Here is a 72,089-nt window from a genome sequence, read left to right on the forward strand (position 1 = left end):
GTTTTGCAAACAAAAGACGTGAAACAAATTCTATATGGAAAATCAGGAATGAAGATGGCAGATTTCTATACACTCAAAATGAGATCTCCAAAGAAGCTATTAATCATTTTCAGAAGGCATATAATCAGGACATCCACAGAGAGATAAATGATATTATGTGGGGCATCGATCCTTTCCCATGTATGTTTTATGTAGAGGAAAACGACCGTTTATTTGCTGTTGTATCGGAGGAAGAATTACTAGCTGTTATGAAATCTTTTAGAAAAGATAAATGTCCTGGCCCCGACGGCTGGACTGTCGATATTTTCATCCATTTCTTTTACATGATGAAAAGCGATATATTGGGAATGGTTCAAGAATCTAGAATGAGGGGAAAAATTAGTCATATCATAACCTCTACCTATATTGCCTTGATTCCAAAAAAAGGGACTCCTTTTCATTTACAGATTTCAGACCTATTTCACTATGCAATACTATTTATAAAATCATCTCAAAAGTTATTGCAGAAAGGATCCGTGGCATTCTCTCACATTATCTTTCAAAGGAACAGCATGGATTCCTAAATGGCAGAAGTATATTAGAGGCAGTGGCAATAGCTCAGGAATGTTTACACTCAATGCATACAAAAAAAATTGGAGCTACAATTCTTAAAATAGATCTCAAAAAGGCCTACGATTGCCTTGACTAGAGCTATCTGAGGTGTCTTCTCATTAAGATTAGGCTGAATGATCAATGTACAAAATGGATTATGGCATGTGTGGAAAGAGTTAACTACTCCATTCTCATAAATGGAATCCCTACTACTTTCTTCACGGCTGTAAGGGGTCTCCGACAAGGTTGCTCCCTTTCTCCCCTTCTATTTATACTTGTTATGGATACTCTCAACCTACATCTAAAAAGAGCTATTTCTATTGGGAATGTTAGACCTCTTTCCATAAACAGGGGAAACTACTTCTCGCATAATCTATTCGTAGATGATATTCTACTTTTTGTTATGCTCTGTAGACAATCATGGCAAATTCTGCATGAGATATTGATATCTTTTCAAAGGGCAACATGTTTATGTATCAATGAAGGCAAATCATCTTTCCACTATGGAATGGTCAATATGGATGATATGGACTACATTTCTCAACTTTATAAGATTCAGGCAATATTTATCAAAGAAGGAATGAAATATTTGGGTTATCAATTGAAACTCACAGGCTACTCTATATCTGACTGGTCTTGGATCCTCAATAGATTTTATAAAAGGATATCAAGATGGGAATTAAAATGTCTATCTTTAGCTGGTAGGATGATTCTCACCCAATCTGTGCTTGCTCAAATTATTGTCTATTGGGCACATCTATATTACATCCCTTCAGGTATCATTAAAAAATTAAACAGTTTAATGGCCATCTTTATATGAGGGGGTTGCAAAGAGAAGAGGAAATTCCATCTTACAAAATTGTCTAACATTTCCCTCCCAAAAAAAATGGGGGCTTGGGGCATTATGAATCTTCGCCATTTTGGTTTGGCCCTCTTATGTAAATCTCTATGGAGAGCGGTTTTAGGAGATAGCTTATGGAGTAAAGCTATAAAGATGAAATATTTGGGGAGTAGAGATTTCATATATTGGTACAGGAATAGTTCACTGGGTCCTTCGCAAGGGTCGGCTATCTGGAGGAGTTTCCAAAAGGTTCTACATTTCTTCCTCAGGAATCTGGTATGGACATTTCAAACAGGCAACAACATTATCATCGGCATAGATTCTATCATGGGTGTAGAGGTGGGGTCCCCTATCCCTCAACAACTTCTAATGTTCCTTCAACAAAAAGGTATTTTCTTCTGGGCACAAGTCATTCAAGATTGGCAGGGAGCAATTCCTAGATGGAAATCAGCTATGGAGCTAGGTCTCAATGATTTATTGGTTGCACAATGGGACAAGGCTATCTGGGATATGAAGCTTGCTGGGATATTCAGAACAGAGGAGAACGACAACATTTTCTGGCGGGATAAGAGAGGCAGGACCAATGTTTTGGTCAGAGATATATATCTCTCCTTAATTGAAGATAAGCATGAGCTTTCCTGGAAAATATTTCCAAATACTTTCTGGAAATTTGGATGTCCATTAAAAATTATACTTTTTTCTTGGCTAGTATTTCATAATAAAAACCTTACATGGTCAAATCTATAGAAAATGAACTGGCACGGCCCAACTATCTGCTCAATCTGTCTATTTGAGACAAAAGACAACATGCACATTTTTCTTAACTGCCCCCTCACACAGAACCTATGGAAGCAGCTGGCTTCACACTTTGGATTTACTGTCATATCTCATTCCTCCATTATGGATGCTTTCGAATGGTGGGGTGCCCAGAAAATCATCTGGCAGCCTATTCCACTTATTGTCTGCTGGTTTGTTTGGAAATGGCAAAACAGAAAACTTTTTCAAAATAGCAAGGAGGAATTCAAGCACATATTCGACAAAATTATCCCCTATTATCTCTCAATCCTCCCATATATCCCTCAGCAATTGAAGTTTCATGCTAGTGCAGACGCCCTTCCTCAGCATATCTTCCTGCGGGCTCATTTTGATGGAGCTGCAAAAGATGGCCGATGTGCCTACGGTTTTCATCAGCATTACAAAGGACCAGCATTATTCTATCTTCTAGAACGGAGGCCTAGGGACTAACAACAAAGCTGAGCCCATGGCTCTTCATGGTCTCCTCATCTTCTGCTCTTTTTTGGATACTGGCCCAATTCATATCTTCGGGGACTCCAAAATCATCATAAAGCATGTAACCGGAAAACAATCTATAAAAGACGACAATCTATCTGGATGGCTACGCAGGATTTCAACATTATGGAAGCCTTCACTCTTCCCTATCTCACATATTAAGCATTCACAAAATGAGGTGGCAAACGAGCTATCAAAGAAAGGCTTGCAGACACAATGCGGTGTGTGGCATCTGAGCATCACTGTAGAATCCTACACATACTTTATTCAACCTTTCTCCATGCAGGGTATATAGAATCGTATCTATCCTGGTATGTTTCATGATCCTGTTCACTAAACTTCTGTCATATGCCCAGGTAATATGTTTTTTTTTATTCTTTATCTCTCTGCATTAGAATCATATTTTTCTATCAGTCTACATACTTGATCTATCAAACAAATATCAATGAATCTGTTAGATGTATGGCTCCATCTATTTTTCTCTTTTGGCCGGAAATATTGTCTATTTCTCCAAAATGTACATGTTTTTTCTCTATTTATAATATAAATAATATGCAGCTTTTTCTTCTGAAAAAAAGGCTAGAACATGCCATGTACATTTATTGCATAAAATTTTGATAATAGACGTCCATCCAAACTTGAAAAAACAGTTACAATTGAAAATTAAAGAAAATACTTTTATATATATAAGTGTAAATTTTATTTTTATTTTTATTTTTATTTTATCACAGCCATGTAAATAGATTTAGGCGAGGAGACCGGAGCAGTTTAGGTCGTGATAAAAAACAAATTAATTTATGCTATTCTCGGGTCGGGGTTTACAGTGAACTTGGCCTTGCAGGAGGAGGTACCCATCATCTTTGAATAGGCAAAGAAATTGATTTCAGGGAAAATTATAGATTCAAGCTGTTTTTGTTGCACGATTTTCATCACCATTGTTGCAGGATTTTCATCACCAAATGGGTTGTGAATTTTTGGTTTTTACGAAATTGTGTTTTCTGCTTTTCAATTCCTCGTATTTTTATGTTTGAATTTCTTTTTAGCTTTGGCCAAAACATTTGCCATGCACTGATAAAAGACATTGGTTTTTTCAACAGTGAATCAAAATGAAAAATATGGATTTACAAATCTGGAATATAAATCAATATTTCGGACTTGTTAATTATTTTGATATATTTTTTTTTAATGAATACTCTGAGTGATTAGGAAAATGGTCATCCATTCTGATAGGGTTGGAAGAATACCTTAAGGTTGGAAGAATACCTCAACCGTTCTCATAACTTGTAGGTGTTCTTGATATTATAGTGATTGATTCCTGAAAAATTGATACTGAATCTTACCCAAATTACTAAATCACTCCAATCCATTATCAAATATCTTGACATATTCTATATATTAATAAAACCATACAAATTAGGTAGCACAACCAGATACTTCTCAACATACATACTGTCAAAGACCGACCTTCCTTACCTTTGGATAAGCGAAGAGTGGAAAATGTCTTGATATAGAAGACCCACCTTCTTCTGTCATATCCAGCTCTGATGGATCACCATCTACTCTCCAGTCAAAAGAGTGCAGCAGCTGAGCCAGTGCAAGGTCAATCATGGGAATAGCCATGGTGGCCCCTGGGCACCCTCTCCTCCCTGCTGAGAAGGGAAGCATCCTGAAATCTGATTGGCCTGTCACTAAATCCATAACATTATCATGCTCACCCAATTCATGCATGAATCTCTCCGGCTTGAAATCCAATGCATCCACCCCCGACACATTGGGATCCCTTCCAATAGCCCACACATTCACCATTACTGCTGTTTTTTTAGGTATATTGTATCCACATACCGTCGCGGTCTCTACAGATTCATGGGGAATCGCTAGCGGCACCGGTGGATGTAATCGCAGCGTCTCTTTCACAACACATTGGAGGAACTTCATCCTTCCCACATCGGATCCATTTACATTGTCAGGTTTTCCGACACAGGATTCTATTTCTTCCTGCAACTTTTTCAGGACATGGGGATGTCTGAGCAGCTCACTCATTGCCCATTCTAACGTGGATGCCGACGTCTCCATTCCAGCGATGAGTATGTCCTGTACAAACCAATGGGAAAACCGTTTGTTGTCTATTTAATTCAATGTAATATTGAATTGCTGAACTTAATTTAATTGCATCTACATTCTGTGAATATTTTGAAATTTGAAGGACAGGGCAGAGTGAAGTGAAGTAAAGAGGGATGTGAATTATGTGAACTTGCTCTTATTCATCAAATTCCAAGATTTCCTAAATTTACAATATAAAAAAACAAACAAAATGGCTAAGTCCCTAGCTACATACAAACATAATCGATTTAACTGTTTCCCGTCTGGCTTTGGTGTCTCCCTTTATATGATTGTTATTGGCTGTCATCTGCAGCAACACATCCACGAAATCTTTAACATGCTCCGCCTCTGCCTCTGCCTCTGCCTGGCCGTCGCTGGAGGGCGCGGCAGCCTGAACATGAAGATGTTCGTCTATAATTTTCTCAGCGAAGGCATCGTATGTTTTGCTTATCTCCACCATACGCCGCTTGATGCCTTGCAAGTCCATCCAGTCCAAATAAGGAATGAAGTCTCCAATGTTGACATCTCCTACAGTAGCTGACAGCTCTAGTAACATGTGCTTAAATCCTTTGCCATCAGCTCCCAAGTCATCGTCAGAAACTTTCCTCCTGAACAGTATTCTCGAAATTACATTGGAGGAGAGGGTGAGGATGGCCTTACTCACATTCACAGCAATTGTGCCGTTCTGGCTCTGCTCCCAAATGGACCGGGTAATCGCAGACACCTCTTCCTCTCGCACATGTTTGAAAGACTCGATTCTCTTAGAGGTAAAGAGTTCCAACACGCAGAGCTTCCTCACTTGCCTCCAATAATCTCCATAGGGAGACAGTAGAATACCCTTGAAATTGTAAGATAAGTACTTCCCAGCTGCAGTTGCAGGTCGGCTGGCAAATATGGAATCCTGAGTTTTCAGAAAGTGTTTGGCTGTCTCGGAAGAAGAAACTACGACGGTGGGTACAGAGCCCAAGCGGAGAAACATGATGGGACCGTATTTGTCAGCGAAGTCTTTCAAAGCATGATGAACAGGCTTCTTCAATTGGTGGAGATTTCCGATGATTGGCCATGGATGGGGTCCTGGAGGCAATCGTCCTCCGTTCCTTCCACCCTTGTGCTGCAATATCCAGTATAACAAGAAGGAAATGAGAGCCCCATATCCAGCCGTTGCCCTCCATGTTGCAGGCAGAGGCGGAGGAAGAGTTTGAGGCAACCAATGAAAATCCATAACGAACTTTCTTCTATCAGGTCTGCAGCGCCAAAAGAAAGATGGTTCCCATATTTAAGCGACCCGGGATTCCTTGCACTCAACTATCGGCCATAAGTGGGTCCTTTTTGCGGGAATCTCGTTTGAAGGTCGTGCCCGGAAAGCCAATAAAACGACAATCTATGCGTCAGAGCGACAGCTCTATTTTTTTTTTTAATACAAATCGACCTATTTTTTTCTTTCTTTTCTATGCAAATCCCCTGCGATTTCTGACTTTAATGTATACGACCCTCTGATCCGGGGTTGATACCTCTATAATTTATTATTTGCTCTCAATCTTATTACTATATTTGCGCATAGGCAGCCTATATTGCAGTTATGTATGATGAATATTAGGTATATTCAAATCCGCCGCCCATTTCTCACTTTAATGTATACGATCCTCCTATCCCGCAAGTGGTAGCTTTATAATTTATTATTTGTTTTGAAATTCTATTAAATCTTTGATGAGGTAATATTATGTTAGTTTTTTTGGTGGGTCATTGTATAATGTTTTAAAACATAAATATATTTTCTAATTTTTAAAATTTGATATTTTCAATTTTCTTATTAGTTGACTATAAAGAAGTGATTAAATTTTTTTTTTATTAAACAGAATTATTAAATAAAATATTTAATTTAAAAATTTAAAATAATTTGAAATGTAATTTAGTTTTCTTTTTATTGTGTATTGAATAATACTAGTTTAAATCCATTTTAATTTTGGATTTATTAAGTGTTGAGAGGGATCAAATCTCTTTCCACTCTGAAAGAGGTTTACATTTCAAAGAGACCTCTAAGGGCTTGGTAGATCTAGAATTAAAATAGATCTAAGTGGGTATAATATATATGTAGTTGACATTAAAACATTTTATTTATAATTCACATTAAAATATTAAAACATGTCCCCTCATTTTTTTCATATCAACGTATATTTAATTATTTTTATTATTAAAATTTTCTAAAATATTACATATCAAATTCATATTAAGCATTAATAGAATTACAAATCTCTTTCGTACATTGAAATAGAAAGTAGCTATTAATGGAACAAAAATCCTCTCAATCTTTCTCTCTATATGTTTTATGTAAAATTATTTTACTTAACATGTGTATTGAAATATTTAATTTATAAACTTGTTAAAATTTTCTTTGTTATTGATATTTTTAAAATCTAATATATCCAACTCTATATTAAAAATGAAATAGATTACACCTCCCTAATTAAGTGGAAATATAAGAAATTTTTTAATTTAAAATACATTATATAAAATTATGTCATTTAATATGAATGTTGAAATATTTTCCTTATAGTTGACAGTAAAAAAAATTTTATGAAGTATTTTAATTATGGCTCATATAAAGACCACACCTGTTCTTCTCTGCCTTTAGCGTCTGACATATATCCTTCTTGGATCTCATCAGGTACCCTCGAGATAAGGTTTAGGTGTGGTATTTTTGAATGGATTATCTGTCAGACACCCCTACCATAGAGGCCATGGTACAAGCAGCCATCCAGGCGGAGTCCCTCCACGACAGCGCCAAGCTGTCAAACAACTGGCAGCCCACCCTGGATGCCTTGGTAATCCGCCCCTCGGGCTCTCAAGAGGATTTGGGCGGATCTGATAAAATAAGACCGTCGCGAGGAAACAACAATATCGGGACTGAACCACCAGGCAGAACATATGAAAAATACCACTCAAGAAAATGTCAGAAGCCTGCAAAAACAACTCCCCCTCCTGCTGCAATAAAGATTGATAGCGCTTATCTGGCAGATCGCATAGGAAGCCTTCAGGAAAAGGCTTTATTAGGCCGGTGGCATTTCCCGGAGATGGATGACCAAAAAATGAGAAGCTGGCTCGAGAAACAATGGAAGTCATTAATCGGATATGTTCCTACCGCGGCCAGATTACTAAAGGAGTGGTATTGCTTTCACTTTCTTAATACAGGTGACTTGGAAACCATCTCGAAGCAATAGTGGGTTTATGGAAGAAGCCTTTTGGCATTACACAGATGGTATCTAGGTTATAACCTGCTCTCGAATATCCCTTCCAATAACTTAATATGGGTTAAGCTTCCCGGCTTGCCTCTGGAATTATGGTCAAAGGAGACTTTAGCAGAGATAGGAAATGCCATAGGGAGGTGTGTGTACGTAGATCCATGGTGCTTAGGTGAGAAAGATAAAAGAGTAGCTTGGGTTCTGATTGACAAAGCGTTCAGAGGCAACTTTCCGGTCCATATTGACATTTTCTGGAGGGAGCAAAAAATCAGACAGAGCCTGGACTTCTGGGGAGTCCCCTTCAGATGCTCAGCTTTCCACCGCACTGGCCATCTTATCAAGAATTGCCTGTGGCAACCTTCAAGAAGCCGAAAACACCATGGTTTTCCTCATTTTGCGGCAATGCCCTCTTCCCCGGATTCGAAGAAAACAACATCTCCAAAAAGTCAGTCTCCCCTTGGTCCGATTTTACAGCGTAAACAGTCTTCCGAAGACCACTAGCAAACTCCTCCGCTGCTCTCTAAATCTGACCCACTGTATAGAATCTCTCATTCGATGCCCCCCTTGGAGACAGCCTCTGAACATGAACTCTCTTGTCCGCAGAACCCTCCTTTGGAGCCTCTCTTTGATCATCCTGTCCCAAATCCTCCCTCAATTTCACAGCCTTTAATAAATATCAGCAAGGAAATCCATCTTATTCAATCCTCATCCCCGTCCCCAAACAAGAACAAACTTCGTCCTAGAATAGGGAATGAGCCACTGGTTTCGCCCACCCCTGCTAATTCTCCTACCTCTTCACCCAAAAACTCGATTGGTAGTGATCTGGACTACCTTTTAAGCAAGAAATATCTGGAGCTCGAGCCCCTCACCATTCATAAGCCAGGAATCCGAAGATCTCCCCTGATAAGCCCCAATTCTACTAGTAATATTACGGTCAGGAGGAAAACCAACAGGGGCTCTAGACATTTCAGGGGGAGGGGTGATGGAGCAGGTAGAGGTATCAGTAATTTATCTCTTATCGATATCCCCATCATCGATATGACTGAGGAAAGGCCCCTTAGAGCAAGCAAGGCCGGAAAGCCTTCTCAATGAATTTCATCATATCAGTGAATATCAGAGGTCTGGGGGCAGACCAAAAATTTGCGACCTTAAAGAATTTTTTACTGTCAGCAAGCCCCAAAATTATTTTAATTCAAGAGACCATGCATCCCTCTTCTGTAACAGTTTCTTATTTCATAAAGATGTTCCCCCTTTGGCACATTTCCGCCTTGGAAGCAAACGGCCTTTCAGGCGGTTTGGCGGTATTATGGGATCTTAGCTGGATAAAAGCCAAAACATATAGCTGTCTCGCGGGCATTCTCATCTCGGCTCAACTCAGAGGCCACAAATGCCCTATTAATATTCTGAAATATATGCACCATACAAGAACATACTATATTTCTGGGAAACTCTTTTTGCTTCAGAAATATTTGATGTTGAATTTTTACTGATTGCAGGTGACCTTAATTTCACCTTAAACATGGACGAAATCTGGGGCATAAACAAGAAAAAGGATCCCATTGCCGACAGAATTAAGAACGAGTTTCTCAGTAGGAACTTTGTTGACATTCTCCCTCCCAAGCTGCATCCGACGTGGGAAAATGGAAGGGCCGAGAAAGCTTATATTGACAAGAGAATTGACAGATTTATACTGCATGCTAGCCTAATTGACAAATTAGGCATGCCTTTCTCAACAATTGAGAATGTCTTCATCTCTGATCACAGACCAATTATGCTCGGATGGAGGGTAAAGGGGTTTAGAAAAGGTTACTCCTTTAAATTCAATAGGACATGTCTAGAAGACCCAGAGGTCAATGAAATCATTTCAAAATTCTGGTCTGAGATGTCATCTCCCGAAGCTATTCCTCTTCTAATGACTTTCAGAGACAAAATGGAGGCCATACGAAAGATGGTAAAGGAGTGGCAGTACAAAAAAAGACATGCGAACAGAAAGGAGCTCCAGGAGGTTCAACTGGAATTGGATAGCGTTGCGGATTCCATGGCCACACACATGCTACCTTTCAAAATAAGATGCCGGATAAAGGAGCTCCAAAAGAAAAAAGTGAAAATTTTAGAACAGGAAGAATCTTTCTGGAGGTTAAAGAGTAGAGCGATTTGGTTGAAGGAAGGAGACAGGAATTCAAAGTTCTTTCATAATTTCACCATCTCTAGACGCAAAAAGAATTCTATATGGAAAATGAGCGATGGGAAAGGAGGTTTTCTATATTCCCAACAGGACATTTCAAATGGGGCAGTGAAATACTTTGAGAACCAGTACAAAAGGTCCGAAGAATGCAATATTCAGGACATTCTGTGGGGCATTGAAGAGTTCCCTCGGATGTTTGATGATGATCTAAATGACCAAATCTTTTAGCCGGTTTCTGAGGAGGAGTTGTTGAGAACAATAAAATCCTTCAAGAGGGACAAGTGTCCGGGCCCTGATGGCTGGACGATAGAATTTTTCTCTCACTTTTTTGATCTTATAAAATCAGACCTGTTAAGGATGGTGGAAGCAACCAGGATGTCAGGCTGCATCAATCAAAAAATCTCTTCCACTAACATAGCCCTCATCCCAAAAAAAGGCGACGCGGAATCCTTCAAGGATTTTAGACCGATCTCTCTTTGTAACATCTCCTTCAAAATCATTTCGAAGATCATAGCTGAAAGAATAAAAGGAACCTTATCAAAACATCTATCAAAGGAACAACACGCCTTTCTAAAAGGTAGAAATATCCTAGACGCAGTCGCAAGCACACAGGAAGGTCTGTTTGCTATTCATCCTAAAAAAAGTGATGCGGTTATCCTCAAGATTGATCTCTGTAAGGCATACGATTGCCTTGACTGGGGTTTCACTAGGTGCCTGCTCGCAAAGATCGGTTTAAGAGCCAGCATGATCAACTGGATTATGGCCTGCGTTGAAAGGGTGGACTATGCGATCATCATAAACGGGATCCCATCTTCTTTCTTCCGTGCGGCTAGAGGTATTCGCCAAGGATGCCCCCTTGCGCCGCTCCTGTTTATCCTGGCCATGAACTCGCTTAGCCTTCATATCAACAAGGCTGTCAAGGAAAATAGATGCCGCCCCCTAAAAATTTGCAGAAATATTTCTATCTCCCACAACTTATTTGTAGATGATGTTATCCTTTTCGGAATGATTTGCAGGTTCACCTGGCTATGCTTCTATGAAATCCTAAAAATATTTCAAATGGCTACAGGATTGCAAATAAACTATGTGAAGTCAACTATTTTCCACAATGACTCCAATCCGGTTGAAGTTGCATGGTTGGCTAATCTTTTTGGAATAAAAATGCAATATATCAGTCTTGGTATCAAATATTTGGGCTTTCAGTTAAAAGCAAATGGCTACTCAAAGGCAGATTGGAGTTGGATCTCAGACAGATACTACAGGAAGATCTCAGCTTGGGAATACAGATGTTTAACACTGGCGGGAAGAGTGACTTTGGCGCAATCAGTATTGAACCAGCTCGCGGTTTATTGGGCTCATTTATATTTTCTCCCGGCGAGCATAATTCAAATTATGAATAAACTCACAACGAACTTTATTTGGGGCAGTCAAGCGGGAAGAACGAAATATCACCTCTCAAAACTGTCCAGTATCTCGCTGCCAAAGAGCATGGGTGGCTGGGGTCTGCTCGACATGTGCACTTTCGGGAAGGCTCTCCTATGCAAGTCAATGTGGAGAGCGATTCATGGAGAAGGATCATGGAGTTCCATTATTCAGAAGAAATATTTGGGCAGGAGGGACCTAAATTTTTGGTTCAGGGAGGGAAGGATCGACGCCCCATATGGTTCTCCAATTTGGCTCAACTTTCGTAAGATTGAAAATTATTTTTTGAAGAATTTAATTTGGCGCTTCCAATCTGGCAACAAGATCCTTATCGAGAAAGATCAATTCTTAAGCGGTGCCGAGGAGATCAATGTGCCTATATCTTTACTAAACTTCTTTCATAGAAGGGGCCTCTTCTTTTGGGGCAGTGTGATTGCGGCATGGCAGGGATCTATTCCATTGTGGAAAGATGCAAGAACTCTAAAAATGCCTGGTCCGATTGCCCTTCAATGGGAACATATCAGGACGTGCCTAAGGAACTGCGGATCTTTTCGCTCTGAAGAATCTGACAACCTCACCTGGAAAATATCGAAAGGGCTGAACAGTGTCAGCGTCAAAGATGTATACCTGAACTTGATTGGTCTAAAGCAGCCCTCTCACAAGCCCATCTTCCCTCGCATTTTTTGGAAGGCAGATTGCCTGCCCAAAATGATTTTCTTTGCTTGGCTCTCATTCCACAATAAGAACCTATCTTGGGAAAACTTAAAGAAGAGGGGATGGCATGGTCCCGGCCTATGTCCCATTTGCAGGTCTGAGGAGGAAATCAATGACCATTTATTTCTGCAATGCAAAGGTTCTCAACAATTGTGGCATGCCTTGGAGAATTATTATGGAGTCCAGCACAATATCCACGCTTCTATTATTGATTCGCTCCTCTGGTGCAGTGAGCAAAAGGAATCATGGAGGACAATCTTCATCATCACTTTGTGGAGTATATGGAAGTGGCGAAACAACTCTATTTTCAATCGCTGTAAATCCCCTTTCCTGAATATTTTTCTCAATATTGTTTCTCTTTATGAAGCTCTTCCGCAAAAGTCTCTCAAGAAAAACAAGAGCGACTGTAAAGATTTATCAAAGGATCCTTCTTTTTATCCAAGAGCGTACTTCGATGGAGCTGAACAACAAGGTTCCTGTGGATGTGGAGTTATTATTATGGTAGATGAAAACAATCAATTTTTCGCCCACTGGAATGGTGGGAAAGGCACCAACAGTAAGGCTGAGGCGATGGCCCTAGCTGGCCTTCTAAAACTTTGCCTCTTTCTAAACATACAGGATGTCTCGGTTTTTGGAGATTCTAAGGTGGTGGTGGATTTCGTCTCTGGAAAAAATCATATTTTCATGCCGCACCTTGTCGGATGGATGGACAGGATCAGTTTATACTGGGGAAGCTTGGAAGGTGGCTCCATTCATCATATCAGCAGGGATCTAAATCAGCAGGCTGATTTGCTGTCAAAAGAGGGTCTTCATTCAGCACCGGGTCTTTGGTTCTTGCAGGTTTCTTTTGAAGGGAATCTTTTTCCTATCCAGGAATTTTCTTTTCATGATCTCTAGTTATTCGCAAGCAATCTTTCAGGTTTACTCTTTCGCTTTTTGTTCTCCATGATGAAGTTTCTATCATATTCCTTGCGGAAGCCTCCTTTCTTGTGATAAAAAAACATGAAGAATATCTTGAAGGTGGGCGATTTTGTATATGTTTTTTTTTCCTGGTTATGCTGGCTTTAGTTTTCATATCTGTCATTTTCCTGGCAGGTTTTGTATTGGGGCATCTACAGAATCTGAATATATGTATGACTTTTTATATTTCTCATATAATATAATATCACGCTTTTTCTTCCTGAAAAAAAAAAAAAACCAAATCAACATTTTATTATATATTAAAATCAACGTAAATGCAGGAGATTATGGCATTGTGAGCCAATTGAAGATTATCATACAGCAAATATTGTTTTGGATTTGAATTGACTTAGTTAAGATGACTTTGTGGCCAAGGCAAGCAACCTGATCAAGGCCAAGGCTGCTTGGTGGGCAAGCCAGACTATTGCTAAAAATTGATCATATAAATATGGTTCTGCAGCTTGGGGACCCATATGATCATCTGCTATTGGCCTTCTTGCCAAGGCTAGGCATCTTGATTTTCTGTTTTTCTGGTATTTTTCTTTTATAGTTAAGCCTCAACTATTATTCTCTGGTTTGGAGTTTATCCAAGTGGAACAAGGCAAGCTTTCAAATCTAATCTATTGAGGACTTAGTTTCTTATTTGTATTTGCGTTTTATGGACAGTGAACTTCTTCTTGGAATTTTATGTGCTAATAGGGAGTTAGTCAATTATTATTAAGATGCAAACATGGATAGTTGAGTGTTTTCTTTGACCACAACCAGAGACTTTATATGGGTAAATATTGTGGCCGGATGCAGGTTCAAGATAAATTTTGTTGCCATGGAAATCCATGGAATGTAACAGTTTAGTTAATTGAATGGTCCTCCAAGTTTAGTAATGCACATCTCCCATGGGGCAGGAGAAGTGTTTCTCCCTCTTTTTAACCACAAGAAAAAAAGTCAGTTTACTGTAAACATCATCTCAATAAAGTTCTGATTTGTATGGCAAAATTTGGATTTTTATTTTTGATTTTAACATTGGTTAAGCTTGATTTGAAATGTAACATCCACATGTTCATAATGGTTTAGAAGTCTAAGCCAACCTCTTTACAATCTAGATTGCATACATATGTCTATTTTAAGGTGGTTGTATGGAACAATCCCTAGTTGAAACTTTTCTGTCCACCTTAGTGGGTAACTGTGGTCTCCTTTGATCAAACTCTAGAGGAGTAGGGCTTCTTGGTTATATAACAACGTTGGTCATTTAATTTATATATCTAACTTCGATTTTTTACTTTCGTGGATTCCATGGATATTGGACTCACTATGTTTCATCTGCATTGGTGAATTTCAGGTAGTACTTGTATATACTATTTGACTGCTTCAAGTTTTTGGTGAATAAGAAAAATCAGCAAAGATGGTAATATCACTGCTCTGTTTATTTTCTGTTAAACGATTCCATGTGAAGTTCATGTTTATATTTTGAAGGAAAAATTGATTCTTTGAATACTGACAGTGTTTGTCCAGAATTATGGAAGGTAGATTTAGCAGAAATAAATAGTCTGCTTAATATAAACTTGTTGCCTGTGCACACTTCTCCAATCAATGCAAATGATGACTAGCCTGCTGAATTAATTTAGAGATATGTGATTGTGTATTTACAGGTGAAGTTTACAGTTGAGGAGCTCAGAAGGACTATGGACTTGAAGCATAATATTCGTAACATGTCTGTGATTGCCCATGTTGACCATGGTATCATTCCGTGCTTCTGCCATTAATTTGTCTCCTCTCCTGTTTCAGAAAACCTGTATAACATACTAGTGCATCCTCACATTTGTGACATATAAAGAGAAGATGAGAGTACTGAAAGGACTGCAATTCTCACTCCCTCAAAGAGTATATGTTAAATTCTCATTACATCAAAATCGGCTTATCCCCTTTTAGAGTATATGTTAAGTCTTAGTTGCATCAAATTATAGTTCTCTCTTCGTCATTTTTTTTGTTGGCTTGATCCACGGGAATCCGAATCTTGAATATCATTGTTTACATGATATAATTAAACTGCCCCGTAGGCTTACTTATTTCATCATTACATCTGTTAATTCTGATAATTGCTATGGGTATTTACAGGGAAGTCTACTTTGACAGATTCTTCGGTGGCAGCAGTTGGTATCATAGCCCAAGAAACTGCAGGGGATGTTAGAATGACTGACACTCGGGCAGATGAAGCTGAACGTGGAATCACCATTAAGTCAACTGGGATGTCCTTGTATTATCAGATGACAGAAGAGTCTGAAAACTTCAAAGGGCAAAGAATGGGAAATGAGTGATAAACTTGAGTGATTCTCCAGGGCACATTGAATTCTCATCAGAGGTCATAGCAGCCCTCAGAATCACGGACGGTGCATTAGTTGTGGTAGACTGCATTGAGGGAGTCTGTGTCCAGACCGAAACAGTTCTGCGCCAAGCTCTCGGGGAAAGGATTAAGCCCATTCTCACTCTCAATAAGATTGATAGGCTCTTCCTTGAATTACAAGTTGATGGGGAGGAAGCTTATCAGACCTTATCAAGGGTTATTGAGAATGTGAATGTGGTCATGGCTACTTACGAGGATGCTATGCTTGGGGATGTTCAAGTTTATCCAGAGAAAGGCACTGTTGCATTCTCAGCTGGCCTTCATGGGTGGGCGTTAACATTGACAAACTTTGCGAAAATGTATGCTAAGAAGTTTGGGTGCGATGAAATGAAGATGATATCATGATGGAGAGGCTATGGGGAGAAAACTATTTTGACACTCATACAAGAAGATGGTCATGCAAGAATTCAGGCTTACCCACCTGCAAGAGAGGCATTGTTCAGTTTGTATATGAGCCCATAAGGCAGATTCTCAGCATTTGCATGAAGGGTGACAATGATAAGCTATGGCCTAAGTTGCAGAAACTGGGGATTTGTATGAAGAATGAGGACAAGGACCTCGTTGGGAAGGCCCTGATGAAGCGGGTCATGCAGAGTTGGCTCCCTGTAAGTAGTGCCCTACTTGAGATGATGATTTTCCATCTGCCTTCTCCTGCAATCGCTCAGAGATACCGTGTAGAGAACTTGTATGAAGGGCCTCTGGATGACATCTATGCAAAAGCTATCAGGGACTGTGACAGTATGATCCCGACGGGCCATTGATGCTCTATGTGCCAAAGATGATTCCGGCCTCAGACAAAGGCCAGTTTTTTGCCTTTGGGAGAGTCTTTGCTGGGAGAGTGGCAAAGGGGATGAAGGTGAGAATCATGGGTCCCAACTACGTCCCTGGACAGAAGAAGGATCTGTATGTCAAGAGCATTCAGAGGACAGTCATATGGATGGGGAAGAAGCATGAAACAGTTGATGATGTGCCCTGTGGAAACACCGTCGGTATACTTGGGTTAGCTCAGTTTATCACTAAGAATGCTACTCTCACAAATGAGGGAGAAGCATAGGCCCAGTGTGAGGTAGCCTCTGACCTCCCAAAGCTCGTTGAAGGCCTTAAGCGGTTGGCCAAGTCAGATCCCATGGTTGTCTGCACAATGGAGGAATCAGGGGAACATATAATTGCAGGAGCTGGAGAGCTTCACATCGAGATATGCTTGAAGCACTTGCAGGAGGATTTCATGGGGGGAGCAGAGATTTCTGTGTCTGATCCCATTGTTTCATTCAGAGAGACTGTGCTGGAGAAATCAGACCATGTTGTCATGAGCAAATCTCCAAGTAAACACAATAGGCTTTATGTTGAAGCACGGCCTTTGGAATTAGGTCTTGCAGAGGCAATTAACGAGGGGCGCATTGGCCCGAAGGATGATGTCAAGGCCCGAGGGAAAATCCTCTCTGAGGAATTTGGATGGGACAGAGAGTTGGTGAAGAAGATCTGGTGCTTTGGGCCTGAAACAACAGAACCCAACATGGTGGTGGACATGTGCAAGGCAGTCCAGTACTTGAATGAGATTAAGGATTCCGTGGTTGCTGCATTCCAATGGGCATCCAGGGAAGGAGCTCTTGCAGAGGAGAACATGCGTGGTATTTGCTTTGAGATGTGTGATGCAGTCTTACATTCGGATGCCATACACAGAGGTGGTGGTCAGCTCATTCCCACAGCAAGAAGGGTTTTCTATGCTGCTCAGCTTAGTGCCAAGCCGAGGCTTTTGGAGCCTGTATATCTGGTTGAGATTCAGGCACCTGAGCAGGCTCTGGGTGGAATTTACAATGTGTTGAATCAAAGGAGAGGTCATGTGTTTGAGGAGCTGCAGAGACCTGGGACTCCACTGTATAACATTAAAGCCTATTTGCCAGTTATAAAGTCTTTTAAATTTGCAGATACTCTTCGGCTTACAACTGGTGGGCAGGCTTTTCCTCAGACTGTATTTGATCACTGGGATTTGATTGGGGGTGATCCAATGGACTGTTGTTCAGAGGCTGGTCAGCTTGTGATTGATATCAGAACGAGAAAGGGACTCAAAGAGCATATCACTGCCCTCTCAGAGTATGAGGATAAGCTGTAAGGACTGAATGTTTTTAGTGTTTCTGTCATGGCTCTGTTGCAGCGGAGGTTAGGAACCCACGTCATTTTCAGCGAATCTTCTCGGTTGCTGTCAGTTGTGCTCAGGAGCTGTGCAGAAGTATTAGGTAGCATTGGGGCTGATCAGGGCTCTATCAGGACCTTACTGGTTGATCTTGATCTGAATTTGAGAAGTCAATTGTTTGAACTTGTTATAGTCTCCCGAATATTCTTAAAAATCAACCTATGTGGTTGGATATGTGATTTGTTGATCTATAGTCCCGAAAGAGCATAGACCATTAAGGTACTGCAATATTCTATGTTTTCATTGGTCGATGTACTGAAGGGTCTTAAATCATCTTTGGCATGCTCTCAAATTTATGAAGTGGCTTGTGTTGCAAAGCTGTGGAGGCTGGTGTATGCATGTTGAAATGGGCAACTTGGTCCTCCAGGTTATGGGTAGCATGGAAGTTGCTCTGAATTTCCCCATCATGACTGGCTTCCTTATGTGTTGTTCAACGAATAAAAGGTAGGTAGCGTTTCCTTATTTTATGACTGTGAATTGAGAATAAAATAATGCCCAGGTATGGGCTGGTTGGAACCTCTGGTTGGGAAAAACATGCAAGTTGATTAAGGAAAGTTGTGTGGTCAACTTCTGTCCAAGACATAAAAGAGTCGATGCTTTCTCGTGTTTGAGGCATTGAACCGTTGTGAGATGTTGTTGAACTAGCTTTTTAAAATTTACTTACAAAATAGTTTTTTTTTATTTTAAGCTAGGAGGACATTGATAATATATATTTCTGGATATATTCGAAGGCGCATAATTACAAATTAAATAATATTTGTTTTAAAACATTTTTTGTGAGGGAAAATAATTATGGTTTATATAAATAAATCGGAATTTAGAATAGTTATTATATTAAAAGTTATTGAGTTAAAATTTAGTTTAGATATATGATTTACATAAACAAGTTGGAATCAATGAATATGATCGAAATGGTGTATGTATTAATCAATATCTACAAAATTGTGATCTTGTAGCTTTTGAACAAAATCCTACAATATCTACAATGTCTCATTTATATATTCACCAATACTAACCCTACAAAAAACAAAACTTAAAAACTTAAAAGCATCAAAATGTTACATTAAACCATGATGAATTATTCCTCCGCTTTGATTTATGAGTCTCCTAATTTACCATTACAAGAGGACATACCCATTTTTCCAGCCACCAAAGTTCACCTTGATTTAGCCTTTACCCCAAATTAACCATGTGATCAACCTTGGAGTTGTTTGATTTGAGAACATGGAGACATTTCATTTTTGCTTGGGGATAGACTGATACACTTTGATTTATGAGTCTCAGGCGGGCATACTCCTTTCCCCACACCACCAAAGTTCACCTTGATTTAGCCTTTACCTCAAATTAGCCATGTGATCAACCTTGGAGTTGTTTGATTTGAGAACATGGAGACATTTCATTTCTTCTTGGGGATACACTTATACAACTAATAAATTAGCTTGAAAATCCAAATGATGGACTATATTCAAGGAATCACCAAAAACAATGACCTCATGAATTCTCAATTTACAATTTGCCTCAAACTTTGATATAAGTCATAGGCCTTAACTTTGTTGTTGGAAGTGTGACATAAACCCTAAGCATATCCATATTCTTCTTGATTCTCTAGGCAAAAATACCCCCTCCCCAATATAGTTATATTTTTTAAAAATTAAAAAATATTTCTTTAATTAAAAATATATATGTAATAACATTACAAATTAATAAATATCTAGTCATTGCAAAAAAAATCAAATTTCTTAATGCATCTTTAAAGAAGCTTTCAAATAGACTAAAAACAAATTAGAAATTAATTTAACACCATACTTTTAAAGAAACTTCTAATTAGAAAATTGGAAAATCCAAATTTAATCTTTTTAAATTTAATATTTAACAAATTTAAATAATTTATTTATTCTTTTTTCTTTTATATTATATCTAAATAAAATTTTATTAATCTATCTTATTTTATTATTTTTAAAAGTTAAGAAAATGTTTTTTTACTCTTTTATATATATATATATTCAGTCATATTGATAACTTTCTTTCAAATTTCTTAATACATCTTTGAAGAAGCTTTCTAACTTACGAAAAATAAATGAGAAATTAATTTAACACCATAGTTTTGAAGAAACTTCTAAACTGATTTAAAAAAAATTAAAATTGGAACATTCGAATTTAAACTTTTAAAATTTAATATTATTCAATTTTTAGTATTGAACCATTTTAAATTAAAAGAATTTAAAAATATTTATATAAAACTTTTAGCTTTTTATATTATATTGAAATTAGTTTTTATTAATTTATAATCTAAACTTTTCTATTATTTGGTAGATAGGAGTACTAATTATATCTTTGAAATAGGGTTTTGTAAAAAAATGCAAAGAAACAAGAACACTGAACAAGTAGAGTAAAAAACAAAAAGCTTATGTTCGTGGGGATTTGATTAAGTAAATTAAATATTACAAATACTTTATCCACTTATTAAGAGTAATAATAAAATTTTAGTTGAGTAATAAGAGAAATTAAAATTCCCTCCCACCCCCCCGATGGGGGTGCTCATGCTAAGGTACAAGTGGCATGTGAAAGGCCATCGGGGCCTGCTTCTCCTCCATGTGGATATTAATTCCCCCATCATGAACTGTCTAGATATTAACTCCTCTTCTGCGATGATCTCCCTCACGAACTCTGTGGTTAAATTCAGAGCTTGACAAGTGATCCGCTTCAGTTTGGTAGTTTGGGAAATGAATTTGGGTTGGAAGGTCTGTGGAAGTGTCCAGTTCTGGGTCTATGGCACCTCACTAGGGTTTTGACCTTAGGTGGGGAATGCAACAGACATTTTCATTTTCCGGGTGTGGGTTGGGATATGTCTCTTGGTCTACCCTTGGGATCCAGGCACAGAGACAATCACGACCTAGTGTTGTTTCCTAGCTTTCATTGGCTATAAGCCCCCTTCGCTCTTGCAGCAACTTTTGGTTTCACTCCCGCTCGCGAGGACTCTTACTAGTCATTACACGTGCATGGGTATCATTCTAGTCTCTGGTAAATTATCCTCTGGGTTTGGGTCTCCTCTCTAGACTAAAGACAACAATAGGTTCTTTGTCTGTACTCGAGATTGTATGTTCTATCTGCATCAAGTTTTGGGGCTGTATTTAGGAACCACTTAGCTTCGTTACCTGGTTTGGGTAAACATTTGCCCGTCTCGCCCTTCTAATAGTGGTGTTGGCTTGGTGATTCTTTCTTGTTCGAGTTAGTGGGTTCGTGGTATTGGGCCAATTTGTATTATATGCAAGTTCACTCAAGTCATCTCTAAGGGCTCCCCCTTTAGCGGGCTGTCACCTGCAGGATGCCACGACAACGGGGTCGTCCTTGTCGCGGGAGGGGTTATCATGCCTAGGCTGGGTGTCTTGAGCCAAATCATCATTCGTCCTTTGCTAACTCGCCAACTAGGAAACAAAGGATGTTGAGGCAATTTCTCCAGCTAGTTCGCTAGGCCGCCTGGTGGCCCCCGCCTCCATGGAAGCTAATGTCGAGCAACTGTGGCACATGCAACTTGACATTAACATTCTCAGGGATCACATGTATGAAGATTGTAATGAGATTGTATCCTATCTTGCTTATATTCAATGCAGTGAAAATGCCATTCTAGAGCAGTTGGACAACCTCCAGCACAATCAACGATGCACAAATAACCACCTTCGCAGCTTGGAAGCACGGGTGGAACATATTTAATTCCACATTCATGACCGTGTTGGTTACTTTGCAGATCCCCCTATAATGCACACTCATCCCCCTCCTTGATATGTTGCTAACAGTTCAGGTCTCTTTTTGTATCACTCCTAGTATGCTAAGGCCACAGTGCCTTCTAGAAATAATGTATGCAAAATGTCTCTCCTAGTATTCTCCAGCCCCCAATCTCAAAAAGTCGGGTCTGAATGAGAGAGCAGGGTTGTTGAAATCGTTTTTGTATGCTATGATATTTTGAAATCTAATGAAAGCCATTTTGAAAAGAAGAAGAAAAAAAGAGAAATTAAATTTTTGAAAATGTTTTTTTTTTTTTCAAATTTTATATTTAAAAAAATAAACATTAAAAATATTTGATTCCTTAACATTCAAAATTAAAATTAAAATAGATGTATATTACTTAAGAAGAGGCATGTCGTGGCATGTCACTGCTTATTTGCATACATGAATAGTGTGTATTTAGTTTATTTGGTTGAAATTACCTGTGAACATGAAATTATTTGAAATAAAAAGACCTTATTGAAAATTTATATATTTAAAATTTCAATTATATTCCTAATCTGACACTCAATGTTAGCAGGATTCGGGTTATTTGAAGAAAATGAACGAATCAAAAATTCATTCATGAAAACACCTTCACCAAGATCAATATGAGAATATTATAAAATATAGCAAAATTATGTTCATATTATAAAATATAGCTAGATTATATTTCATAAAACCATTGCCAAGAGTTATGAAACTACAAAATTTCTGTCTAGTAAGGCGGGGCCCTTCAAACAAAATCTTAAGGAAGTTTAGGTCCTCCATAACTTTCAAAATTGATAACCAGAAGATCTTTGATTAAATGTGAGGTTTCAACTTCTTATATCATCCCCAAGAAAATGGCACATTCTCTAAACACATGTATAACTCTAAACACCAACAAAATTGTATTAAACATTCCTTCGAAACATCCTATGCATCTTATATACTGTCAAGTCGTTTTCATATATGTAACCACCATATGCCAAAAAGAGCTCTGGCTTATTTTCCTGATCATCAAAGTCCATATTTTCAGCGCATTGAAATTGGGGTTCATTATGATCAAGTCCAATGTGTATTTCAGCGCTCCAAACATCCAATGCAATATGAGAACTACCATACCCATTGCCACTTGAGATTGGAGAACCTGCTTCTGGCTTTAATTTGGTAACTTCAAGAGCATTGGAACTGGATTCAGTTGAACTAGACTTGGTATAGTTGTCCTCTAATTTGTATTTTGACATAACACTATACTTTAGCATAGTTTAGGGTGACAAAGGAATTGAGGAAGAAAAACCTAGATAAGTTTGAGAGTAGATTCAACATATATTTTATAGCAAGTGCTTCAAGTAAGACCAAATTTAGTATCCTTCTCCAATAGAAAAATTAAGGAGCAATATAATCCAACACATAAATCCCAGCATTCATCCAAATTCCCAAGTGTAGTAAAAGAATAATTTAGAAACAATTAAAAGAAGTAAAGGAAACAAAACCTGTGCTTGAAAAGTTTCGATTATATGGTTCAAAGCCAAGAAATATTTAAGAACATTACAGAAAATGGACGCAAGATAATGAATAGGAAAGCTAAAATTTCATAGATCTATCGAATGTTAGAAATTTTTTAGTAGCAGTGGCTAAACCACTATGCATCTACAACATGAATAACCCAAAATGAAGAGGGGTTACAGTAGAAAATTCATAAAGGAAAATTAAATGTTTGAGCATAATTAACATAGATAGAAAGAATAGATGCAAACACATATTTCTCAGTGGGATAGCTTACATCGGTTCAGCTAATTCTTCTGCTCAATATCTATGAACATTTAATGACTAGGAGAAACTTGAAAGAGTAATAACGAGAAAACATTACACAATGTCAAATGACTTCAAAAAATTATTGAACCACAGTTGATGTGTCTTTATCCTGATATCCAAGTTAACGTTAAAGGGGATAATTTCTATTTACAAGAAAATTTGAGAATGATAAATAGAAACTAGTATCAAATTTACTTGGTCTCCACCAAGAAAATAAATGCACAAGGAAACTTTGAACTACAAGGGGAACACCCAACTTGGGTAAATTTGCATTTGCAAGAATAGATGAGAACCTATTCAAAGGAACTAGTGTAAAATACACTTGGTCCTCCACCAAGAAAACAAATGCAAAAGGCAACTTTGACCCACAGGGTTTGGTTTAGGTCAGCAAAATTTGAAGCTCAAGAGAGTACCCTTCTTGCATAGATATAGGTAACTTATTGTTGTAGTCTTCCACAAATAGCATGAGTTTCAAGGAAATGAGGTTAGGTGTAAATACCAGAGAAATTGAAAAAAAAAACTACCCCTCAAACCTGACACGTGGGTTATTACAGAAGAAAATCTCCAGGGAACGTTAGCTGAGATGATCTGGATGATGAGTTCAAGTAAGCTTCATGGACCAATGACTAGGAGAAGGAAAGAGGGCTATAAGGAGTCCTTAGCTGATACCTCCCCGAGATGAAATCATGAATGAAAGATATGTTTATTCTGGGATTGGTTATGTGAAGGATGAGTATCACCTCAGGATAGGTTTAATTAACGGGAACAATTTCATCCCAAAGGAAAAATGTGGGGCACACTCGTACCTAAATTATGAGGAGACTTACATCTGGGGTTCTAGGACTTATTTTATCTGGGATTCATGGAACAATTAGGTTTGGAAATCCTATGTGAAAATATATTTACACTTAATACATTCAATGTTGACATCCAACCGTACAGGGAAATCGACATTCAAGACCACAATACAAAATCCATGCAAATTCATTGACTAGATCAGGGTCAAAGAAAATAGGGAAATTGACATTGAGCACTACATGACATAATCCATCCAAAATACAATTATTGGATCAGGACAGACATATTCAAAGCACAATGAATCCTTAAAAATCATTCAAACCGTTAAATAATGTCTTCATTTAATGGTGAAGATGGTCGCATGCCAAAGTTCAAACCATTGCCAAGGTTCGATTCACTAAACACCATCAAGCTTACAATCAAGTTGTTGATGGAATTGTGTTTTATTGATGAAGATGATCATATTCTAGGCCACCTATTAAGATGACACCCCCCTAAACATTAATAAGTCGTTGACACCTATGTGACTGCATTAGATAACTTTCAAGGAATAATACCCCTATGAATGCACAATAAACAAAGGGAAGTGTTGGTCTTAATGGTACAACCTTCAAGATACATTCCTTTCACATGAACAAGTATCTTGGGCGAACAATAAGGCAATATAAACTACACCATTTACAAACCCTAACTCCAGTCAGATGGATATTAAATAAAACTTTATAAAAATTACAAATTATGCAAATAATTTCGTCGATCCGTTTTCCTTTCAACTCATCCACCTTCTCAACAAACCTTGGAACATGCTTCATACTGCCACGACCACGACAAAAACATCTTGGTTTGCATTTTATTGATTTAGTAACAAGAAGAGACTCAATCAACCATTGGACTTGCAACCTAATAATTAAATCTCGATTCTAATAATAAAAAATACAAAGAATAACACCATCAATCATAGGTCAAATCAAGCATTCAAGCATAAAATTCAAGTTACAAAGGATTTATTAATTTCATAGTAAGAAGAGGCTCCATCAACCATTGAAACCTATAACGTAATAATTAAATCCATATTTCAATGATATGAAAACTATAGCATAACAAGTCTATCAATCATGGTTTAAAATAAGCATTCAAGTAGAAATTCAAGTTATAGAAGATATTAATGGCATAGGACACTCGCACCCTCAATAGACAATTCACTTTGATTTTAGGAGTGATTGCATGTGGGTATGCGTGTTTGTGTCACGAGAGAGAACTACGATCTAGATTATGAAGGAATTAAATGAAATACAAATTCAAACCAAAACACAAAGATACTGTGAAACATAACTTGCATTAATAAATAACAACTATTGAAAACCATTTACATACATAAGAGAAACAAACTAGCTCAGGTGATGGTAGCTTATCTCTGAGAAGAGATGTGACGACTACATGCCTTCTAAATTTGTTACAATGTGGCTCGTGTGCCTTTTTATCATCAATAAAAAATGGGAAACCCTAAACATCCAAAAACCTAACCCTAGGAGATGAAGTGCTAAAAGTTTGTGGGCCTCGTTGGGGTTAGTTGGTACATCAACTTCCGAGGGTCATAAATTTGGCATACAATCTCTGTTTGGCGTGTACAATACCTCATTATAAATATCTATCCAAGGACACCAAATTTCAACTGCATACCCTATTGCAAGCTATGGGTATGCCCAATTTCCAAAATAACATCATTTAGGGCCTCAAAATGGCTCCAAAAGTCTACCCCAAAAACTGCCAAAAATAGTATTGTGCTAGAAATTAGGAAACTTAAATGAAATAGTGTTAGGGGTCCAAGTGGAATAGGAGAGAAGTCACCAATATCCACCTAGATCAATATAGCTCAGAAACCGATAAAATTGGAACCTATGTATCATCCATTTTTTGCATGGTTAACTCTTGACTTCTGAATTCATTCATTGTCCAAAACAAAGCAATTTGTAGTTTGCAAAATAAGAAATTATATGAGACACCATGCTACTTTCTAAAATGACTCAGCAAGGTAGAGCAGAGAATCATGTTTCTGGTCGATTTGATGTTAATCCCACTTTGTAACTTAAAATAATAATATAATAAAGAGTCTAGAGCCTTATGTGGGTTTATTATTGCATGTCGCAAGTTAAAACAACATCCATGAACAACACAACTAAATAAACACATGCCCCCTTACAAAAATCTTACGTTCAAGATCTCTTTGAAGTTTCAAGAATCTCTGATCATTGAATTCAAATTAAGTCTAGGGAAAGATTTTTTTGTTGATATTGTTTATTTTACTCATCTATTATATGTATTAACTAGAATTGTTTAACTTAAAATATCTAGGTGGCGATGAAATGGATAAAACATAAGGAGAACTTGCCTTGTGTAGTTTCAATAGTTTGAAAAGAATGCAGTGAAATAGAAATAGAACAAATTGTCCACTTGCTCCTGACATTGAGCACTCCACTTTTTGTATTTTCCAACAAAGGGAAATGCTGAAGAAGTTTTCCATGAGAGCAATTCATATGGTTCCACTTGTCGTTCTTGTGCTCTTCTTCTTTCTTGCACTCACCACTAGTATGAAAAACTTGGTCATCTTCCATCTCAATCTTTACCTTCTCTTTCTTCAGACTTGTGAAAAAAGAAAGGTAAATCTCATGAACTAAATACCAATCCCACCCTCAGAAACGAAAGTAACATGAATTGTCTAAAAGACACAATTGAATACCTAGAAGATTAGCTTTGAAGATGTGAGCGTTAAATGCTCCTTCCAGTCAATCTGAGTATTAGCTATGCATATCACATCGTCCCTTATAGTGTGCCCAATATCCCTGAAAAATAGAGAAGCAGGTTACGAGTTCAGATCTATTGACACTCACACCACATAGAGCTTTAGCACCACACCACTACTAGTGCAACAGACATAAATAGAAACCATAACCATACACAAAGTTGAAAGTGGCCTTAATTAATCGGTGCTTATAGTTCCTTTAATGCTTGCATTAATGGCATCCAATTTTCTCTCAACTGATAAAGACTTTGAATGTAGTGAGTAGGTGAAAAGTTAGAAGGGAGAATTCAATGTAGAATGGATCTAGAACTACCAGAACTCCTTGATAATCAAATTGAAATTAATGGACTGAAGTGCTCACAAACCCAACATAAACCATATTGTAGTACTCATACAAACCAGCTGAGCTGAACTGATGGATGACACTAGAATGATATAGCAACAGTTCATGTCCCTCAAGCTTTGGCCTGAGCATGCAATGATGGGATGATGTCTACTAAGAAATATATACAAAAACCCAAAGTCAACATTATAGAAACCCAAAAAATTTTAATGTACGAACAAACTAATGGCTCCAACCCATCCCTATGTCATGCAATGACATAACAAATATAATTGTTCTTCAACAACATGCCTCATGTGTAGGATGCTTACCCTCTAGGTTCCATGGATTTGCTAATAGGTGGCAAGATTCACAAACTTATTGATGTATTTGATGTAGTAGTTTTGACCACCTTAAATATAATGAATGGTGCTTCCCCAACACACATGATTATAATGTTCCAAGATTCATAAAACAAACCCCACACCCCAAGATGTGTTGAATTCTTGCTAGTGGACTGGCAACTGGCCAATTCTTGGGCCTTTAACCATTTGTCACAAAGCATGATGGGTTGTTGTTGTGGCTGGCAGTTGTTCGCTCACATTTTCAGGACATGTTTGGAGCATTTGGTACTTTTTTTTTGAGAATGATGGTTTGGATTCTCCACATTATAGTTTGAATCTTGTCGATGTTTCAAATCCCAAAGGGGATCCATCTTCAGGACAATGAATGAATGAATGAAAGAAGAGTCAAATGACCAAAAGGGAAGATGAATAAATACTAAATGAACAAAATTAGTGTTAAAAAGAGTCGACTAAAATTCTAAATTATAAAATCTAAACCTAAATAATGCATTAGAAATGAAAAATGACTAATAATAAATAAATAAATAATAATAATTTTATTTATTTATTAATAATTAATTATTTATTCATTATGATAAATAAATAATTATTATTATACATAAATAATCATTAATAATAATAATTATTAATTAATTAATTTACTTAATAACAAAAATCATTAATGGTAATTAATAAATTATTAATAACTAATTAAACATTAGTAATAAATAAATAATTAATATTAATTTAATAAATTAAGAAAATGAATAAATTTATTAATTTTACTTATTAATAATTATTTAATCACTCATTGATGATTAATTATTTATTAAATTGTAATAAATAAATAATTATTATTATGCATAAATAATCAATAATAATAATTAATTAATAAATTTGTTAATCAATAATTCATAATAAATATTTAATAACTAAAATATAAATAGAGTCTAAAGCTAAGGACTAAAAATGCTAATTAAATCCAATATGATTTACAAATTATAGAAGAGGTAAAGGATAGAAAATTATACCTAGGATACTATACCTTGGGAAGCAGAAGAAAAATAAATATGCGTGATTAGAGGAATCCAATTTCCAGTAATTTCATTCACCCGTCCCTATTGAGATTATGTGGATGCCTCATAATCTCAAGTTCTTCTCTGATTTTTCTCTTTTGATAGTGTTCTTCCTTGGCGATAATCTTGGCACTTTGTAAACAAACATGATGTTTGGTCTCGAGGAGTGTTCTACGAGAGCTGAAGAGCGTGATCTTTCATTCTTAATATCGGCTCCATGCTCTTTTAGTCTCTTTTAGTCTATAGTATAGCTAGTAATATTTATGCTTTCCTAGTTTAATATTTTTCATTATGTCAATGTCATCATAATTCAGCCCCATCGGAATCCAGAAGATCACCAGAATTTTGAAATTGCTAACAAATCTCGTCAGGTCTCCCTACATTGGGATTCCACAAGCCTTTATATTTTTGTGCTTTTCTTCTCTCTTCAGTTTAATCTTAGCGCTAAATTGTGAAATATGTTATCTGGTTTTCTCCTATTTGCAGTCCCTTTCCCCTAGTTGGACCTTGAAGCATGTCAATCATATAGTAGAAAATTGATATGTATAACTCAACAATGTATACAATTAAGGCGATTTCTGACTTGAAGCATTTAGAAGACATTTCTAATTTAGAGGCTCTTCCTGGTCACAGATTCCTCTTCTCCTTCACTTGATTTTTGGGATGGCTCTAGCATCAAATCCTTGGGTGGTGTGCTTCACAATGCAGAGGAAGCACATTTGTATAGCCATGAAAGGTAACAGAAAACAGAACTGCATTTATATGAAATTTCATAAAAAAAATTCAAATATATTCCTTTTTTATTTTACTAAGTGTCTAGAAAATTTCAAAATAGACATTTGAAAATTTCCAGGGTGACAAATGTATCTTAACTCTTTTGAGTATGGCACAACCTATGATATGAAGGGAAATATCTTCATGTGTGACATGGGTAGGGCTACTAAATGGATGTTTACCTAGATGTGCTAGCTTACATTTGTGGTATGTAGTTGGGAGCTAAATTAGGGTGCAAGCTATCACACACATAACTGCAAATCTGTCATATTCTAACAGTAGAAAGCCTATCAGTTAGAGCAGCAAGTAAGGCATCTAAAATGAGCTTAGTGTTCTAACTGTTGGACTTGCTTCTCTAACTTGGTCAATCTATGCATTTGAGATTTTGTAATTTTCCAATAATAATATGTTCCCTAATTGTAAATTGCTTGCTACTAATTACAAAAGAATTTGTCTAATGTACAAATTGAAAGGAAAGTATGGGGAGAACCACCTTTTGGGAGAGGTCTACATGAGAAAGAAAATCTCACCAGAAACCTCAGTTTACCATGACTTTTGTTTTCCTTTGAACTCTACCTTTGGGCATTGTCTAATGAGAATGCCTAGTGTTCTTGTGCATCTCAGGTATTCCCATCTTATTATGAATAAATCGTAACTAGATTTTTCATGGTTTTGATCTTCTCCTTGTCACTTTCAGACCAGAACTTCATAAGGACATGGATTGGGGAAAGGAAAAAGAACTTCATTCTAGTTCTGCTATTATGTATATACAAGGAGTAAGTGTTGTGATCTAACCCTGATTAAACAACATGATAATTTTGGTGTGGATTATATTTTTATTGTGTTTGTTTTAACAGTTAATCATATTAGAGGATTTTAAAGTTGACTTTCAAAGCTTCCTTTGATTTTTAATTTTTCATGTTGGCATGGCACTATATTCTATTCAACAGGGTGAAAATCCAAGACCAAAATTTTCATCATCTCAACTTCATATATCTGTTCCACAGGGTATATTTTTTTTCCCTGCAAAACAGTCAGGATCTAATAATCTACAACCACAACTATCTACATCTAGAGAAAGAGTAGGAGACGAAGTACATGATTTTTTTGAGCAAGAGCATTTATCTCAAAAACAGTCTCAATTGGATAAAGTGAGTTGTTCTGTTATGAACAATAATGCTTGGCCTGATGACAACTAGAACAATGAGTCCCGCCACATACAACAGTCATCATATAACACTGAGCCTAGTAAGTAGAAAAAACATTCCTTTTAAAGCTAACAATGCCCATGATAATTCAATATTTGAGCATTCTCAAAATAATTACATATTCTCATATGTAATGCTTTCATTCATGCCAACAGACACATAGCCTGATGATGGGTGACATCTCGCATGGAGTTAGGTGTTAGAAGTCCTCAAGAAGGTCCAAACAATAATGTTATGAAAAGTCAATCAAGGAACCAACCTTTGATTCTTGACAGGCTAGTGAATGGGTCTTCAGCTGGATATATCACATCAAATCAAGAAAATTCAGCTAGAGATGGTGGAACATCAGAGCAAAGCCAGTCAAGCACTGGAAGCTTAGCAAGGCTTGATATACAATAGGGACACATTGTTGGTCAAGGCTGAATCACAGTAGGAACAATTCAGAAGGGGTGGAACATGTGGAAGCTCAGGTTAACTATGATTTTCTTGGGAGCCATCTTCTCTTGAAAGGTCAGCTTCAAGCAGGTCCACAATTCCATGGTACAAGGTTGCAACCAGGATTAGAAGAGTAGTTATGGAAACAATTTTCATATTAAAATCATGTGCAAGAGCTACAGAGACAACAACAAATTATGTAGCTAGAGCTGCATGCCCAACAACATCAAGCTCAGTAGCTAGAGCAGCAAGCAAGGCAACCACAATCCCAACAGTTAAGGCAGCAAGCAAGACAGGCACAAGCCCAGTTGTTAGAGAAATAGGTAATATGGCAGCAAGTCTAGCAGTTCATGTAGCAAGCTCAATGGCAACAAGCCCAACAGTTAGAGCATCAAGCTTGGCAATAGCAAGTCCAGTAGTTAGATCATCAAGCTTGTCAACAAAAAATTCCAATAGTTACAACAACAAGCTCGACAACAACAAGCCCAACAATTAGAGCATGTTCAACAACAACAAGCTCTGCACTTAGAGCATGCTCAACAACATCAAGACCAACTCTTAAAGTAGTATGTACAACACCAGTTGGAGAAGCATGCTCAACAACAATAAGTGCAATAGTTAGAACAACACTCTAGGCAACAACAAGTTCTTGCTGGTGACAAACAAAATTTAGGGAACCAATTTTCTCCATCACCCTATGGTTCTTCTATGCATAATGTGTCTAACTTTATGCATTTGGGTGGCTTGATGTCTCAGATGGCCATTGAAAGTCATAACCCATCACTTTTACTAGGTAATCTTCACCAGTTTAATGTTGGAAGTATGAATGGGATGTTAAATTGTTCACCCTCTCTTCCGGGTTTATCTACTGAAGCATTGTTATCCCAAGATCCATATTTAGCATGGCAGGCCATGACTCTGATGGGTGCACATCTGGATCCATCTGTTTATGGCTCTTCAACTAGTACCATGAGGGATGTAGTTGGCCAGCCACCGAACTTGTATCCTGCTTCACAGGTAGCAGTGCGAGAACTAGCAAATATAGAAAATAATATTCCTTCAACTTTCAATCATCAAGTAGGAAAACCAGTTGTCTGTACTCTAGTATTAGGAGCTTCTGTGTTGGGTAATTCTTGCACAAGTTCATTAGATCCAATATCTGCTGAAAATGACGGGAAACAAAAACAATTAACAAATCCTTATTCAGGCAGAGCTTTCCATAGAATTTTACACAGCCATCTGAGACTCCTCAGGGAATAAGTAATTTCCCCAAAGGTACCGCTATTCCAAGAAATTCCCAAGTGCAGGACTTCCATTTGAACCAGCAGCATAGAAGTTGGATTGAAGATATAGGACAAAAGGAAAAATTTCAGGAGGGGCCTTCCCAAGTGTTAGTTAATTCAGATGCACCTTTTGAAAGTGGTTTTTACAATTCCCAACTGATTCATTGGCACTCTGTACATTCTTCTCAAGTTGTAACTAGTTATGATTCTAGGATTCAGAACATGAATGTAGGACAGTATGTGCATCAGGGTTCTTATCAAATGGGAAATGCTGATATTTTTGGCAGTCTAGCATCTAAGCTGCATGGAACCTAGAGTGCACTTATGCAATCAGTTGTTGCAGAGTCACCTTCTGGTGAAGCTGATCAGGATGATTGGAGTAGCTTGAGTTTACAAAAAACAGAACCAGCTTTTGGTGATTACCTACCATTGCAGTCTAATCCAAAACAACAAAGCATTTGGAGTGAACAAAATGTTCCAGTGTCAAGCTCAATGAATGGGAGATCTTTCAATCTCTTGAATAATGTAAATTCCCAGCTTGGAGTTCAGAGTGTTCAAGGTTTGCAACAGTCTGGTTTGGAAGTAGGAGGTCACCTTGAACATGAAAACATCCAACATAATAATCAAATTAAGTTACCGCCAGAGTCCTTCTCCCAATTTCTTCAAGAAACACTCGAGAAAGCTAGTGGATTGCAAAAAAAGACTCTTTATCAACCTTCTGAAAATAGTCACAATATTCAATCTCACACTAATTTTGATGACCAACAACAAAATTCTTGGAAAATTTAGGATATTGAAAAATTTCCTCCTGATGGTAGGGTATCTTCCCACTATATGAATTTTGATGGGAGGAAACAATATAACTCATTAGGGGACCAAGGTAAAGTTTGAACCTGATAGAATATTTTATCTTACGTGTAAGGAGAAAAGTTGTTGGAGAAAAAGTGAAGCAAAAGGATCTGAACATAATAAGCTTTTATTAAATGCCAACAAAGGGCATGATAAGAATGAAAATGATAATACATTTAGAATTGGAGAAACTGAGTAGTCATGTGAAAAAAGTTGAGGATCAAACATATCACGGAAGAAATGAGGTAGTAAAAGACACAATCGTGTCGTTCCAGCATCAAGACCCAAACATTAATTCAAGCCATAATGGGTAGATAATATATCAAGAAGGTTTTCACATGGGTAGATTTACCAGGAATCCTTATGTAGATAATCAGGAGAGAAATGTAGAAAAGTATGAGCAAGCAATAGAAAGAAACGACCAATTGAATCCTAAAAATGTTAATTGGGACTCTTGTGCCAAAAATAGACGTGTTGGGAACACTTCAGTCTATCAGCAGGGCAATAGTTCAATAGATTTAAATACATTTCCCAATCTATGACAATTCTCAAAGATATATAAATGATATAAATAGGTCACAATACAGTCTAAATGATTGCACAAGTTTTGGTAAGATAATAGGCAAGGGGAATTCTAATCAGATTGCAAAATCTGGAAGTGATTACACTAAGAAAAGTCCTCAAAGGCAAGATGATTTGCAATCTTAAAGTAATATGAATCATTGGGAGCTAAGTAAAATGAGTATTGGTTCAGGTGAAAGTTCTGGAAATGATATCCTAAGAATGACCCCTAGGCACTTGCTTTAGCAGGCAGTAGGAATGGATTCAATGAACCAATGGCATGTAGAAAGTGTTAAACAAGACTCATTTTACTTAGCTCCCAATGATTGAGTATTGGTTCTGGTGAAAGTTCTGGAAATGATATGTTGAGAATGCCCCCTAGGCACATGCTCCAGCAGGCAGTACGAATGGATTCAATGAACCAGTGGCATGCAAAAAGTGTTAAACAAGACTCATTTCTAAGAGGAATAGTGTAGATGGATTCTCAAGGGAAAAAGGCTCCTGAACAAGTAGATTTTATGCATTCAAAGGTGGTTAGGACAGGCTCACAAAAAAGTACTATGAATGCAAGAGAGGTATTAAATTTATTCACTTTATTTGGATTTGAAAGAAATATCTAATCTATGAATATTGTGGATCCTTGGAAGAAGTTCATTTTCTCAGTATTATGCATCCTTTTATCTCAATTGAGAATAATTCATGGTTAAATTGATGTCATACGCTCGATTTGCTTGCATCCCTTTTGTAGTAAGCAGTTGTTTCTTTTGCAGGATGTTCTAAATTCAAATTTGCATACCAATTAAAAAGAACATCTGGAAGGAGGACATCCGAGGGACTTTTATATAGGTTATGCTTCTAAAAACTCATATGTATTTCATAGCCCCACAAATTTATTTGTTTCAAACAAATCATCATATTTATTAGGGTAAGGTTTTGGTTCATGTTTTGTTATTAAGTAAATTTTCTTTTTGTTGTTCCACCAACTTTTAGTAGTTTTCTATATTACAATATATTGTGATGTTCAATTTCTGCATATAAATGTTTTCTGTCCAGCCAAAATGTTCTTGACCTTCTAAGAAAGTTAGATAATCGAAATGAAAGTGATACATTAAAGCACACTGTATTTAGTGAGCAGAATGCATCTGTTGACCCCAACGATCAACTTCACCTTATGTTTCAGTTACTCATTTTGGTCATAACCAGTTATCAAACCCTCTCTCTGCTCAGGGTTTCGGACTTAGATTGGCTCCGCCAGCCAAACTATTGCAAGGGATGCAAAATCGATCTTTACAAACAAGTGCATCTATGCAAACTGCAAATGTAATATTGGATAGGTAGATCCATCCATAAAAAGGAGAAAGTTCCCACAAGAGTGTAGCTTTAGCAACTCATCAAGATTCTTTATCAAAAGTAGGTGATGCGCTACCATAGCTGAAGGAAAAATCTTGCAAGTAACCACATCAACAATGCCATTAAGTGTTCCCTCTAGATCATCACCAACAAGTGTAAAAGAGAATGTTGTAAAGTTGGACAAACCACCATACTTTGCAACCTACAATATTCATCCTTCAACTCAGTTACAATATATTCAACACCCAAATGCCAATGGATAACTTATATCAATTCCTCAATCAACAATTCCACGTGAGTCACCTAAAGACAGGCCAACATGCAGGGTAACATGATCTCCACTCATCTACTTCAACGCTCATAGGATGTAGCTATTGCAAGGAAAATAATACCAACTTTCCATTCAGCGATGTTGTCTACAGTTTCTTCTGTAAATTTAGTTATAGAAAGGGAAACTGAGATGTAGGGCTCTCTCACCCCCTCAACTCGACCTTTTAGTCAAATCAATTAACAAAACTATTTACATGTTCAAAATGGGCTTGGCAGAAGCCATTAGTTTATGCATGTAATCATGTTGTTTGTTTAGGTTTCTCTTTGTGATGGCCCCACCATATCATGCACTCCAATTTTAAGTTTGGGCTACTTAAAACTAAAACAATTATCTGACCATCATGATTGCACACACATTTTCCATGCTCTATGGTACAATACCCCATGTTATTATTAAATGAGCTAGAGTGGAGGAACCCTAGAGCTAGAATGTAGCTAGGGTTCTACAAGGGGTGCTAAACTATTGGCCACATGTTTCACTCTTTGTGCCATTATCGGAGAGGCCCATCATTTCTCTTGGAAACTATTTTTTTGATTTGTTGGCTTTTGCAAGGCATTTGACTCTATCATGACTCATTCTTATACTACCTTAGGAGTACTATAGAGGTCAAATATGAATTCCCTCTCTCACTAACTCTCTTTAGGTTCTATATCGATGAGATGGACTCCTTTCTTAGGAGCACATATAGGATGGTGTTGGTTGTCTTCTACCCAACATCTTGATCTCCTTGCTTTTAGTTTTCAACAACATGATCCTCTTGGCACCTCACCTAAGGGGTTGTAGAGACAAATTGATGCCTTATCCAACTCTTGTGATCTTTTATAGTTGACATTTAAACTTAGTGAGACTAAGGTTATGATATTTAGCATGTCTCAACATGCTCTCTTTGACTACCATTTTTATGTTGGAGGGGATGGGATTGATATTACTAAAACCTACACATACTTGGGGGTTAGATCTTAGGAGTCTAGCTTAGCTTGAGGCATGCTTTCTAACCCCAACTTAATAAGGAATATGGTTTTCTTGGCTAAACAGATAGTTCTCTAGGACATCTCTTTCAAGATGCACCTCTTTGGACATGATCATTAGAGCCATGACCCTTTATGGCTTGAAGGTCTGGGGACCTGGCTTGCTTTGGGTTGATTGGGATAGGATAGAGAGATTCTAAATCCTTATATTACGATGCTTCATCTGCTGCAAACATGCAATTCCTCAATCTATCATCTAGGTGGAGTTTAGGGTATTGCTTCAATAGACCCCTCCTTGGTGCAATTGTTATGGGTTCTTCTTAATTGCTTCAGTTAGTGGCCATTTCTATCAATCGACTTGCCCTTTTTCAGGTAATCTTTAGACACTCTAGGTCAGCTCCTACTATCTAAATGAGACTTAACCTAGGATATTAGAGAGGATATCTACAAGCTACATCAAAATCAATTGGATTTCCCTCCTTGAGGGCATTAGCTTGAATATTTCATTTTATTATTTTGAGTATTTTATGTAGCTAAGCTTCTTCTTAAAAAAAAATTCAGTCCATCCATATCTATTGCTGCATGTAATTGATGGATAGTCTCTTCCTCTTTGAGTTATGTTGGGGCTGATTCTATTGATATCATTACATGCAAGGCTATAGGCTGTGAATCCATACTCACTTTTGTAAGCATATGGCAGAGAAAATTACATTTAGCTTCATGTGCCTGAATTTGTCATTTTTTTGCAACATAATTCTCCATTACCAAGGCACATACATTGTTGTGGATGTCCTCCGATGCATTTCAGTTTCCTTGTGAGTGAAAAAGTTGATATACTGTTACCAGCTATCAATTACTCATGCCTCAAAATCCTTTGAATATCGTAATATATGTGAAGAGAGAAATGCCCAGGATAGTTATCATTGCCATTGTATTCATACATCCAAACAACAGTGCCAATTTTAAATTTCCATGTTGAATTGGTCTCTTAAGAGCAACCACATGACTATGGTAAGACAACAAAGAAAACTCAAGAGTCCAAAATCATAAACAGATTTACCAAAAGCATAAGCCTTATTCCCAAACTTAACCACAACAAACCTAGAATTGGAAAAGTCATCTATTTTCCTGTAGCCTGATCTCAATGCTACAGTACTATTCACAGAGGGCAAGAGAACAAACGCTTTAGAGAATGTTTCGTGAAAGGAAATTCACAAGTTTGCTTGGTTCCTCCTAATGCAAAGAACACTTTTCCTTGAAAAGAAACCCCGGGACACAAACACTACAGACCCTCTGATGAATGCATTTCCTTTAAAATTCAAAGCATGAATACAATCTTTGTGAAGGCCACAATGATTGGTCTTGGGAGAATTTAGCTCTAATTTGACAATCAGAGGCTTCACTTGGGATCTAATGGTTCTTGGGAATCAAAGGTTGAGCCTGTGCAATTCCATTTGGTTGAATTCCAAACCCAAGCGATCAACAATGATGATATTCATAATCCCACCTGCATAAATTTTCACTAGCATTGTGAATTGATTAACCCAATGCCACTTTAAAACCAAAATATCTGAACATACGAAGTGGATGAGGGGAATATGATTGCATGTTATGAATTGAAACATGCCTTACCACATTTGGTATAGGGAAGGCATGTAATGTTTGATATATACCTTCGATTTGCACCACTGTTGATGATGAGCTCCCAATTGTGAAAGAATGATATTGGTAAGTGTTTGCAAGTGTAAACTATTTGCACCATAGTGAGAAGCCATGTAACCCACTATGATCCATGTCTTACAGTGTTTTCCTACCTATATGAGTGGAAGAAATTTTTAGTTGGATCTCAAAAACCTTGATGATGGTATTGTGATATTCATCAGAGTTCAGGGAAAAATAGCATTGAAGCAGCTGCTAAAGACGTGTTGAATAGCATATATTGTTCTCCAAGATCATTTCCACCATCGAATATGAAATCTTTGTGGGTCATACAAGGATTTCACCACCGCAAAGCTATCAAAGAACGAAATATTCTTAGCTGAACTAGCAATATGTTCGTCACAGTTTTCATACTCGTGAAAAGGACCATGTGAACCATTATGAGAATTGAGCTTGAGCTTGTTTAACCCTCCTCTCAGTCTTGGCAAATAATCCTTCATATTTTCTCCTACTTTGGATGAATTGAGACCTTGATCCACCAGACATGTCCTACTTTATGTCCAGTCCTTTATAACTGTCGAAATTCATGTGAGAACTCGAACTGGGTTGTCCAGAATCATACTTTTTATGAGCAGATATTTTCTCAGAGTGGTGTTTGGTTTTCTTTGGAACACCAATTATCTAGTCCATACAAGATTTTCTCAAATCCCTCCCAGAACTATTGTAATTATTAATAATTATTGTTAGCACCTTTAATAGTATTATTTTAAAATATTACCTCTATCACTACCATTACCATCACTACATGGTATTAAAACCACTACTCTATTGCTATTACTACTAGTGCTATTACTGATACTACTACTACTATTATTACTATTGTTACCTTTTCTAGTAACCCACTGGATTTTCTTCTGCTTCACTGCATTTTTTGTGCAGTTTGCTTTATTACATCACTTGTGCACTTTGGTACCACTCTCTACCGAATGTGCCTAAACACTCCTAATATGCACTAAGGTCATCCCTTTTGTAGTCCCATTGGTCAACTTTAGCCACTATTGGAAACTAAATTAAATTTTAATATATTATTATTATTATGTACTGCCATAAAATTTGCCCTAATTTTTTGGTCTCCATATCTCTTGTACCTTCATATCGTGTTAATAAATTACTATACAATTTATGCTCTTATTTCAAAATTAATCTTTGGCATGGGCTCTGCATTTTTGAATGTAGTTGATGGAGGCTTAATGCTCTCTGGCTCCAATTCTTGAAAAAATTTCTTCTAGTTCATCTCCAAAATCGAAGTACTATTACCTGGATTAGGAGATTTTATGTTGAACAATGGCACTTCCTCACCGATTTCTTCCTCTGATAACTCCTTGGGTGTTAATGAATTAGAATCACTTGACCTACAACTGCAGTAGCTAGAGCAAGTGATACCTGTGGTACTCACCATGAATGGCTCATGAACCAGATCAAACATTTATTTCACAGTTTTCTCAAGGGGTTGATCAAAATTTTGCCTCCAGTCTTGATCATCATTATGTTGTATAGGGTTGGGCAATCGAGCCACATTATGTTAGGAAACCAGCTCAAGAAAAGATAGAAAAGATAGATCAACGCCTTAGAATTCAGCCTCTTCGAGGGGGCAACCTCCTTTACATTACATAAATGAACAATTCTTGGATGACTCAAATAACAAAGCCTCCTTTCTATATATAGGAGTCTAAGGAGTCACAACATAACCCAGCCGACCTAACAATAATAATATAAAGCCACAAAAATAACAATAGAGGGATTCTATGGGGCACAGTAATAATAATATGGGGATAATAGGGGCACAACAATATTAATAAGGGATGCCACTACAATAGTAATGGGGAAATCACTAGTATTATAGGGACCCAACATGCCCCTCTCCTTCAAAAAAGTGTTGTCCTCAATGCTTGAGTAGTTCTTGATGCTTCTGTATAAAATTCTCAACCTCCCATGTGGAATCTTCAGTGGATAAGTTCTTCCACTTGATAAGATACTCCGAAATTGATCGATTTCGTAGCTGTCGAGTTCTTGTTTCTATGACTGCTTCCGGTTCCAATATAATTTTTCCTTCCTCGTCAAGTTCTGGAAATATTGTTTGAACTGGGAGCTTGTCGCCTATAACCTTCTTTAAACATGAAAAATGGAAAACTGGGTGCAATCGAGAAGCTTTAGGAAGCTCCAATTTGTATGCCATAGTACCAATCTTTTGCAACACCTTGTACGGACCATAATACTTTGGTGATAATTTATTATCCTTCTTAGCTTGCTTGAGGGACATTTGCTTATATGGTTGTAGTCGTAGGAATACCCAATCACCTACATCAAAACTTCTTTCGCTGCGATGTTGATCTGCCTGTTGTTTCATTCTATTCTGTGCAAACACGAGGTTATCCTTTAAGAGTTGGAGGACTTGTTGTTGATGTTCGATGTGATGTTCCACTGCTTGAACCTTAGAATTTTCTATTAAATATGATGTGATGGATGGTGGTTGATATCCATAAAGTGCCATAAATGGGGTCATTTTTGTTGCTGTATGGAAGGAAGTGTTATACCACCATTCAGCTAGAGGCAACCATTTGACTCATTGTGTCTATTTATCAGATACAAAGCAACGAAGATATCCTTCCAAACATTTGTTTACTATCTCAGTTTTCCCATCAGATTGAGGATGATAAGATGAGCTATGAGCTAACTGAGTACTAAGACAAGAAAATAATTCTGTCCAAAAATTTCCAGTGAAAATGGGATCTCTGTCACTTACAATAATCTTTGGGTTTCCATGTAGCTTTTGAATTGTTTCCATAAATGCAGTAGAAACTGTACTGGATTTAAATGGATGTGATAATGCACAAAAGTGTGCATACTTGGTAAGTCTGTCAACTACCACCATGATGACACTCTTTCCATCAAACTTGGGTAAACCTGTGATAAAATCCATTGAAACCTCCTCCCAACGTTGGCTTGGAATGGATAAAGGTTGTAATAGACCCGGTGTCTTAATTGTTTCAACTTTATTTTGTTGGCAAACCAAACATTCTGCCACAAATTTTTGAATATCCGATTTAAGGCCATCCCAAAAAAATTCCTTATCAACCCTGTGGTAAGTTTTTAAAAATCCTGACTGCCCTCCTAAGGGAGAAGTGTGCAATTCCATAAGAATCTTTTGTTTTAGTTGGGAATTCTTACAGAGGTATAAGCGATCTTTGTACCATAAAGAATCATTTTGCCAGCTAAATGTATCAGACGTACTGGAATCTTGTTGTAACTTTCAAATAAGTGCCCATACTTCTTCATCATTCTTCCATTCCTCCCTTGCTTCGTTTATCCAATCTGGTTGGATAATAGAAATGGCGCACAACAATGCTTCCACATCCTCATCCTTTCTTGAGAGTGCATCTGCCACCACATTTTGCTTCCCTTTTTTGTAGATGATTTCAAAGTCATAACCCAACATCTTTGTGACCCACTTTTGTTGCTCTTCAGAGGATAATCTTTGTTCTAAAAAGTATTTAAGGCTATCATGATCCGTTTTTACCTTGAAGTGTCTTCCCATTAGGTAGGGTCGCCATTTCTTAAGTGCATGGAGTATTGCCAACATTTCCTTCTCATAAATAGCTTTGTGTAAAAACTTTCCCTTGATTGGATGACTTTCAAAAGAAATGGGTCTTCATCTTGCATTAAAACAGCACCAATTCCATTTCCTGAAGCATCACATTCCACAATAAAGGTTTTTGTGAAGTCCGGTGTAGCTAAGACCGGTGCTTGGCACATTGCCTCTTTAAGATGTTCGAAGGCCTTTGTTGCTTCTGGAGTCCATGAAAATGCATCTTTATTCAATAATGTTGTTAGAGGTGTTGCTATTCTCCCATAATTCTTAACAAACTTGCGATAATACCCTGTCAATTCGAGAAATCCTCGCAGATGCTTTATGGATGTGGGGATTTTCCATTCCTTAATGGCTTTAATTTTGCTAGGGTCTACCTTAACTCCTTCATGAGATACAATATGACCCAGATATTCCACCTCTTGTACTCCAAAGAAACATTTGGATCTTTTTGCATATAATTGTTTCTCCTCCAATAGTTGTAGCACCCTATCAACATGTTCAACATGATCCTTCCAAGACTTGCTGTAGATTAGTATATCATCAAAAAATACTGACACAAAATTTTCTAAGGAATGGTTTGAAAATGGAATTCATCAAACCTTGAAATGTTGAAGGTGCATTGGTAAGGCCAAAAGGCATGACCAAAAATTCATAATGACCCTCATGAGTTCTAAATGTTGTTTTCGGAATGTCTTCAGTCTTCATTCTGATTTGATGATATCCTGAACGAAGATCCACCTTGGTGAAGTAAATTGATCCATGCAATTCATTTAGTAATTCATCAATGACGGGAATGGGAAACTTATCTTTAATAGTGAGCTTGTTGAGCTCCCTATAATCCAGACACATGCCCCATGATCCATCCTTCTTGTGCACTAATACTACTGGAGCAGAGAAAGAACTTTGACTCGGTTGAATTATACCAGCCTCTAGCATTTCTGCAACCATACGTTCAATTTCACTCTTTTGGGCATAGGGATATCTGTACGGCCTGATGTTTGGAGGAACACTTCCTGGAATCAAATGAATAGCATGATCATGATCACGAATAGGTGGGAGACCTTTGGGAGTCTCAAATACCTTGGAATTATTGTCCAAGACTTTTTGGAGATCTGGAGAAATAGATGATTGCAATGTGGAAACATCTAGCGAACATAATTGTGCAATTACACCCCTTTGTTCCTTTTTTAGAAGCTTTGTGATACCATTAGAGCTAATTATCTTTCTCGGTTTCCCTGCAATACCCCTTAATTCAACTTCCTTTCCTTCCACGGAAAATTTCATGAAAAGTTCTTGAAAATTAAAAGCTATTGTACCCAAGGATTGTAGCCATTGGGCTCCTAGTACAACATCAACACCTCCCATTGGAATGGAAAGCATTGGGCTAGTCAATACATATTCTCCCATCGATAGCTTGATATTATGGCACTTTTCAGAGAAATTTATTGTTCCTCCATTTGCAACCATCACTTGACACTCTGGTGCTGGATATAAGAAGCAATTCAATTCTTTTGCTACCTTACAATGAATAAAATTGTGGGTACTTCCTGAATCAATCAACACTATTACCTTTTTCTTTTTGATTTGTCCTTCTATCTTGATGGTTTGAGGAGTGGTAATTCCCGCCAATGCATTACAAGATATGGTCAAATTCATTTCTTCTTTATCTAGGCTTTGTTCCTGGAGTATATCCTCTTCTTTTGACCTTTCTTGCTCCTTTTCTTTTTCCTCTTCGCAATCTATGTAGAATAATTTCTTCTCAGCACACTTATGACCTTTAGTGTATTTGCTATCACAACTGTAATAAAGCCCTTTTTCTCTTTTTTCTTCCAATTGTTGTGGTGTCAACCTTATAGGTTGTGGAAGACTAGGGACAACCACACTTCCATCTTTATAGTTGTGAGTGGTATGCTTCCTGGTTGCCATAACTTTGCTTTCCATTTTTCTTGCTACCCTGAATGCTTTCTCTAATGAATCAGGTTCCCAAAGGCGAACATCATGTTGGATATTATCCTTTAAAGTCCCTATGAACACATCAATCCTATGCTCCTCTGGAATATTTTTTACCCTTATGTTCAATTTTTGGAACTCCTCAATGTGCTCCATTATTGAACCCTTTTGTTTGAGACTTATCAATTGGCTAAAAAAAGTTTTTCTTTTTGTATCCTCATAATGTGCTATCAATTCTTTCGTAAAAATTGCCCAAGTGATAATTTTTTTACGAGAGCAAAGCCATTGATACCATACAAATTGATTTTGTTCCAAATATAAAGTTGCAATACGTACATTTTGTGTGTTTTGCACATTATTGAGATCAAAAAATTGCTCCATTTGTAATATCCATGTTGCAGGATCCTTGCCATCAAACTTCCTCATATCGATTTTTGGAATATGGTGGGTCTTTGATCCCACATTAGAGTCTAAGAAATCATGATTAACATTTCTTTTGTTCACATCATGAGTTTCCTTTACTACCTTTTCACCATTAGTAAGTATTTCTTGTAGAAAATTTGTCAAATCTGTCTTCAAATCTGCCATGCCTATTTTCAAATTTGTGTTCAAATCTATCTTCAAGTTGTCCATCTCAGCTTCCATGCCATTCATCTTAGCTTCCACGCCATTTATCTTAGCTTCTGTTAGCTTTTGTAGAGTGACATTTGTTGCACTTGTTCTTGTAATTTTGATATATCATGTAGCATTTCTTCCTCTTCTTCATGAGTCATGCTAGAGCTTTCAGGTTGCTTACTAGGTGTTTGCATTTTCTTACCTCGAGGCATCAGTTACCGATAATAATTCTCTACTATGCCCTTTGAATTCCTTCAAAATAAATTTTCCAACCAAGCTTAAGCAAAAATTTAAAAAATCTACACACCTTTTTTTCACTTTGTAGGAGCTCGATATTGTCTCTGATGTATCTCTGTAACTTTTGATCATCCAGTTCTGAAATTGTGACTTGCAGTAGCCCTCTATGTCCTCTTTCCAATGCCATCAGTCTGACCCAAATTGGATTCTCCAATGAAGAGTTATGTGAAATCTCCCACAGCGACTTGATTATAGACTAGTTCAGTAGAGCGAACTTGTATGACGTGCCACAAGTCACTGTTTCGACCTTTGGCTCTGAAAAATATCTACAAGAAACTACAGTCCGTCATATTTCTGTAACTTCTTACGAAATTTCAATCCGATACTCAGAGAGAAAGTTATGAAAATTTTCCCCATGTCACCTGTTTGGAATGTAATTCAGGAGTCTGCAAAAAGACCAACTTCCTCGGTTCATATCTCTGCAAATATAGCGCAAAAAGATCTGAAATTCGGACCCGAGGTTCAGCGTGATGTATTCTCAAATGGGTTTTTTTTTTAGTGTCTGAAACATCGCAGAAACAAAGTTATAGCGAAACTGCCATGATGACCTATTTGGAGCAGCGAAACCCTAGAATCCAAGGCTCTGATACCAAATGTTAGGAAACCAGCTCAAGAAAAGATAGAAAAGATAGATCAACGCCTTAGAATTCAGCCTCTTCGAAGGGGAAACCTCCTTTAAATTACATAAATGAACAATTATTGGATGATTCAAATGACAAAACCTCCTTTCTATATATAGGAGTCTAAGGAGTCACAATATAACCAAGCCGACCTAACAATAATAATATAAAGCCAAAAAAATAACAATAGAGGGATTCTATGGGGCACAGTAATAATAATATGGGGATAATAGGGGCACAACAATATTAATAAGGGATGCCACTACAATAGTAATGGGGTAATCACTAGTATTATAGGGACCGAACACATTATTAGAACCATACTGAAGAACATGTTTTCATACCTCAGGCCTCTGTAAACTGCTAGTTTTTGTTGGACCAAGCTGGTTTCTCTCTAATTTCTCCATAGATTGCCTATTGTAATTCTTCTTTTTAGGTTTCTTAGAATAATGATATATTTCCATAGTTTCGTGATCTTCTAAGCTTTCACAGCTCCATATATTATAATTTGTGACCTCCCTTGTTTTCCACACTGAGCTGACAGTAGTTCAGCAGTTGCAACCAGCAGAGGTTCTTGAGTCAATCAATGAAGTTTATCTACACTTGCTAGCTATCTCCTTATTCCCCTTGCTTTTTCTCTTGGATTCATTAATCTACTAATCAACTTCATTTCTCTGTTTTTCTTGCTCTAGAAATGGATTTTTTGTGGTGCAACTCGTTTACACTTGCAAAGACTTTCCAATATCGTTCTTTCACAATTTGGAGCTCATCATCAACAATGATAAATTGGAGAATTGCACACTTTGTGAAATGCAACAAGTTGGGTCTGCTGAGCTGAGTGAGAACAAATGATATTTTATATGTGCATTTGAAACTTTGAAATGTGTTGTTGGAAATGGACCGTATATTAAGACCTTCTAGCTATGTCATAATGTGTGAATCACCCCATTTTGTGAATAGTGTCAAGAATCTAGCCACGGGCATGAGATGGAATTTCCACCAGAGGGACATTGAGGATGCTAAGTATGGGGATGAAAAACTTCTCATTTGTCAGAAAAAGGATTGGAGGTCTTCAAAATATGCTTCTGAATGATAAATAAAACCCTAAAACAATTTCAAGGCCCATATTCCTATTCTATGCCAATCAATCTAGCATGAGAATGAGCACCTAGCTGTGAAGGTATCTGTTGATAGGATGCATTTCCTAGCTAGTATGTATCATGTCAGTGAAATTCAGTGATCCGTTTCGTTTTCCTAGGATGCCAAGTTATTTATTCCCCTTGTATTTGGGAGACCTAATACTGAAGATTATAACTACTATATTGAATCAAATCCATGTTTTTTATCTTGAAGTTGAAAGGTGGGTAGTTATGTGTTATTTATATTTGCATCTTTCATGAGGAAGGGATTTTGTAATGCCATAACCCTTTGAACTGTGATGTTTTAGAACTCTTTTATTACTTCCATTGCTTGTGTCTTATGATACAAACATATGCCCAGTGATGCATTGTAAATAGAGCAGACCATGAAAGTACTTATTGGAGAATTTTAATGCCTAGCTAGCTATAGGAAATGGACTTGCATGAGTAGAGTATGAAGCTTGAGGTGATTGTCAAGGTAAAGTGAGGGAAGAATTGAGAGCACCATCTGAGAGGGATGAATTTGGTCTTCCACACCAGAGATTTTCATCTTCTTGGTAGTGTGAGGCTCTCTGGAAAGATCAAATCGTATTCCCTTCATTTTGAGCTCTTGAATACATCTACTCATAGCCCTAAAAGTAACCCTCTAATTACCATTTTTGCATTCTACAATGAACTTTGAATTATCCTTTATCAAAATAAAGTTTATACCTCTTTCAACAACAATTTTTAGCATCAACAAAGTGCCAATATCTCTACTCTGTTATTAGTATCAACCTTGACTACTGCCTTTAAAGAAACAACATTTTTGTAACCCTGTTTTATTCCCCTGTTTAACATGTGATACATCCATCTATCTCACAAAGTATTATGAAGGCAGGGAATATGTGAGGTATGTATGTCACATACTCAAGAAAAGGCAACAAACTACCTTTAGTTTTACATTCCAATAGAGATATGTTCCACATTTCTTATGGTTGCAAGTGCTACCATGGTGGTTACATATTTCTCAATACGATGATTTATTCAACTTTGGCATGTGACGGTTTGTTGCAATGCTACTTTATGCCTGTGTGTTAAAATAGTGGTCCTATACATTAGTCTATGTTGTGTGTCAACAATTCAATGTGTTGCAATAACACATTAATGGACTACAATAGGTGTCTATGGAAACCATTTTAACACAAGCATTGGAGTACCACCATTACCTTGTGTTCCAACAAAACTTTTTTTACTATCAGTGAGTGTTTATGCAGTGATGAGGACATGCATACACTCTGGTGCTAGAGCAACAATACAATAGAGGATCCAACAACCAATTAAGAGGCTCACAAACTATGCCAGACCAACAATGCTCCAACACAATGACAATTCTCTCACAGAACTAAGTTACATCACCACAACATAATAAAAACATATAATAGTTATTAAAATGTATGGTGTGTGAACCATTAAGGTTTCATGGGAAATGAGTACCATGTTATCATCTTTAAGGCAGGGAGATCATGTAAAGACTATACATGAAGCCTTTTTGAGGCATCAATTCACCTTCTTAATAGTTAATACCTGGTGTCCTAGATTTATACCTCTTGTTCCATATCAATGCCAAGGAGGTTTGTATATTGTTTAACCCAAAAATACCTAACCTTATTACAATTTGAAATTCATGAGTTTGTTTCTGTAATTAAAAAAATGCCTAAAAAGATACAACATTGTAGTTTGTACCTTACCTAGATAGTTAATGAAACATTCAGCAAAATGTGACATAAAATAGGCATTAGGATCAGGTTTCAGAATCTCCTCCCAACCACTGATAGACTGCTCAAATATACAATTATCACCCCCTAGCGAAAGAAGCCTGTCCAAATGACTAGATCACTAGATATTCTAGGGATTCCAAAGACCTTTTCCCACCTCTACTCTTCTTGCTTAGGATATTTAACTACAAGCTTGCTCAAGAATTTCATTGAAAGATTTAATGGTATTGCTTATGGTTAAAATATTATCACTTCTATCCCGTTACATGGACAACATGGTTCAACCTAATATGCATAAACTTATCAAAGAGTATAACCTAAATGGTTAGTTCTGATGGATATATGCACAAAAGAATAGAGTACAAAATAGTGAGTTGTACTGTTACATTTGTGACACTGGAGGCCTTTTCAAGTACATTTGTACTGCTGTATTTTTCTTACCTATTGCATTTATGGTGAGTTGTACTGGTACCTCGCAATGACATTATTTTTTTGAATTATACTTGAATTTCATTGATAATAACCTGGATTTATATATTGCTTTCAACATCAAATTGACATCACGATAAACATACGAATATCCCATTAAATATGACTTAAAGATGATTACAAGAATATCACCTTTAGCCTAAGACCATGACAAATTAATTTATGAAGTGTGAAATTTATTAGAGGCATTGTTTGTTTTTTTGCTTTGGTTAGAAAAGGGCTTTTTATTGGTTTTATGTGACTTACAATTTATCATATGTAGCATGTTGAGAAATGTGAAAGAATAATGTGTGAAATTTATCTTGCAGAAATTGATGCTGAATGAAAGGATACAGAGTTTAACCAAGCTATAGTCTGCTTTGGTAAAGGTGGAGGAACATCTTAAAAAGATTCCTAAGAATACACCATATACAGAGTTTGAACATAAGTAATATATGGCTTTTTCTTTTGTAGATATGTTCATTTTTCTATCCAAGATATCACAACAAGAAAAATATTGATATTGTAGAAATTGTTTGAGGATCTCATTGAGGTCACTTTTTATGATGTCCTACTTGATTGATACCTTCTCACAACAAGAAGACTTTAAATATGAATTAATATGTTCCTAAAAAAAATCAGATTCAAATTTTATAGATATAAAAGATAAAAACAAATGTTAATGCCTTCATTTGATTGTTAATTGACTTTGGTGTGGGCAGGTTACAAGAAATGTGATTGGAAAAAAGATGGGAAGACAATGCAGAGCATGTCTTGGATATGATTCATTCGTTGTTAGAGATCCATCAGGAACTCACGCCATCGACTTTGGAAATGTTTCTAGTAGGGATTCCTATGGCTTTTAATGTTGTGATTATTTCACCTTATCGTTATTTTTGGCAAGCACATGTTTTTGGAATGTCAGACAAGACATCAGTGGGCAGGTAAACACTTTTTTTATAATTGCAATGTCCATTCCATGATATCATCCCTTTATTGTTTGATTATATTTTGAACGTTTTTTTTTTATTTTTTTTTGTCTTTTAACTATGAAATTGAAAATACTTGGTATCATGTCCATTTAAACAACAACCAAACCTTGAAGATGAAATTAGTATTACACGATATTGATTGAAATCCTTTTAGTTGTTTTGTGTTAAAATATTTTCATGACTATTAGAAAAGTTTATTTTCATGTTCTTATTTGAGCACATGTTTATATATTTTACCAAGTTCATGCGTTAGAGAATGAAATGTTGTTGCAAATAAAATGACAAGGATTAGACATCACACCTTAGATTATTTGTTTTCACAAGTTATCTACAGCTTGAGCTTTTTAGCATGTAACTTAGTTGACATGATTGTACCTAAGCTTTCCTTGAAGGTAGAATACTAAGTTACTAAGGTGTTCTTTTCTATGGTGACGTTTTATTTGTTTGTTTATACAGGTCATCTGGCCACATAGTGGCCATTATCACCCAACTAAAGAAAACTTGTTCAAGTTTCTTGCTTTTATGGGGAAAAATGGCTTTGACATTGCTGATGTTGAGGTATATGTTGTATAAATCTTTTATAATCTACTTTAGTTTATATTCTAGTATTCATCGTCTTTCAGGTCTTACACTATGCATTTGTATTTTCTTTTTTTTTTTTCAAAAAGGAAACTTAGTATTGATGGTAAGTAGAAATTGAAAAAAGAAGAGAACAAGAACATTGGAGTGATAAATGTGAAAAGAGAGAGATAAGAGAATTGGTCTAGTGATATCCTCAGAGCCAATATCTCACATAAGACACACATATAGATATTGATGGTCAAATCTTCAGAGTTGGTGAATTCACCTATAAATGCCTTGGCAACACAATAATAATGTTTTGAAGTGATGAAACAATATTTCATGTGTAAATTGTAGTCCAACCAATATTAAGTTGGAAACTCATATTGTAATACTTGACATTTGATATAATATAATTTATGTGGTTGTAATTATTTATAGTTGCACTTGCTATTGTTTAGTATTGTAATTAACATATGTAACTTTGTGTTTTCATATTGGATGAACATGCACATTGTATGACATTTTTTTAATTTAGCCACAAAATCATACTAATTAATTTATGTTGATTAATAATGAACACATAAAATCAATTTAAAACTACTAAATTAGTAGTTTATATTGATTAGTGATGAACATAAATAAAATGAATATACGACTAAATTAGTTGTTTATAAAGATTATTAATGAAAGTAAATGAAATGAATATAAAATACTAAATTAGTCATTTATATAATGACTATGAAACTACCAAAAAATGATAAATGACTACTGAAAATGATAAATTTGTGATTACAAATTATGAATAAATTGTGCATATATACAACTATTAGTAACTAATTTACAGTATCTTATAACACAACCCAAATTTAGTCAAATTTATCTGGTAATTAATTGGTTCCAAACGATGACTAAAATTTGCATATATATGACTATTAGTAGTTAATTTACAGTATTTTATAACACAACCAACATTTTGGTCATATTTCTTTAGTCATTAGTTGGTTTTCTTGGACAATCATTTAGTAATATATTTTGTTGTATATTTGGTCATTAATTGTGGCAATTAATGACCAAATTTATGACTAAATATACTACTAGATAATAAAATTGAAACAACCAATTAATGACTAATCTAAAAACAATTAAAAGTTGGTCGTGTTATAAGATACTGTAAATTAGCTACTATTGGTCACGCCCCGAAAAATAGTTATTTATATGCGAATTTTATACATTTTTTTAGTCATTTATTTAATGAATATGAAACTACCAAAAGATGATAAATGATGCACATTTGCCTCATCAAGTATGTGCATGAAAGCTATAACTTAGAGGCAATGTCCTTTGAAGTCAATAAATGTAGAATCATGAAATGTGTGCATAGAAGCTAGAACTTAAGGGCATTGCCCCTTGAACCCACCTATCAACCATGGTAGGAGGATGCCAAGGGAATTACATAGTCTGATGTGAAGAGATTTGTTTAGCACAATTAATAAATAATACTCACATCTTTTTCAATACTATTAAATCAATTTTAAACCTTAGTAAATGTTAATTATCATCAAGATCAATAATATATGTTGATTAATACAATTCTAATTCTAATTTAAGAAAATAAAAAGCATATATTAAATATTTGACAGTAACTAAAAAAAAACTAAAACCACGTTGCTTTTGTGTTACATTTTTTCATAATCATTCCCTTTGATTAGAATCAAAGTAAGGAAATGATTAAAGGAGAAGATGCATCATTTCCCAACCATACCCTTTTTTTTCATCCAATATCTTTTTATATAGTTTTTCGCTTTAAATTAAAATTAAAATTAATTATATTTAAAGGAGATGGGAAGCAAATAAAAGGATAAAATATTCAAAAGGTTAATTTCAATTTCTTAAAAATTTATCGTTTTAAGAAATTTAGAAATGAAACAAAAATAAGTGAAATGTTTCTAATTAAAACAAGGATACAAGGATGTTCAAGTGAGTTACAAATTGATATCAAAGTGTCATTAAATCAAACATGAGTTATATTCCAATAGAATAATGGCCATAAATGTAAAGTTCAAAATATAGAATGGGAAAAAATAAAGGGGGCTTCTAAGACCTAACTTTATAACTCCCAGGAAAGGAAAACAAATATCAATTTGTAGATGTTTCTTCTTGTTTCCCAAAAATGTTTTTGTCCATCTTCAACAGATTTTTTAGCACTAAGCTATTTTTAGTGCTTCTAACTGATAGGAATGTTTTTGAGAAAATAGTTTCACCCATAGATTACAATTTTACTCATCATAAATACAAAATTGAATTTATAAGTCGATCTAGATTGCAAAATTATATACAATTACAACAATGTTAAAATTGTCATATTCCATGTTAACAAAAAAAAATCATCAGATACCCATAAAAACAAAAACAAAAAGCATACATATTACCTCCTAAATTTTTTGTAGATATGGGACAACACTTTCACTGATTCTACTCAAAGCAGGCACAAGAATGTTGGTGAGTATATGATGCATTTGGAATTTGCATCTCTTCTCCTTTCATTCCATTTCGCATCTTCTGACCTCATGAGTGTCTAGCAAGTGAACATGATAGACAAATTTGTAAAGACATTGTAAAAAAAAAATCTCCAGGAGGCAATTCTCATGCCACCCTTGATGCCATGGATTGTTGAAAAAGTCAATTAATCCAAATACTTAAACAAGAAAAGTGGGATTGCATGAAAATGTGTTAGCAATTTAAAAAAAAAAATTATTATTGATTATTTTTTTCACCATTTAACTTGCAAGCTAGACCATTAGATCCTTTATAGCGAGTGTATAAGTGTAGAACGTACATTACACTCACTACCAACTGAAAACCATTGTCTTTGTATAAGTATGGCCATGGGAACCCTCAACTTCATATGAAAAATCGCAATATTATGCAAGAAAAGAATAATAGAACAATCAACCTTGGAGGATCGAACATAAAGTTTCCAAAGCTAAGAAAACTAGGTCGGCCTTAAATCTAAAGAATAACACACACCTAAAATATGATAAAATGATTAAAAACTTATGACAAGATAGTCACTTCGCTAAGAATCCACATCACCAAAAACAATTCAAAGGCTAATAGTGTATATAAAAAACCACGATCCAATACAAATCCAAACATTGTGATCCCTCCATTGTGATGTAAATATGTTACTGCACATGATACAAAAGGTATAATTTCACTCATTCAGTAAAGGGCCAGATATAAACATTCAATTTTTTTTGTCTATTACAAGAAAATTTGGTAGCTATAGCAATACCTCTAAAGAAACAAAGCTTTGATTGTTCGTCTTCCAAGGAAAAAAAAGGGTTTTCAATTGTTCTTAAAAAAAAAAAAAATCAAAGTTCATGACTCCTACTATATCCAGACATATAGTCATTGCTCCATAGATACATCAACGTATTGACCATTTTTCACAAGCTAACAATAATCATGCAAGTATAAAAAGATATAATTGCACAAAAGGTAACACTAAAATGACCATGAAGTAGACTTAAGATACATTTTAGGTGAATTTAGATGGGTTCAAGCACTCAGCAGTCTAGACCTGCTACTGTTTATTGTTAGATCACCTAATGTCAAAAAATGTAAAAAATTCCCCTAATATCATATTTCAAAGTTTGAGGAAATGTAAAAATGATATATATCTCCAGAGAGACAAAGAGAAAACATATATGATGAAATTTGTCTCAGGTGGGTATCAAAGGAAATTTGTTTAATATGATCTAGAAAATCCCTCAGAAGTTTTTTGAGATTGGAAAGGATATGCTTTCGAAACGTTTCTGACATATTTCGTATAGATTTCTGTATTGGAAACATATACATAATACAAAGTAAGGAATAGATCCCATGATTTGGTGATAGGGATCATTAGGTTACCCTTGTGGTGATAGTCAGGGTGTGTGTCTTGTTCATGGTGGATATGGAACTTTACATGGCTTCATTCCTATGTTGTCTAATCATCACATGACTGTAGGTTTTAACCCTGTACATAAATTACCTGCATACGAATTCTAAAACTCAGAAAATAAACAATGCAGGAGCATAACACATAGAACACATATACAGAGAGATTTTCCCCTAGATCCCATAACCGGGACTACCAGCTTGATTTTTCATTATGTTCCTTTCAATGTTACAATACATATTTATACATGTCGAAGCATCCAATACCATGGACCGAAAACCATCGCATCCAAAACCATGTGCAAAAACCATGCACAAAACCATAGGTAGGTCTGCCCAGCCTAATATAGGGTTCAAAAAAAAAAAAATCTCGGGGTGTTGCCCCAAACCCCGTAGTGGGGGGCTACCCGACCCCCTCAAACCCCCTGAACAGGGAGGCTGCCATCCCTGCTGCGCAATGGACACAATGAAGGGGGGGCTCTGCCCCCCCTCTAACCCCTCGATTAACTACGTGGACTAGTCATGGAAAGAATATATCACAATCCAACATTCTCCCACTTCTTGTTTTCTTTCCATAGGGGGCCATAGGAGAGCTTAGTCATTTATCCAGCCCTATAATGCCCATTGTTTCTCTACACCAAGAGAACTTCTTAGAGCTCACATATTTTGTCAATGCATCTGTAGTATTCTTCAAAGTTTCCACCTTTACCAACAACACCTTTTTGTCTTCTATCATATCCCTTAGAAAGTGATATTGAACATCAATATACTTTGTCTTTGAATGGTAAGCAGGGTTCTTTGCCAAGAAAATTGCATTTTGGCTATCACAGTATATCCTTATAGCTCCCTATATAACCCCATACTTGAACACAATCTCTGCAACCAAACTTCTTCCTTGCTTGCATGAGTGGCTACCATGTATTCTACATCTATAGTTGATAGTGCCACTACAGATTGTTTCTTACTCATCCAAATGATTGCACCTCCAAACAGGTTAAACACATACCCACTTGTAGATCTTCTCTGATCCAGATCTCCATCCCATTCCACATCAAAAAAGCCATGGATATCCAAAACTCTATCCAATCCCGGTCTTCCTTGGTAGCACAAAACATAATCACTAGTGCCACATAAACACCTGAAAACCCGCTTCACTGTTGTCCAATGCTCCTTCCCTGGTTTTGACATAAACCTACTCAATACTCCCACTTCATGTGCAATGTCTGGTATAGTATAGACCATCGCATACATCAGGCTACCAACTGCACTTGCATATGGAACAAAGGACATATCCTCTTCCTCTTCTTGTGTCTTGGGACACTGTTCAACAAATAACCTTACACCTAAAGGAATAGGAACCTTCACCGGTTTATTATCCTAAATATTAAACCTCTGTAATATTGTCTCGACACACTTCCTCTGGGTTAAACAGAGCTTCCTCTTTGCCCAATCTCTTTTAATATCCATGCCCAAAATATAGTTTGCAGCACCAAGATATTTCATGTCGAATTTGGAGGACAATTGGATCTTCAAATCTTGGATAATTTCTTTGTCATTTCCAACCAGCAACATATCATCCACATGCAAGACTAGATAAATAACACAGTCACTAATTAATTTAAAATACATACAATGAGCTACTTTGCTTCTGGTGAAGCCAAGTCCTCATATAAATGTATCAAATTTCTAATACCACATCCTTAGTTATTGTTTTAACCCATACAAAGACTTCTTTAACTTGCATACCAGTTCTTTCTTATCCTTCACCTCAAAGCCTTCAGGTTGCTTCATGTCGATCTCCTCTTCCAAATCCCCATGAAGAAATGTTGTCTTCACATCCATCTGTTCTACCTCAAAATCAAAAGCAGCAACAACAGAGCTTGGGAATAACCTTTTTCTACCAATCAAGCTTTGTATTTCTCCACCTTTCCTTCTACATTTGTCTTCTTCTTGAACACCCATTTTCTTCCAATGGATTTCCTTCCAACTAGCAACTCCACCAGATCCCAAGCCTCATTTTTGTGCAAAGATTCCATTTCATCAACCATGGCCTCTTTCCAGAGTTTGCCATCCTTTGAATCTACTGCTTCCTTCACAGTTCTGGGATCATCATCAGTAATAGATAAAGCAAAATTTGAATAGAAAGCAGATGGACTATACCTTTCTCAATGCCTTCTTTCTCAAATTGATCTTCTCACACTCGGAGTTTGTGGCTCTTCATCTTCTGATTCCTCCTCTGTTGTAGAGTCTGATTCTTCCTCCTTAAGCTCAAACTCTATCTTCTCAGGTTCCTTTGGTTGGACTTCATGTTTAATAACATCTTTCACCTCTCTAAACACCACATCTCGGTTGTACACAACCTTCCTTATTACTAGGTTCCAAAGCTTATAACCCTTTAAACCATCCTTATACCCAATAAATATGCACTTTTTAGATTTACTATCCAACTTTGTTCTTTTCTCCTTTGGAACATGTACATATGCATCACATCTAAATTCCCTCAGATGTGAAAGAGAGGGTTTCTTACCAGTCCATATCTCTTGTGGAGTCTTATCCTCCAACGCTAGTGAAGGTGATCTGTTGACCAGGTAACATGTTGTCTCCACTGCCTCTGCCTAGAATTCCTGTCCTAACCCGACACCACTAAGCATGCTTCTTGCTCTTTCCATCAACATCTTGTCCATTCTTTCTGCAACTCCATTTTTCTCAAGTGTGTATGGAGTAGTCTTCTGCCATGCTATACCACACTTCTTACAGATTTCTTCAAATTTTTTGCTGCAAAACTCTCCACCATTATTTGACCCCAACACTTTTATCCTCTTCTCTGTCTGGTTTTCCACCAGAGCCTTAAATTATTTAAACCTATCAAAGCCTTCAGATTTCTTCTTAAGGAAATATATCCATGTATTCCTTGAGAATTCATCTATAAATAATACATAGTACAAAGAATTACCCAGTGATGGAACCTTCACAGGTCCAAACACATCACTGTGCACAAGCTCTAACATTTGTTTCGCCCTCTTACCACCAGAGGGGAAACTCACTCAATTCTGCTTCCCATATACACAATTTTCACAAAAATCAAAATCCAGAGAGCTATTACTCATACCTTCTACCATACCTTTACCATGAAGTATTCAAAGGCCCTTCTCTCCAATATGTCCAAGCCTTTGATGCCACAGCATGGTCTTCTCTCCAGAGACCACTAGATTTTCTACTCCACTTTTAGGAACCACAAAACTGTTGCACCCATCAACAACAGTGCTACCTTGTAGCTTGTACAAAATTCCAATCCGAACTCCCCGCATCAATACTAGTGCTCCCTAAACCATCTTGCAGGTATCCTTCTCAAACATTGTTTTTACACCTGCATCATCCAGCTTTCTTACGAAAATAAGATTTCTGGCCAATGCAGGAATATGCAGAACACCCGGAAGTGTTCTAACCCTTCCACCTTGCAACTTCAACTTTACTTTTCCACGACCAATGATTCTAGCCTTCCTGAAATCCCCCAAGAAGAAATCACCACCATCATATTTGTCATACTCGTAGAACCATTCTCTATGGGGAGTGAAGTGAAAGGATGCACCTGAGTCAATCAGCCGTGCCTCATGATCTACATGTGTACTTGAAGAAGCCAAGTACACACCCCCACCTTCATCTGAGGTGGTTTTCGCCTCTGTAGAAGGAGCATAATCAGATCCCTTTCCTTTCTCAGGAGATTTAGATTTACATTCCCTTTTGTAGTGCCCTTCCTTTTCGCATTTCCAGCAAACCACCTTTACAGGTTTTCTCGGAGATATAGATCTCCCTCTAGATTTAGATCTCCCACTCGATGACTTATTTTTGTTTCTGTTATGGGACAATCCTCGTATAGACAAGGAATTACCATTCTGGCTCTCCATATTTTTCCGTCTCATCTCCTCCGTTAGCAAGGATGAGACTATTTCATCAAACTGCAAGGCAGTTGCATTGCTACCTATTGCAATAACCAGACTGTCCCACGAATCTGGTAGAGAACACAACAAACTAATGCACTTATCTTCATCTAAAATTTTAATATCAATAGATAATAACTGACTTACCATAGTATTAAATGTGTTCAGATGCTCTGTCATCGAGTCTCCATCTTTCATCCTCAGGTTATACATCTTTTTCCGTAGGAACAATTTATTCACCAGAGACTTAGATTGGTACAAAGTCCCTAACTTGTACCAAAAAGCCTTAGCTTTAGCTTCTCCTGATACATTCAACAATACTAAATCTGAGACACACAATCGTATTGTGCTCTTTGCCTTCCAATCCAACTTCTTCCATTCTTCATCAGACACTCCCGTTGGTTTAATACCTGGATCTACCGTGATCCACTGATCTTTATCTGCCAACAGATCCTCCATCTTGAGTTTCCACAACTCAAAACTTTGACCATTAAATTTCTCGATCTCTATATTTCCACTGCTCGTCATCTTCTTTCACCACCAGTATCGATCCCGCAGATCTCCCACTGAACAGTGTCTACCACAGGCCCGAGCAAAACCCCTTAGCAACAAAGGCGTCCCCTTGAAGCCAAAACAACTCTGATACCAAATGTAGGTTTTAACCCCATACAGAAATTACCTGCATACGAATTATAAAACACAGAAAATAAACAATGCGAGAGCATAACACATAAAACACATATAAATAAAAATTTCCCGTGGATCCCATAACCGAGACTACCAGCTTGATTTTTCATTATGTTCCTTTCAATGTTACAATACATATTTATACATGTCGAAGCATCCAATACCATGGATCGAAAACCATCGCGTCCAAAACCATGTGTGAAAACCATGCACAAAAGCATAGGTAGGTCCGCCCAACCTAATATAGGGTCCAAAAAAAAAATTCCCAGGGTGCTACCCCAGATTACGTTGAGAGGGGTTACCCACCCTCCTCAAACCCTCCGAATAAGGGGGGCTACCTCCCCCCTTGTGACCCCCCCGCTGTGCAATTGGCACAACGAAGGGGGGCTCCACCCCCCTCTAACCCCTCAGTTAACTACGTGGGCTAGTCGTGGAAAGAATATAACACAAACCAACAATGACTGGGTGAGGTGATATGGTCAGAAGATGGTGGTGTGTGATGCATAGGTGGCACTCCCTATAATTTATGTTGCATTGTGCCAATTACCTACCGATGTGTACGGTAACCTTAGGGTGTCAAATGGAAGCATAATTTGCATAAGGAATTTGTACCAACATAGGAGAGGCACCTAGCCAAGGGAACTCGAAATTTGTATATGGTGATGATAACACAATTGCCCAGTAAGATAGTTGTTTAGCCAAGGAATGAAGGCATTAATCAACCTTTAATTTCAGATGGATTTTACCCTACAACTTCTGAAGCAGGCCCAGTTCAGAAAATATGAAAACATCATTGTCCATGACCTGATCAGTATCACTATCAAAATTTAAAGTGTTTATGAACATTTTGAAAATTCTGAGCATCTTGGGTGCAAAGGATGTAGTAGAACATGTGCAGGAGGCTTAAATAAATTGGTTATGATTTCTTTAAAAAAAAGATGTTGTATATTTCTTGAGGGTAGGTTCAGATACCATTTACAAACGAGTGGCAGAAACATTGTTGAAATTGGCTTTGAACTCATCAATGGAGGCCTATATCTTAGAGTTTCTCCTCCTAGCACTGAACACATTAGTAAAGAGCACATAGTAAAAATGACTAAGAAATTACCAGCAATAGATTATGATGGAAAAATGTGCAAGTGTTGGAAAATGTCTATGAAGGGATCATTTTTAGAAATGTTGAATTTAGAAAACAATCTTTCGGATTAATCACATTGTAAGGACTGGGTCGACATTTCGAACCAACTAACATTCCTGAGGATGAACCACATTAGTTGGTTCGAAATGTCGACCCAATCCTTACAATGTGATTACTCTGAAAGATTGGTTTCTACATTATGGATCACAAAAGTCTTAGTTCTAACATTGTTGAATTTGTATGCTCATCCAAGCCACACACAAAAAATTTCTATAACTTATTGATTACAGTTCATGGTAGCTAAACTATGGCTTTAGTTGAAGTTTTATATGAACTGAAAGCTTTTGTGAAGCCTCTTATTCATGGTTGTGACCTGATAACACTGCTACAGGATTACCCAAATTAAAGTGTCCCTTCAATATTCAGTAAAAGTGACCTATGGGAAAATGTGGAGATCGGAAATAGTGATAGCAAACATGCATATCTTGGCCTGTCAAAGAGCCAAAAAATATACTGAGAAAGGGTTCGCTCAGTTTATATCTAGAAAGAAATTTAAATAAGAAATTTCATACTTATACATATTAATGTTGGAAACAAGCCATACAATGACTATGAGTACTCAATATACAACAAGTTTTCTAACTTGAAAGGTCGACCTAAAAAAGCCACTGAATGGAACTAATTTGTGAAAACTTGGTTTTACATATTTAAGTTCATGAATATGTAGCAATGAAAGTAAATTTGCATTTAGTTGGTACTTTTTTCATTCAATCATTCTTATAATGTTAGTAGATGATTCTTAGGTTTTGTTTAAAGTTGTTTTGTCAAGTTATTTGAAATGAATCTATTAAAATTGCAAATTACAAAATGTGAGGTCGACATTTTGCATTTGAATTAATCTTATAATTCAGTGTAATGTCTAAAACAATGATAACTTAAAATACCATTATAAAATATAGTATGTACATTTTGCATTCATGTATAGAAATGCTACTATGGATGTTGGTTGATAGTTAACTTTTAATATAAAGTTGTTTGAATGCAAAAACATAAGTTAGATAAAATTGCATTATAAAACATGGTCCACAATTTGCATGATGCATGCATGGTTTGATGTTTTTAAAGGTTTTACATTTAGTTGGTACATTTTGCATTCAATCATTCCTATAATGTTAGTAGATGATTCCTAGGTTTTGTTTAAAGTTGTTTTGTCTTGAGTTATTTAAAATGAACCTATTAAAATTGCAAATTACAAAACATGAGGTCTACATTTTGCATTTGAATTAATCTTATAATTTGGTGTAGATGTCTAAAACAATGATAACTTAAAATTTCATTATAAAATATGGTATGTACATTTCACATTCATGTATAGAAAACTACTATGGATGTCGATTGATAGTTGACTTTTAATATAAAGTTGTTTGAATGCACAAACATAAGTTAGATAAAATTGCATTATAAAACATGGCCCACAATTTGCATGATGCATGCATGGTTTGATGTTTTTAAAGGTTTTACATATTTTCATTTAGTTGGTACATTTTTCATTCAATCATTCCTATAATGTTAGTAGATGGTTCCTCGGTTTTATTTCAATTTGGTTTTTCTTGAGCTATTTAAAAACCTCTGATTTGCTCAAAGCTCTAATACACGGACCCAATTTAATTTAAATTTTGATTAATTAGAATATCGCGTCCATTTTCATATCGTTTCATTTGTTTTGTGTGACAACTTAAAATCGTCAATCACCAATTTAGTGACGGACTCGATATCATTATTAAAATGATTTCATCATGATATTGCATCCGCCGATATCACAATTTTCATATAGTGTCACCTCTAATAATCGACGATCGCTGATATCGTATCTGAATGTGATTAACTTTATTATAATGTTTTAATGTGATTTCACGTTTGTTGTGTCAGAGCTTTGCAAAATCGCAAATTTGTGAAGTGTGTCATGTTAAAACCTCCGATATCAAAACCTCTGATACCTATCTACGCTTGCCACTTGTCACACTATGGTTTGATCGATGTTATATAGTCTATACAAATATTGTCTTAAGGTTTTAGGTTGTTATTATGGTTTTCTCTATGATTTGTTAAGATTTGTGTGGCTTATAATAAAACACTCACTACTCTATTTTATTCTGATTACAGGGATAATCCAGGGGTCGCTTATGGAAGATCTTGTACTTCCGATAAACTACAACCACTTTATATATTTCAAACTTTGGTTATATAATATGTTTATTATTATAAAGGGCCAATGTTATATGTATCAGAGTTTTGGTATTGCAAAATTCTCTGATCAATAAACTACAACCACTTTGTGAAAAGACACATCTTCTTTAGAAGCTAAAAGCCACTATTCAAAGCTACTCAATATCGCAAGTATTTCATCTGGTCTCATTTTAAAAGTTCCAATATCCATACCTCCGATACCACTCCTAGTCTGCCACTTGTCACTTCGTAGTAAGCTTTGTTTCACTAAAACATGGATGAAATCAAGATCCACATATCCTATCGACGTTGCTTTGCGCGTCTCGGTACAAATGCTAGTTTTGGAGTTCTGTGTTATCACATGTTATAGTTAAACAGAGCATATTTTTGTGGCATAATGCTCGACTATTACAAAGTTCAAATATTTTAAATTATTTTTTTACAGAGATTTTTCAAATTTCTAACCTTTCAAGAATCTCTATACAACATGTTTCTATTAATTATACATAATAAAATTTTTATTAATTATACATAATAAAATATTAACTTTAAAGTATTTTATAGAATCGCTTGCCTGATTCACATTTACGACTTGAGTTATTGTGCATCTATTTGCTCCCATTGCTCCAACTCTATCTTTGTTCACATTTGGAGGTAGGTTATATATATATATATATATTATAGACGAGACTCGCTCAGAATTAACATTCAATAATTTCTTAATGTAATGAATTTTGATTTTGAGTTATTCTCAGTTTACATAATATTATTTTAGATTTTGGAAATTTTTTTATGCAATCTTCTCTAAGTGTAATTTTAAAGTAATATTTTTAGAAAAGTTATCCTATGATAGAGTCACTTGCTTTGTTTTAATAAATGTGAATTGAATTTAGGAAAATTTATTAAGATTAATAGTTTAGTATATTTTTAAAAAATAATTGAAATTATTATCCTTATTAATTATATATAATAAAATATTAATTTTGAAGTATTTTATAAAATCTCTTGTTTTTGTTTTAATCAATGTAAATGGGTTAGATTTTGGAAATTTTTTTATGCAATCTTCTCTAAGTGTAACTTTAAACTAATATTTTTAGAAAAGTTATCCTGTGATAGAGTCACTTGCTTTGTTTTAATAAATGTGAATTGAATTTAGAAACATTTATTAAGATTAATAGTTAAGTATATTTTTAAAAAATAATTGAAAGTATTATCTTTATTAATTATATATAATAAAATATTAATTTTGAAGTATTTTATAAAATCTCTTGTTTTTGTTTTAATCAATGTAAATGGGTTTTCCAATTGGATGTAGGAACATTTATTAAGATCAATAGTTAAGTATAGTTTTAAAAAACAATTGAAATTATTATTCTTTTTATGACAAATTATTTAATATGTATATACTCGAAGATCTAATTTTCCAGATTAGGCATTTCATAAATCAAAAACTTACATATAAGGCCATGGAAAATTATCTAAATGAAAGTTTTGTCATAGTTTACACCATAAATTAAAAAAATATTTTTGGTGTGGTAGTTATGTAGTGTAAGGGTTTAGTTATCCCAACATAAATGCCAAAAAAAATGGCATAGTTGCACTCATATACATGTTTGGTATATTTATGTGTCTTATTGGTAGTGATTGTTACATGTGTATCTTGGTTGTCTCCAAGATGGTCATTTACTTAAATGTTTGAATGCATTTTTGCATCTTTGCCAAACTATGAACTCAAAATTTTTCCCAGTTTCATTATCTTATACAAATTATGTTTCTTGAGGTTTTGACTTGGGTCATTATTTTGGCTATGTCCCATCTTATAGACTTTCTCTACTTTATGAAGAGATTGGAAATTATATTTTTTGAAGCGAGTCATTATTACGATTATATTTAGTTTTATAGACTTTCTCTACTTTACTTTAGATCACAAATTGAATGATACTTGTTTTTTTTGTTTTTTTGTTTTTATATATTTATGTTATTAAGGCTTTTATATTTATGGTGGTCTCGATTAGGTTTATTATTGTAGTGATATTTCATATAATCTATTAGGATATCTCCACTAATATATCACATTTTTAATTTTATTGAATTTTTAAATAATGATTTGTTGATTAATTTATTTTAACAATATTATTATTTATTAATATGTTTTAAAATGAGATTTTTTTTAAGTAAAAGGATCTTAATTGGGTAGATGATTCTTTCTTCCAATTACATGTTTTAAGTCTTGAAAGACAGGTTATAATTGACCCATTTGTAACATTTATAAAATAGTTGTACTTAGTGTAATAATGGAGGTTAATTTAGCGATTATTCAAAAATTCTCATTCCTATCAAAAAAAATGTGTTAGTAATTTATTTTTATGTATGCTTTGCATGCTTGATATACCAATATAGATCCATCTTAACTTCAAATCTATCAAGCATCGAGAGGGATCAAATCTCTCAAGGTGCAAACTTCTTTTTTGAGTGCAAAATTTGAGGAAAGGTTTACTGCTCAAGAGATTTGATCCCTCTTGACACTTGATAGATTCAAAGATAAGATGACTTTATGCTGGTTTTATATACGTGTGTGTGTTAGAGAGACTAGAGGAATCGACAACTGGTTGGTTGCGTACTTGCATGGGTCGATTCCATCAGCGACCATTATAACCTCTAGGTGTCTAAGTAGCCTCCTTTGGAAACATAGGTTAGTGTGGGGGTTTGAACTCAAATCACTTTTATCATAACACTTCGATTTACATGGGCTTGCGAATCGAGTTTCCCAAAAACACATATATTTTAAATAATTTTATTTTATATTTTTTAATTTTATTATCTTTATGTAATTTGACCAAGCTATATATATATATAATTTGATCAAACAAAATATTATAACATCTCTTTCATACTAAGTTGGAGAGCCCCACAACAATAACTTATATTTAGACATAGTCTAAATATTAATAGACTAGAAACATTTAAATTAATTAAATAAATAACTTGTATTATATTGCCACATGTTTAGATCTTTGCCTAAAAAAATGATATTAAATATAACAAATTCATAATTATATGTATATTTATTTAGAAAATAATTATAACAAATTTCTAATTATATATACATTTATTTGGAAAGCAATTAAAAACAGAAGAAAAATGATATGCATCAATTACTTCAAAACCTAATATAATTAGATAAATTACATAATTAAGAAATTAATATGCATCATTGACTTTAAAATTTAGTTTAATTACTTCAATTACATCAATTATATATGAAAATGGATAATCATAATTCTTCAAAATAATCTTTAGTCTCCTAAGTAAGCAAGCAATGACGTGAGGTGGTGTGGTAAGACATGACAAATGTAAGATAGAACATGTTATTTACATTTATTGCATAAAATTCTGATAATACAGATCCATCCAAATTTGAAAAAAGAATTAGAATTAAAAAAATGCTTTATTTTTAAATAATTTATATTAATTTTCAAAAACAATTGTGTAATAGATTTTTTATATACAAATTTCCCTACACACCAATGACTTTATGAAATTTAAACAAGGGTGAATAAGAATAGTGCACCGTACTACTTGCAATTGCAATACCCAATGAGGAGGTCAGATTTCTTCTAACCTTTTTTTTCTTCTCATTCTCATTTCCTTGTGTTTATAGAGGGGAGAGAGTATTTACATAATGATCTTTAATGAAACACTTGTTAGATCAATTCTGTACAGGGTTGGAATTTGGATTCCTTTTTATCTATCAAGAATTTTTTTTTTAAATTTTTGGTTTTCATGCTTCCCATCAAAAAACTTTATGCTAAAAATTTTACCCTTCATGATTGATGTTTTGAAAGTAAATTAACCCTTCACCAATAAAGATTCTATTAAAAAATTAACCTTCAATAACACAGTGATGTTAAAAAATTTCACATATTTATCATTAAAAAAAAAATGACTATAACACACAAATGACTTCTTGAATCCTAAATATTGGTTTAAAATTGCATGCAACAATGACAATAAAATATCCATAACCTTCAAATCAAATGTTGTTGACCTAGACAATGCCATATTATTTGTATATATGAGATATGATTAAAAATATCTTATGGGACATATAAGATGGACAACAAAGTAAAACTATTAAATGTTATCAATAAAAATTCAAAGTAGATTAATTAATATGGTTTCCATAGAGCCTAATAAGCCTCTAACCAATATTTCCAACGTGGATTGTCTAAATGTGCTAATGAATTGGCATAAGGGAAAATTGACATGGACTTTACATGCATACCTAAAATCTTGCAAATTAGGGTGCCCACACTTAAAAGTATTTTATAATTTAGCATTTTAAATATAAAATAGATATGCTCTATCTTATTCTCTTCATAAAAGTTAATCTTTCCACCATTGAGTATGGCTATGACTAACTAGCTAATTTACAAGCACAAGATAACTACAAAAAACAGTGCAAGAGGTTTCCTAAAATTGCCTTAAACTCCCATCAATGTCACTTATGACTTAAGAGGAAATGGCATAAATATGGTAAGCCTTGGCTACAACATTGTAAATTAAAGGAGAGCATTTATAGAATATTGATACCAAATATTATCACATCTAAATTCGAGGCTAAATTTTGGTGTGATAAAGAAATAGAGAAAAAGAGAAAATTAAAGAACTATAAAAATGTCATTAACCTCAATCTAGAAAAACATACCATATTTTTTTTTATAGCTAGCTTATATAAGAAAATCATATTGTTGAGATAACACCAAACTCTCAAGATCGTCATAGTGAAACAAGGAGTTGAACAATTTATAAGACATCTCAAGATGAAATAATTTGCCATCTTTGTGATACTAAAAAAGTTGGAGGATGAAAAATGGTCTCTTAAAATGCCATACATATGCCTACTTGAAATAGAGTAATAACAACCTTATTACTCTATCAAAATTTCAAAAAGAACTTTTTCCCAAGTTTTTTTTCAAATATAAGCATAAATTTTTAAACAAACCAATTAATTCTTTAACATTTTATGTGAAGTTCAATAAATCAAAATTAATTACACAATATTTAAGTAATGATAAAATTCTACACTCAAAAATACTATTCACGCTGATTTTCAATGCTCGAGTGCCTAGTATTTTGTTATGACCTTTGAGGTTTTTCGAGGTTTATCTCTTGGTAGTTCCTGTACTACAGGTTCTTTCTCGGCCCCTCCAAGCGTACATTGTATCAACTAGAACTTCTTCGTGTTCATCTTCCTCTACCCTTACCGGAAGCATGAGCCAAGCTGTGCACCTCATTAAGGAATGCATGAGCCATATTCTGCACCTCGACGAATCCGCTAGAAATCACATTTCAACCCTTGGATGTGGAGTTAATGGAAGTGTTGGGTTGTCTTTCCAGTGTTCCTGTACATTTTGGAAGCTTCATTATTTTTAAATTTAACTACCTCCCATTGATTTATTTCGAGGTCGAAATGTTTTTTAATATTACATATTGGAATGAACGATTGATGTATTTGAATATTACATATTGGACTGAATGATTGATGTATTTGAGCAGCTCGTAGCAAAATTCCTTTTTCTTGAAATTAATTACTGTAATTCCCAGAAAAAAATTCAGATTTCTGCAATCTATCTAAAATATTTATGTTTTTCAGGAAAAAAAAAACCATGCAACCTTCATCGCTATAAAGTTCACAGAGCTAGCGATTATCCTAGTATTTCAGAATGGAGGTTTCTTCTTGCAGGGGTTCTACATTTGTCTAGAACTGAAAACCTTACTGTTCAAGGGTTTTCTAATAAGAACTCGTTGAGAAAGCTTACTGTTCACTTATCTCGGTTCATATGGTTCTTTCCTCTTCTCACATTTCTCCGCCATATTTCTAATTTCGATGAATTATGAACCTAGAATAACAGGTTTAAACTTAGTAATCGTTTGGATTTTACTTTTTAAAAGGTAAAGGGAATAATTTGGTATAAATAAATATTTCAAATAAAAGATAAAGCGAATAATTTGGTACAAATAGATATTTCAAAGGCATGTGAGAATCAAAACAATATTTTTAGAGTTGTTAAAGATTAAATTAATATTTTAGGATATCTCGAAAACTTCTATATGTTTTATAGTTAGAGTTTGTTAACTATTATTTTATGGTATATTATTAGTTTAGGGCCATTTAAGCTTTTATATAGTGCATGCAATGTAATATTAAGATTTTATGGTATATTATTAGTTTAGGGCCATTTAAGCTTTTATATAGTGCATGCAATGTAATATTAATAAGATTTTATGGTATATTATTAGTTTAGGGTTATTTAAGCTTTTATATAGTGCATGCAATGTAATATTAAGATTTATTTTTAATTTTTTTGTATGGGAAAGTATTAAATTAATTATTTATCATAGGGTAATAAGGAAATATATAGTGCATGCAATGTAATATTAAGATTTTATGGTATATTATTATTTTAGGGTCATTTAAGCTTTTATATAGTGCATGCAATGTAATATTAAGATTTTATGGTATATTATTATTTTAGGGTCATTTAAGCTTTTATATAGTGCATGCAATGTAATATTAAGATTTATTTTTAAATTTTTTGTATTGGAAAGTATTAAATTAATTATTTATCATAGGGTAATAAGGAAATATAATTGCAATTTTTTTCCAAATATATTTACTTTGTAAATTTTTTTATTAATTTTAAGTTATGTTAATTAGTTAAATTGATAATACTAATCTCATTTTTCTTTAGAATTTTTAAAAATAAAATTCATTTTTATTATTTTCTTTATAGAAAATTGTTAATTGTCCATGTTATATGTCATATATCACTAACCATTTATATTAGAATATTTCATAAACTAATGAAATATGTTTTATTTAATGAATAAGTATTTAAATATTTCACATGTTTTATATATTTATTTTAGCACTAAATATTTTATTTTTTTTAATGTATTAGTTTTTATTAATTTCAAAATTTAAAAATTTAAATGAAAACTATGTTTGAAATATTGTTTAAATTTTAAAAATTTATATAAATTTTAATATATTTACGATAAATTTATAATTTATATTTTTGTTAAGAATTTTGTTTTATTTAGTTGTTAAATAATTGGATAGTTTTGTTTATCCTTCCACTTTTGTTGTGGAAAGATTAAAAATTATACAAACTAAAAGTTTAAAATTATATAATTATATTGATACTATAGAAATAATTTAAATTAGTTTATTGTTTCTAATAAGTTGAAAAGTTGAAAGAGAGTTTGTAATTTTGAAATGTTTTTGGTTTATAAAATTAGAATTTTAATGTTTATTTAACTTAAATAAATATTAATGATTTTATTTTATATATTTAGATTTTTTAATTGTAAAAATTATTTTTTTGTAAGTTTAAGATTGTATTACCTCAAAATATCATGAAAGCACATACATTCAACAAAGTTCATCATCAAACATGTCATTGGGTATGTTGTCTCAATCTACCCGCTCGGAAACTAGATATTTTGACCACCTACCAATAGAATAATTAGCCCAAAATTCAAAAAAAAAATAGCAATTCTAGCATCATTAAATTGTCTACAATAGTATTGTAGAAACAAAAATTTAAGATAAACATTCAGTCTCAAGAATTTGAGGAGGCAACGGGAGTTGGATCTCTCACACTAAAACCTGGAGGGACATGTGGAGTAGGTTCACACTGAAAATGAAGCTCAATGTTTTCCAACCTCACATCAATCCTCTCTAGACACACCTGTTAGTTATGATGGACTATTTTAATCTCTACCAAGTTAGCAAAGACATTAAAATTTTATGTTTGCTTGTCCTTCAACACCCTCCCCAACAAGGTCTTTGTCTGCCAATACAAGGGTTAGGCTAAGAAATAATGTTTCCTTCTTCCCCAGGTGGTCCCCAAGTCAGGAATCCATGGTGACACATCCTCCATGATTTTAGGATCTTATAGGGTATGTCTATCAAGAAACACAAGAGTCTCGAGCTCGTGAATTTCACTCTAAGTTTCGGAAGGAACAGTAGCATGGTAAGTATTAGCAGCAGCATGATCCTATTGTTGCCTTCGATTGCGGCCCTAGGGGTTGCGCCCACCCCCACACACTACTGCTACGCATGTGCTATCATTGCATGCATGGATGGTAAAAATAACACTTGGGGTTTTGACTAAAAGAATTCAATCTTGAACCAAAGAAACCATGAACCCCACCCCTGATGAAGCACAAAATCCAAAGTACTAGAGAACTAGCGGATGTAAAATTCACAACACAGTATCGAGACCACATAATTCTAGTAAAGCAGCATAAGGATTCCACCAAGAAAAGTGGGTTGATAACAACCACCCAAGCATGTTTCTAAAAATATAACCTTGTCAACTCAACACCAAAACTACCAGCAAACCTAAGGGTGGAAAAATAAGGTGACCAAAATAATAGCCTCAAGCTTATACATACCACCATAAATAACAGTGCCTCCAGAAAGGAAGGAAAATTACAATCAAACCAAGGTCATCTCCCAGATTACAAGTCAGAACCACTGTCAAAACATTGTGAGCATAAATGAGTCCGTAGAGACAAATCCAAGCCTTTACAGAATCATACCAAGAAACTCTCAAAGATAAACCATTGAAAGAAATACAAATCTTACGGAGCAGAGTAAATACCCCAATTATGTCGGTGAAGAGGAGTTCTTCATTTGGGCCCAAGGAAGCACCTACAAATTTTGTAGAGACTAGCAATTGAGGAGCAACAAGAAATTCAATGTTAACTACTTAGCCTTTCCCCCATCCTAATTTGACCGACACAATCAAACATGCAACACACAAAAAAGTTGTGTAAGCCTAACTATCTATGCTCTTATTAGGAATTCCCACAAATATCCTTTGTCTGTGTAGAGGCCAAAGTGTTTTTTAACAGTGCCCACTAGACTAGTCTACTGACCTTTACTCCTGATGCAGAGGGTCGAACTAGGGCCTCTCGGTGCTACCCTGAATACCAATCTTGATACTCAGAAAGTGCATCCAACTAGAGTCTGTCTCCTCTTTGATGAATCCCATCTGCATGCTTGAAGAAAATTTCAGGAGCATTCAAAAACCCTAACTTCCTCAAATCATATATTTGAATGTAAAGTTAAAAAATACTTAAAATTTTACCACACATACATGAAGATCTCACGTATATCTTCTCAAAATTTCATGGCCTGAAACATCCCAAAAGAAGAGTTATAGAAAAAATGTCAAGATGGTTTTTTCACTCCACAAATCACATTTTTGCTCCACCTTTAAAACCCTGAGAACATTCCTAGTTTTTCATTTTTATTCAAATCAATCTTGCTTTGATAATCTTCAAATACACTTATATATCCTTTATTTATGTGTATTTTTGTTCACTTATCACGCCGACTTGTAAAACTGGCTAGGCTAACCTATATTTTTTGGTTGGGCCAACCTAACAAAATCTTTCAAATCTCCTAATTCTTATGGAATTAAAGAGAGTGTCATATACTTTCTTTGTTTGAAGGCTTAACTTATCATTAATTCAAAGAGATATTGCATGAGAGATTTCACTACCCTACTAGTCTGCCCATAAGGAGACCAGACCAGCAGGACAAGTAGATGACTTTGAGGTTATGGAAACCTCTCTTGACTAAACTATAAAAAGAAATGAAGGAGATTCCAGAGTACATTAGTTTTTCTGACCAGCTAATAACAAACAAAATTACAAAAGTGAAATTAATAGTGTTTATAGACTTCATATGCTTTAAAACAGAGAGAGGTAGCCTAGTGCTAATCTATTGAACAAGACAAATAATAATGCACAAGAGGAGTAAGAGATGAACCAAACT

At 35.4% G+C, this 72,089-nt stretch overlaps 1 protein-coding gene and 3 pseudogenes across 2 annotated transcripts; 3 read left to right on the forward strand and 1 right to left on the reverse strand.

Annotated features, from left to right (window-relative positions):
- Nucleotides 1-4,174: 4,174 nt before the first annotated feature.
- LOC149253165 (cytochrome P450 750A1 pseudogene) lies at nt 4,175-6,050 on the reverse strand (annotated as a pseudogene). Its single transcript, XR_016265465.1, has 2 exons — nt 5,058-6,050; nt 4,175-4,813 (listed from the first exon to the last, which is right to left on the reverse strand). The product of XR_016265465.1 is annotated as a cytochrome P450 750A1 pseudogene (transcript).
- A 3,213-nt stretch (nt 6,051-9,263) lies between these two features.
- On the forward strand, nt 9,264-10,474 carry LOC149253166 (uncharacterized). The gene is made up of 2 exons (XM_089454396.1): nt 9,264-9,441; nt 9,558-10,474. Exons 1-2 carry the CDS (start codon nt 9,264-9,266, stop codon nt 10,472-10,474), a joined length of 1,095 nt encoding a protein of 364 aa, XP_089310522.1.
- Nucleotides 10,475-16,084: 5,610 nt separating this feature from the next.
- LOC149253167 (elongation factor 2 pseudogene) lies at nt 16,085-16,501 on the forward strand (annotated as a pseudogene).
- A 530-nt stretch (nt 16,502-17,031) lies between these two features.
- Nucleotides 17,032-17,850, forward strand: LOC149253168 (elongation factor 2 pseudogene; annotated as a pseudogene).
- The last annotated feature ends 54,239 nt before the right edge of the window (nt 17,851-72,089 follow it).

The sequence above is a fragment of the Pinus tabuliformis genome, chromosome 7, assembly GCF_031772625.1.
Source record: "Pinus tabuliformis cultivar Carrire ecotype Pingquan chromosome 7, CPIR1, whole genome shotgun sequence".
NCBI lineage: Eukaryota > Viridiplantae > Streptophyta > Pinopsida > Pinales > Pinaceae > Pinus > Pinus tabuliformis.

Bases quoted from the DNA above. Each gene is read 5' to 3' on its own strand.
- LOC149253166 (XM_089454396.1), top strand. From the start codon at position 9,264: ATGCATCCCTCTTCTGTAACAGTTTCTTATTTCATAAAGATGTTCCCC. The intron at 9,442-9,557 runs GCCACAAATGCC...TACTGATTGCAG, and splicing joins CATCTCGGCTCAACTCAGAG to GTGACCTTAATTTCACCTTA.